Below are 70,310 nucleotides of genomic sequence, written 5' to 3' on the forward strand. Positions count from 1 at the left end.
TGATCTCTTGTGTTCTGCTTAGACAGGTTTGAATCCCACCTTTGTCACTAACCAGTCTTTCCTTTGGCAGTGGTGGCCACTGGTTCCTACCTCTTCAGGCCCTCACTCCCCAGCATGTCTTATCATAGAAACATTGTTGTTTGCAGTGTGGTTGTAGCCATGTAGGTCCCAGGACAGTAGAGCCGTGTAGCTGAAAAGCGTCTTTCTCACCAGCAGAGGTTGGTCCAATAGAAGGTTTGACCGCATCCGCCTTGTCTGTCTGATAAAAACCAGACACACCTAACACCCTGGGCCCCCACAGTCCCTGGGTCAGCTGGACTCCAGGCTGACTCACAAAGGTGGGAATTTTACCTGGTGCCTCTCCAGCACTGGCACCTCAGCAGGCAGAGCCCGTCTCTTCCCCACGCTCACTGGGACGTCTGGCCATGGCTGAGCAATGCCAGCGTAACCCCAGTGTTTGCATTTCAGGGCACGGTGATGTCACTAGGGGAGCAAACAGTTAGGGGCTACGTGGGCCTTTGCTTTATGGGCTGAAGACTTCATGGAGCCTGGCAGGGCGCTGTTGGGATGGGCCGAACCCTCCAGCCCTGGGTGCGGCAAGCTCGGGGGATGGGCCGAAGCCGCCTGCAGCGACTTGGGAAACACCTGTTGGGGGAGGGGCCTGGGGAGTCAGCAACGGGACCGTCAAGGGGGGAACGGGCAACTGCCACCTGGGAGAGATGGGGGGGCCAGCTGGCACTCTAGGGGGGATGGGGAGGGCAACTGTCCCATGAGGGGGGATGGGGAGGAGCCCAACTGTCAGTCCATTGCAGGGAGAACCTGGCACTACCTCAGTGTGGGGGCTGGCATGGAGTGAGGGAGAAGGGTTCCTTTGCCCAGTCACGGCAAAGCCCAGCTGTCCTAACTCAGGGGCAGAAAAGGGCCAGACCAAGGCTGGGGAGGGGGAAATCTGAGCTGCCTGCCTCACAGGGGTTGATGTAGGAAGTGGGGCCCTTGGTGTTTCCCAGCCTAGATGCCCATTAGAACTGCTCCTGATGTACGTACAGCAGTGCTGTCAGATGGGCATTTTCTGGCTTTATGCTGCTTAGCAGAAATGTAACATTATTGTGTTTTATCTGAAAGCATCCACTGCCCCAGAGAGAAGAGACACCGTCATACACTACCATCACTCTGCAGCGGGACAGATGTCATTAATGCTCCACTTGCTGAAATGCAGGACTAGTCAGTGCGCAGTCACATCACAGAACATTTCAGGCCATAATCTGAGTCACACTAATTACCCCAGCCCCACTGTGGCACTGTGAGCTGCAGCAGACACCGGGTTATCTGCTCTCATGTCTGGATAGACAGACAAGTGTCACCTGGCCTGTGACAATCCAGTGCCGATCACATTGTTCTGATGGAGCAGGAGAGGCCAGAAGCCAGAGGCCAGAGGAGTGCAGGCTCTTGTGGATCAGTTCCCAAATGTGGAGATCGGCAAGAGACCCGACTCACGCTCACGTTTCCATGCTCCAACCATCTGCACATCCACCCCTAGGCGCTGACTCTGTGGGTGCTCCGGGACTGGAGCAACCAGGGAGAAAAAATAGCGCGTGGTCCCCACCCACAAGCTGCCAACCTCCCCTCTCTGCCCCCTCATTCCCACAGCACCTCTTGTTTGCTGCAATCAACTGTTTCACAGTTGGCCAGAGGCTCCAAGAGGGAGGAGTAGCAGTGGAAAGAGGCAAGGCAGAGGCTGGATTGGGGCATGGGGACAGGGGCTTGGAGGAAGGGGTGGCGCAGGTGCAGGAAGAGGCATGGTGGGGGCATGGGCTTGGGGGAAGAGGTGAAGTGGGGGAGGGGCCTGGGCTGGAGGGGGCTGTCAAGCACCCCTTGGCTATAGGGGAAGTCAGTGCCTATGCATCCACCTCTTAGTTATGCTCTAAAGGGCTGTTAGTAACACAGAAGAGGAATTCCCCTTACACAGAAGGGCTGAGAATGTCAGAGCTGTATCAGGATCCAGACCCACATTTTCCATCAACGTTAGATGCTTTGCAAATCCCAGGTCTGCTGTGTGTTGGTGAGTATTACTAACTGCCACCCCCATCAAAGCTACTGGCTCCTGCCCTGGGGCTGGGGTGTGGCTCTAAATAACACCAGTCGATGTGGGGCACACAGCTTCACAGCACATCTCTGTGACAAATACTTTTCACTTTCCCATTTCACACAATGAGAAGGCCTTTGAATCAGGTACTGTACTTGTTAAACCCCTAGATGAAGCCTGTCTGAGCTTTCACACTGTAAGGAGATAGACCATCTCTCCCTGCCCGGGAAAAATACAGACCCTGCAGTGTTTGCAGCTCACATTTCGGTATCATCCTTAACAACAGAGTGAATTTAGTGCACAGGGAATGGTGGGACTCAGTCAGGAATTGTGCAAACTTCCTCCATGCAATGCTGTGGATTTATCTCAATTCTGAACAGCAAAATCCCAATGCTGGCTCCCCTCATGCACACAGCAATGCCAGTGCCCCTCAGTTCTGACCTGCAGCTAGTAGTGACATTAGGCACCTGCAGGTCGTACATTTGCAGAAAACCCCAAGGGAGCGAGGGGCCCCCTGAAAGCCAGATCTCACCTGCAGGGTGTCAGCTGCTCTGTCTTGCTCAGTACTGCCCAGAGCGCTGAATGGCGTCTTCTGCACAGTGTGACCTCACACACACTGTACATGCCAGGTCACTGGCAGAGGCCCCAGAATAGATCTGTACAGGGGATCCCCATGGGACAAATACCACCACTACCTGAAGCTCCCTGTATCCCAGTCCTGAGCTTCCTCCCCCAGCCCAAGCTCTTCTGGCACCTGTCAGCCCCACCCACAGCTTCCCTGTTATCCATCCCTCAGCTTCTCAGTCTTGTCCTGTTTTCCTCCCTCCTAGCCTTGTCCTTGACTGAATAGAACCTCCAAACCCTACTATGTTCTGTATGGGATCGGTGAGGTTCACTCTGATGGCTCCACCTCTCAGATTGTTCCACTAGAAGCCAGGACAGGACCTTAACCCACATCTCTAGGGGTGGACAGTAAATCCAGGGCCACACAGCCCCACTGATCCTTCACAGCTAACCCTGCCAACCACTGACCCGAGAGATACACACTTTTGCAGATAAGCACCACAAAGGGATTCGACATGGCCCAGAAATAGGAGGTCTGAGGCCAGGCGACAGGCTGTAGCTAGGCAGGTCTCTCTATGTGATACAGGTTCTGGTGTGATGCTCCCTTCCCTCATTCCTTGCAGTGTCATCACTTAGGGTGCTGCCCCAGGGGCAATTTGTAGGCTCTGTGTAGGGGCTGATCAGGGACCTTGTCTGTTGTCCATTAACAACAGTTTTGTCTTACATGTGCTGTCAGTTCTGAGACCCTTGGCTCATTGGGTACATCTATACTGCAGCTGGGAGCGAGTTGCCTAGCAGGGGTAGCCAGAGCCAGACACACACTAGGTCTGCTTGAGCTACTGCACTAACGATAGCAGTGCATCTGGAATTGCAAGGGCAGCGGCTCAGGGTAGCCTCCTGAGTACCCGGGGCTCTGAGTGGATTCATCCTGCATTGGCTAGCACAAGCCGCTGCATGTGCTACCCCCAGCTACCCTGCTACATTTAGCACACTAACCTGAGCATACCTAACACGTTTTCTGCTGCCCAAACAGGGACGCTCACTCCCAGCTGCTGTGTAAATGCACCCAGTTTGGAACAGTCCCACATTGAATAACTTGTGCAGAACCCATGATGGTCTCCTTTTCTCCTCTCCCCAGACTGCCAAGAGCTGTGTGAGAGACTCGGTAAGTTCATCCACCTCCCCTTTGGAGCCTCTGGGCAGAGATCCAAAAACACCGACATCGGAGGACCGGGGTGAGTGAACAATTTGGGCAAAAATCACAGTCACATTAGTTACCCCAGTACCCCGGCACACTGGGCAGACTGACAGATGTTACCTTGCCTGTCAATGGAGTTCCCAGCCCCTCTGTCCTGCATGCTGCTGCTGGTGTCCTTAGAAGTCCCCTCCAGCCCTGTGGGCTCGGGCAGGCCCCATTTCTCCAGCATGAAGGTGATGATGGGTGCAGACACCAAGGTGCAGCATGCGGCCCAGATGGCGAGGGATGTGGCTGCCTCTGTAATGTGGAAAGGTACGCTGTGACAGTCATCTGCAGAGCAGCATGCGGGACTGCAGTGCCAGCATTAGACACAGAGCAGCTGCAGTGAAGAGGGACCTCATGTGAGCTCCCAGAGGCCTAGATCTAAGGTGGGATCATGCTACAGAGGGAAACATTCCGCCGAAGGGAGGCCTAAGTGATTGAGGTTCCTGCCTTTGCCGCAACACAGCCCTGAGGGGTCAGAGGAGCAGGTATCGGTCCAGGTTTACTCAGGCTGCACCAGGACTCTGTGCAAAGGCCTCACAAGAGCCAGCAACAGATGCAGCAGCCCAGACCCAGTTGCCCCTCTCCAATGTGGCTGGCAGTTCACCGTGGGGATGACCCCACCCGGGGCAGAGGGCAGCACGAGGCCTTGGTACCAGTTGTGTGCTCAGGAGAGGGTGGACTTGGGACATAAATGATACCAGGGCCTGTGCTGCCCCTCTGCCCTGGAGGAATCGCACCGGCAGAGCTGGGGGTGACTGTGCTGCAGGCTGAGGAGTTACCTGCCCCAGAGTGAATTCGACCCAGACTTTGTGCCCTGAGGTCAGAGCTGGAGGTACAGAGCCGGGCTATGATAATGAGGGTGTGACAGAGCAATAGCCCATTACCTGTGCGGGGCCGGCTTCTCCCCTCCTACTCTACTGCTCACGCTGCCAGTGGTACAAGAGCAAAGAGAATCGCACCGTGTGGGAGAGACGCCTGTAGCCTCCGCAGGGACGTGCCTCCTAGCGACAGACAGAGCGGTTCTACCAGCCACTGGGTCCAGATCCCCAGTGGGTGTAAATCAGCATCACTCTACTGGAATCACTAAGTCAGATCCCTAGCAGGTGTAAATTGGCATCCCTCCGTTGGGGTCTAGAGGGCTCTGCCAGGTTACACCAGCTGAGGAGCTGGTCCTTGGACTCTCTCTCTTGCTCTGAGTTTCACACTGAGTTTCCCCACTGCAGAGTCAGTGAAGACGTCACTGTCCTTTTAACAAACCAACATGTCATTGATCCCTCGCACCTGGCACTGAGATGGAAGCTCCATGGGGGTGAAAATGCCCCAGGAAGCCCTGAGCCAGAATTTCCCTGCCCCGCAATCAGATGCTCTTGTCTGTGGAGCACCCTTGAGGACCTGAATGTGCGGGAGACCTCTGCTCCCTTCATACAGCCCATGGCTCGCCTGGTGGGCAGAGTGGGTTGTGTGATAGGCTGTGTGCATGGGTGACATTCCCCAGCTGCCCTGTGCCTGGGGCAGCACCAGGCTTCGGCCCTGCTCATGCCCAGTGCTGAGGGTTCAGGGGAGTTAAGTGCTGCCTGGCCCTGGCCCTGGCCCCTCAGCACAGGCCGGGTTTCACTGCAGAGAGCTGGGTCTCACCTGGGGTAAGTGCTATGCAGAGAGGAGAGAGCTGGGGGGACAGAGCAGGGCTTGGATCCCCCGGGGTCTGGCCCAAGAGTGTCTCTGTGAGCTGTGGGTCTGACTCCTGTCCACTGCTGCTCGCCTAGCCTGTGCAATGGGGACAAGGAGAATCTGAGCCTGTCAGTGCCTCCAGGTGACACTGAGTGTGTGAGAAACGCAGCTGCAATGGCTGAGCCCAGCCCCCTACACCAGTCAAATGAGACATGACTGTTCTTCGAATGGAAACCCCCCCAAAGGGGCTTATCTTGGCTCCATCAGACCTGCGAAGTGTCAGGCACATTATGGGTATTTGCAGCCTGTCCCAGTGGCATCATAGTTGTATGTGGGCATGGACTCTCCACACGGCATTCTGAAGCCTGAGAGTGACTCTCAGCTACAAGCTGGGAGACCCTATGATCTAGGCCCAGCTCTTCCACTGAGCGTTAGTACCTTCTCTGTGCTCTTCACAGCCCCAGGTACTAGCAAGAGCTCATGCCCCTAGGGTATAGGTGACACTGTCTTTCACCCCTTGTATGGACAACAGAGGGTTGTGCAAGTTTACTTGAGACTGAGCCCCAGCTGAAGGCACAGTTGGGTCAGAGTGAAAGGTCAGTAGGTGATTGGGAGCCTGGGATGTTGGATGATCCTGAACCTTTTCCCTCCACCCTGGTATCCAGTCCCTGGTGAGAAGGACCCAGCTCCCCCAGGGGGTAATTCACCTTCTGGGCATAAAAGAGACATAATTGGGGTCTGGACCTTGTGTGGGATCTTCTGCAGAGAGGTGAATTCCTCCCACCCCCAAAGGACACCTACCACAGGACTTCCCCCTCCTGCTTAGTCTCTTCCACCCTGTTCTCCACACCCAGCTTCAGCCACTTCTTCCCCGACTGCTCCCGCTCCCTATTCTGGGCTCCTGAGGGGTCTGCTGTCCCTGCTGAGAGGTCCACTGACGGATTGTGACGAACAGAAGGCAGTTGGGAAAGAGCATCCAGAAATGACCTCTAAGCAGGTGGGGAGCTGGAATCAGTGTGGCTAAGCAATGGGGGAATCAGGGCAAAAGGCCAAAGAAACGTGGGACAGAAAGAAAGTCTTGTGAATAGACATTAACATATGTCTGCAAGCAGCTGAGGTCCACAAGGGAAATCTGTCAGGAGTACAAAGCAGAACAGTTTTGGAGATCAACTTTGCAGGGTATAATTGATGTAGAAGTGGATTGTCCTGGGATGGTGGCTGAGCACATTTCATCACTGGAATGGACTCAGCTTTGTAGACCAGCTAGACGGAGATATTTGGAGGAGCTCAGATGCTCCCCCTGTCTCCGCAGGTAACCGAACACCTGCCCTGGGTCCTGGCCAGATCATACCTCTGCCAGGTTAATGTGTTGGTTGCAGTGTTTGAATACTCAGAAACTCGTCTCTTTCATCAACGACTTTGGTCCAATAAAAGATATTGCCTCGCCCTGGTTAATGTTTAACAGGTGCCCTGGTGCTTTCACTTTCCCCTGCTCAGAGTTCACACACAACTCCGGGATCCATTTCCCCCTCTGCCCCAACACGTCAGTTCAGTTCCATGGGCATTTTGTGTGGGGCTGGGACCCCTGGCTCACTGCATGGTATCACCTGGGACATGCTGAATCCTTAAGGTAGGTCCTTCCAGGTTATTACCCCCTTTCCTTCATTCTTAGGGCTGCTCATACTCCTGCCCCAGGGATCATGTCCCCTCTGCCATGGCCTGTTTCCACCTCCCAGCGCTAGACAAACACCGATGGTGGGTGTGAGTCATCGCTCAGACCATTATCCCCTCACTGCTTCGTGTGGTCATCTGGGGTTCCTTGTGGCCTTTCCCTGGAGAGTGTGATGAGGCGCAGGGGTGGTTTGGTGCCTCTTCAAAAGGGCCTGCTCGAAGTAGGGGCTGCCAACCCAGAACTGTGTGTGTGGAGGGGAGGGAGGCGGTCATTTGGCTCAGAGATCTAAATGGAAGGTGCCTCCCTGGTTATTGTTGCTATGTATAGTTCAGTAGCACCTAGAGGCCCCAGCTGAGATTGCTGCCCCCATTGCGCTGAGTGCTGCGCAGATCACAAAATGAGGTCAGATCCCCACTGCCCTGTCTGAGATAAGAGCCCCATTGTGTTGGTTGCTGCACATACAGACTGTGAGAGACCATCCCTGGCCCCAAATTGCTCTCAGTCTGGCAATCATGTGTAGCTGAGTCTAGCTGGGTTCAGACCCTTTCAAGCCTTGTCTCCATGGGACATTACACTTTTAGAATGTGTTAACCCAGCACAGGATGCTGAATGCAGGGGCCTGGTCTGTGCTGGAGGGATGTGTGGTGTTAGATAACGTATTAACTGTCAGACCTAGCAGTTCATCAAGCCATCAGCTCACATTCTGCCAATAATAAGAGCAGGGCCGGCACGTCCATTGAGGCGAACTAGGCAATCGCCTAGGGTGCCAGGATTTTCGGGGGGTGGCATTTTGCTGGGGGTGGGGCCAGAGGCAGCTCCGGTGGACCTGTCACAGTCATGCCTGTGGACGGTCCGCTGGTCCCGCGCGGCTCCGGTGGACCTCCCGCAGGCACGGCTGCGGCAGCTCCACCAGAGCCACGGACCAACGGACCCTCCACAGAAATGGCTGCTGCAGCTCCACCGGAGCTGCGGGAGCGGCGCGCGGGGTGGCGAAATGGCCATGCGCCTAGGGCGCAAAAACCTCTAGCACCTGTCCTGAATAAGAACCTTAAAGAGCCTGTCCCTGTCCCCTTGATCACCTCTGCGCTTTCTCCCACACTGCCGGCCGCCATGCACAAGAACAGCTCCCCATCAGTGTTCACAAAGCCACCACCTTCCCCTTCTCAAAATCCCCCCTCAGAGCTACCTCTGCCATGGGGGCCTATTCAGCACTGCCCTCTGGCACTGGCTAGGCTAGCAGCCAGAGGCAGGGACTCCGCTTCCCTGCTACGCTTCCTCTTCTGTCTCTAGGGTTCAAGGCTGAGGAGCTGGAGGGAATTGGCTGGTACCTCTCTCTCTGTGATTTGTGAGTGGCTCTGGGAGCATTCATGTAACCTAGCTCGGTGTGTGGGGCTCCACATGCTGTTGGGCTGGGTGATAACAACACCTGGTGCACTGTCTATACTGGCACATTACAGTGCTGAAACTTGCAGCACTTGGGGTGTTTTTTCACACCCCTGAGTGAGAAAGTTGCAGCGCTGTAAAGTGCCAGTGTAGACAAGCCCTTAGAGAGGCTCCCCCATAAGTGACAGTATTATGAATATAGGAATTTTGAGCCAGGCCCTGGAAGCAGACATGGAGATCATAGTGTAGCTGTGAACAGCAGTTCACCACTCATGCTCTCTAACTCATTTTATTAAAAGTTTTATCCCTTTCTCATTCACTCACTGAGTTGTTCTGTGAACCCCAAGATCATTCCATGGTGCCAGAAGTGCCGAGTGTTAAGAGAGTCTGCAGCAGACATTTTGAGGTTAACTCCTGTGTTTGAAACTGAAAGCAGAGGAAAAGGGAGCAGGTGGAGCAGCAACCAGAGAACAAACAAGAGCTTTTGTATGTATTTTATGAGCATAGTATAGCTTAGCTAGCTGAAGAAGGGAAGAAAGCCAAATATGGATGGTGTTGCAAGCTCCATCCAGTCTGCGATTGTCAGGCAATGTTGCACAGAACTGGAAAAAGTTCTGACAGCTGTTTGAATTGTATTTAGCAGCTATAGGGACAAAGGAGAAAAAATGATAAAGTGAAATCATTAATGTTTTGGCATGTTTTGGGGGAGGAAGGATTGGATATTTATAATAACTTTAAGTTTGAAGAAGGTGAAACATGAAGCTAAGTATTCTGACAATCTGAGGAACATTGCATGTCAAAAACAAAATAAGACCTTTGAGAAACACAACTTTTTTACATGCATGTAAAAAACTTATGACACCACAGAACATTTGATTAAGAAGACTCAGTTAAACCTGTGACTTTGTTGAGCTGACAGAGTCTCTGGTCAGATATAGAAATAATTTGTGGCATTAAAAACAATATGTTGAGAGAGAGAGAGAGAGAGAGACTGCTCTGTGAAGATTTTGCTTCAGAAAAAGCTCTCCCGATCTGCAAGGCAGCATCAACTATGAAAGCACAAGGCAAAGAGCTGAATTCATCAGAAGGGGTTTCCATGTACTAAAGTACAAAAGAATTTAGCCAGATAAGCTCAAATCAAAAAGTGGAACCACTCGCTATGGAAACTTCTGCTACTGAAGACACAGAATGCAGACATTTATGTGGAAGGTGTGGTTTACAACATGGTCCAAAAAGTGTTTTGACTTGGAAAACTCTGACAAAAATGTGGGAAAATAATCATTTTGAAAAATGCTGCAGATCCCAAATGCAGAAAAGTCAAGTGTCCTCAGTTGAAGACAACCTGGTTGAGGAGTTTTACACAGACATGCTAGGATCAAGCAAACCTGATGAGAGTGATTGGAGACTCCCTCTGAAAGTGAATGAAATAATTATTCCACTCAAACTGGACACAGGAGCTGAGGTTAATGTTCTGTCTGAACAAGATTATGAGACACGGAAAATAAGATTCAAACTGGAACCAACAAAAATAAAAGTAACTGTTTTTTTCTAGAAGAAATATACCAGTGAAGGAGAAGTGCATTGCTAGCACCAACTATAAAAACACCTGTGCAGGCTCCCATTCATTATGGTGCCAAAAGAAGTTACACCAATTTTTGGCCTGCTCACCTGTGACAAACTCAACCTGGTAAAACAGGTATTTTCACTCCAAGACCATACTGAACCTGGCTATGAAGCAATCATTTGGGAATATCATGAACTGTTTCAAGGGTTGGGTTGCTTATAGGGTGAACATACAATCCAGATAAACAAGCAGGTCCCTCCAGTTATCCATTCATATAGAAAGGTGCCATTTGCACTCCATGATAAACTGAAGGCTGAGCGCCATAAGAATGGAAGCAATGCAAGTAACACAAAAAATTGAAGAGCCAGTGGAATTGGTGAGTTCCCTAGTTGTTGTAGAGAAAAATAATGGCCAGTTACGCATATACTTAGATCCAGTGTCCTCAACAAGGCTGTATAAGGAAAACATTTTAAACTGCCAACCCAGGGCTGTCCAGAGGATTCAGGGGGCCTGAGGTCCTCGGCAGTAGGGGGATGCCCCACTTTGGTGGCAATTTGGCAGTGAGGGGTCCTTCCGCTCTGGGACCCACTGCCGAAGTGCCCCGAAGACTCGCGGCAAGGGGCCCCCACCGCCGAATTGTCACCGAAGACCCAGCTCCCGGGGTGGAAGGACCCCCCACCAGGGGTCTTCAGGGCACTTCGGCAGTGGGTCTCGGAGCGGAAGGCCCTCCTGCCACTGAATTGCCACCGAAGACCCAGAGCAGAAGAACCTCCAGGGGCCTGGGCCCCATGAGAGTTTTCCGGGGCCCTCGGAGAGAGTGAAGGACCCCTCTCCAGGGCACCCGAAAAACTCTCATGTGGGCCCCGTGGAGCCTGGGGCAAACTGCCCACTTACCCCTCCCCCAGATGGCCATGTGCCAACCAGAGATTATGACTCAATTTGTGAATGCACAATATTTCAGTATATTGGATGCATCTTCAGGTTTTCGATAGCTAAAAATCTTAGAATCATAGAATACCAGGGTTGGAAAGGACCTCAGGAGGTCATCTAGTCCAACCTCCTGCTCAAAGCAGGACTAATCCCCAACTTTTAAAAAAAATATTGAAGAAACCCCAAAACCGTCACATTTAATTCCCCATTTGGAAGATATAGATTTTTACACTCACCCTTCGGCATAGCTTCAGCACCAGAAGTGTACCACAAAACCATAATATGATCTATGAACACATTAACGGTGTCGACGCCTCAATGGATGACATCACCATCTGGAACCCAACTAAAGAGGAGCATGATTGTAGACTTTGGGAAGACTTGGTTGCCATTAGATCTGCAAATGTGAAGCTAAATAGGGAGAGATGTGTTTTAGGGTTTACAGAACTGACTTTTGGTGGAGATATTATTTTGAAGGAAGGTGTGAAACTTGATGAGAGGAAGGTTTCAGCCATTGAAATGATGCCACATCCCCAGTCAAAGAAAGAGTCTAAGAGTTCCTGGGAAAGGTTAATTATCTTGGAAAATTCATACCAAATCTATCTACAAAAGCAGAGGCTTTGAGGCAACTGCTAGAGAATAAAAGTGAATGGTACTTGAGGAGAGAACAGGAGGAATCATGGGACAGTTGGAAACAACAACTGATACAAGAGTTAGTGTTGAAGTTCTGTGCACCAGGCAGACCTATTAAAATTTCAGCAGGTGTTTCACAGTCTGGATTAGGTGCAATGATTGTACAGAAACATGAGGATTGTTGGCAACTAGTGGGGTACGCATCCCAGTCACTGACTGATGCAGAAACCAGATACGTGCAGATTGAGAAGGCCCTTTTAGGAATATTGTTTGCATGTGAGAGATTCAATCAATATATTTATGGCCAGACAGTAATGTAATGAATGGCTGATGATGCCCTGAATCATGCCCTGGGTTTAATGGTCCCAGCAACTCCTGCCTGAGTCTGCAGAGAGCCAAGGGCCAGAGCTCTGAGAGGAGAACTGCCCCATGCAGCTCAGAGGGAGGTTTATTGCCACCCCACTGCTCTGGAGGCCCTGCCAACCCCACCCACCAGGGACTGTGTGTTTGACAGGGGGGAAGAACTCTGAAATCAGAAATCAGAGAGGAAGATTAAACAACCCGAAAGACTCAGAGACTTGCCAACCTACCTGGAGAAGGGGTAATTGAGGAACATTAGTGGTAAAGACTCACTCCAGAGGGATGTGCTGGCAACCTCTCCTCTCTAGGTAATTGACATATTGGGTTTATGGAAATATACTAGATGGGTGGAGAATTTAAGGTATGTGTCATTAGATAGCTGTTCGGTGTTTATATATGGGTATATAAGAGATAATGTTTTTTTTAGGAGGGAAGATGTAGAGATATGTTTGTGGAAGATTATAATTTAGAGACAGTCCCTCATAAGAGTCAGTATTATAAATATAGGAATTTTGAGCTGTGCCTGGAAGCAGGGTGCACAGTGCACAGCATGTCACTAAAAGCTCCCTAGTTAGGAATAAAACTTTGTTAAAAACTTTCTCATTCACTGGTTTGTTGTTTAATGAACCCCAAGATCATTACAGCAGTGCTTAGTGGGGGGCTGGGTCCTCAGAGTTCTTCCCCCGGATCAAACACACAGTCCCTGGTGGGTGGGGTTGGCAGGGCCTCCAGAGCAGTGGGGTGGCAATAAACCTCCCTCTGAGCTGCATGGGGCAGTTCTCTCAGAGCTCTGGCCCCTGGCTCTCTGCAGACTCAGGCAGGAGTTGCTGGGACCATTAAACCCAGGGCATAATTCTGAGCTTTTCTCCTCACACATGAAACCAGGAAACTTACATTTTCTTTTAAACACAAGACATGAATCTGCTGGGCCCCTCTGATGCCTGGGCCTTAACCATTCCCTCCAACAGTTCATGATGTTCCCAAGTAACTTGGATGGGCTGAGAAGGGAGATGCACACAGAGGAGTTAGATATAAACATAGATTCTCTGACTGGAAGGCTGTAGCGTAACACGGCTTTTATTCTTAGAATCCAGAACGATAACACACAAGGACCCAAATCAGAGAGAGACAAAGCAGAGAGGCCCAGGTCACCCCGTTTTTCTCTAGGCTGCTGTTTACATCTGTCTGCTGCTGGACCTGGATCACACATTTCCCTACCATAGACCCCTGCCTGCCAACAGGACCAGGAAACCTCCCATTTACAGAGATAGTTTACTATTCCAATAGTTTTTCAAAGCTGGTGCTAGCGCACTGGGGGCCCTAAGCAGGAATACTGCCCCCCATACTAAAACAGGCAGGTTCTTATAATAAAAAGCAAATAGGGTGCTCCCTTGAGCTACTTGGGTCCCTAAGCAATTGTTTAGCTACTTGAGTCCCTAGCACTGGCTCTGCAGATTTCAAATGCATGATGGATGGGCTTGGAGGGAGCTGGGAGTGAAACAGAAATAGAGTGACATGTTAAGGGCAGAAGAGCCCATTGCGTCCATCCAGTGTAACCCTGTGTACACAGGCTGATGAATTAGGGGAATAATATCTGAGGCTCTGAGCACAGCTGAGACAGCCCCTGCTGACCTCCACAGTGTATCTTCTTGTAATGTCTGCTGATGTGATGTTCTCCCGTTGATGTCAGGGGAGGGGGACCAGGTATCTGATAGCGCCCCTTGGTGTCTGTCACAGCCACTGGCAGCCCCGTCCCTGTCACTTGGCAGTGTCACTTACAGAGGTTGGTGGCTTCCGGGCAGGCTGATCTATAGAAAGGTGCCCAGGTGTCACCACTGACCCAGGTGTGAGACGAGACTCTCTGGGGCTGGTCCACATAGCATGTGAGTCTGTCACAGCCCCAGCTGCACAGCCTGGTTATTTAGCTCACGCTGTAGAACCCCATGTAGTGAGCTGTGGAGAGCCCCACGTCACGCATTGGCTGTGTTGTCCCAGCTGGAGGTAGGTACAGCCAAGCCCCTTCTGCAGGGGAGATAGTGGTGTGGGTACCACTGGGAGTAGCTCAGAAGTGGTCCTGCTCTGCTGCAGGCTTCTTCTGCACTAGGGAAGTTGTGGAATCTCCATCTCTGGAGATATTTAAGAGTAGGTTAGATAAATGTCTATCAGGGATGGTCTAGACAGTATTTGGTCCTGCCATGAGGGCAGGGGACTGGACTCGATGACCTCTCGAGGTCCCTTCCAGTCCTAGAGTCTATGAGTCTATGCACTGGAATTGAGTGGACACCTATACCAATGGATGGTCAGAGAACTGATCAGGGAAGAAATGGCGGTGGACACACGGCACTGCCAGGGGGTGGAAATTCCTAGTGCCAAGCCTAGCAGGCGGCCGGACAGCATGGGTGGGGTGAAATCCTCTCCTGTCCCTGGGGAGATGCTCTGGCTGGGAACAGAGTAGGTCAGGTCAGATGATGGATGGGGCATGTTCCCTGCACTGCAGTCTGGGAAGGTGTTAACCATTCCTGCTCTCTCCTTACAGGTGCCTGCCTAGGGTGTCCCCATGGCAACGCGGTGGTGGCTCTGTGTGTGCAGCCTGGGGATCCCCCTCCTGGTGCCGTGTTCTCTTTCTGGTAAAAACGTTTGAATCCCAGTTATTTCCCTCCCTCTCCCCCATGTACGCTGCCCCCTGTTAGGCTGGGTTGGGGCATCAGAGTCCCAGTGACTCCTCCCTTGGTTCTTATTTTCCTTGCATTTTGAGCCTTCAATCACATCTGGGTCACATTTTCAAGCTTTTCTCTGCAACCACTAGAGCTAGAAACTGACTTTTGTTTTACATGAAAGCTGAGATTCTCACAGAATCACATGCCTCCAGGAGCTGGGGTTTATGAAACCCACATAGTAGCCCAAGAGCTGGCAACACTTAGGATGAAAACCTCCTTGGTACCTTTCAAAATGTCACCCTTTTCCCTTCCCCTGTAGCCACACAGTGAGTGTCAGGTGATGCAGCTTGGCAGCAATTGCTCTACAATGGACCCATGATGGGACAGATGAGTGTGGAGACCCTTCAGACCAGTCATTCCGAAACTGTGGGGCATGGTCCCCTGGGGGGGTGTGGAGGAACATTCAGGGGGGCAGTGGGGCTCAGGCCGGCCCCATGGGGGATGGGGAGGGAGCGCCACCCAGTCCTGCTCTGCCCACAGAAAACCTCTAACCTCAGCCACAGCTCAACACACCCTCTGCCCCAGCCCCAGCTACAGTTCCACTATGCTCCCTGCTCTGCTCCCAGCCCAGTTCTGATACCAGCTTCAGCTCCACTCCACCTCCAGCCCATCTCCGCCCCCAGCTGCAGCTCTGGGCCCCAGCCCTAAGCCAGCTCCAGGCCCAGCTGCAGCTCCACTCCATCCCCAGCCTGGCTCCACCCCCAGACCAGCTCCACCTCCAGCTGCAGCTCTGGGCCCCAGCCCTAGGCCAGCTCCAGGCCCAGCTGCAGATCCACTTTGTCCCCTGCTCTGGCCCCAACCCAGCTCTGCCATCATTCCTCTCTACCCTCAGGCCAGCTTCACCTCTAGCCACAGCTCCATCCCCACCCCCAGTTCTGCCTCCAGCTGCCCCATCAGCCCAAGCTGAGAAAGTCTTGGCAGTGCAGTAATGGAGGGCAGTGTGAAGAGATTCCATTACTGGTAGGGGCAGCACAACAGGAGAATTTTGGGCACCACTGTTTCAGACACAGCTATTGTGTAGACATCACATAAATCACCTTCAGATGTTTAATTTCCCCCAGACACCAATCTCCAGAAGGGTGACTCCCCATCTAAGCCAGTTTCTGTTTGGGGTATTGAATCCATGGAAGGGATGTGTGATGGTCCAAAGGGTCATCAAAGACCCGATACCCTCAAGCCAGTCAGAAGCCCTCTGAAGTGGCCTCTCAGCAGCCATTGTGGGGCTACGTGGATCTTAAACCGGTCCATCAAAGAAGTTGTTCACACTGGAAAGAGCTTGTAACTAGGTGCCATGGGGCTGTGCAGGGTGCTATGGACTGGCAGGTGGCTTCTAGATGGGGCCATCCCCTACCAATAGAGTGTAGGTAGATTGCAAGACAGGCACCTTTGGAGGAGTTTCCAGGGGATAGTAGGAAAGCATTGGAGGACTAATTTGTGCCAGTTGTGGTCTGGCTGCACTGCCTTGTGTCCACACTGAGAGAAACTCAATTGATCTACACATGGCTCAACCTTGGGAACCTTCTGCTACAAGTTGTGCATGGCTGAGGGAATTCTGTTTAGCTTAGTGACGCCCTCTTCTCTGACTCAGTTTGTGTTTGTATGGCTGGGACCTGGCTCAGTGATGCCCTCTACTTATTCCTCTCACTCACTCTGCTCCTGGGGTTGTCTATTACAGAGAAGTTCTCCCTAGCTGGCTCCCCACGCCCCGTGGTGGAGGTAGTTGGCCGGGATGTGGTGTTACCCTGCCAGCTCTCACCCGCGTCCCGGCTGCCCAGCATGGAAGTGCTGTGGAGGAAAACTGGATCAGGATTTATCCCAGTTCACAAGTACTCGGATGAGGGTTCTCAGGACCTGCCGGGGGAGGGTTACCAGACCCGGACGGAGCTGTTCCTGCAGGAGTTCAGCAGTGGGAACATCTCCTTGAAGCTGAAACGGCTCCAAATGTCAGATGATGGGAAATATCAGTGTCTTGTGATGAACCCAGAATGGACCCAGGAAGCCACCATTGAGCTACGGGTTGCAGGTGAGATGCAGCACTAGAGGATGCTCTGCCTGGGCAGGCAGAGCATCCTGTACCCCTGGGGCACCCCAACACTGAGCCCAACATGGCACCTACGGTCCTGTTCTGCAGGGAGCTGTGTGCAGGACTCAGTAGGGGGCACTTTCTCCTCGCACTCAACACTGACCCCACTGTGGTACCAGCAGGTCAATGCTGCATTAAATGACCTCATTTCAATGAGATGTAAAGCTACAGTCCTCAGCTCTCATGTTCATGGTGGTGCTGTTTGAGGGAGTGGGACCTTTACCCCCATGTTCTGCCCAAATCCCAGCTCAGGTGACAATTATATTCGGTCTCCCTAAAACTCTCCCTGCAGTGTCCAAGGACTGGGATATTGTTTGTTATTTCCTGGAACTGACCCCGCGTTCAGTACTGCACAAGGGCAGTGGAAGGGACGGTCTCTGCCCATTGAGCTCACTAAGTAACGTAGCCCCAGACAATACAGTTCAGAAACATCAATCCCCAGGTGAGGGGTCCTCCTTTGATAATGCAGAATATTGAGGTTGTTTTAAATCATCTCTCATCTTTGGTGGCTCCTCGTCCAAAGGCTCCACGGGAGATGTTTACTTTTAGGGAGAAATTTAAAGGAGGGGAGAGTGGTTGTGTGCAGCATAGGGAGAGAGAAACCTAAGCAGGAGGGGTGGCTTGGCCTAGGGCACCATTAGCAGTGCAGGAGAAGGACACCAGAGGGGACAGTATTAGGAGGGTGGCACAGGAGGAGTCGTAGCAGTGATGTAGGCAGTGTCACCATCCCCTACTTCCTGCTCTGTACTGAAGTGAAGTGATTCTGACAGCTGCTGGGTTCCATCCCAGATGTAGCTGCATTTCAGCAGCTGGTGCAGTGATCTCTGTGTAGCACTTTCACCCTGTACATTCCTCAGTGAGATTTCAGGGCTCAGTGCTCTATGGAAATGCAAGATGGCATTATTTAATTCCTCCAGTCATTAAGATGAGGGGTACCAGGGAGGCTTTGCACATATGGGAATGGAGCTTTCCAGCCACACCACCCTCTACCCAGCAGTAGCTGGGGAATCACATGGTGCTACCAAAGACACAATTTCCTGATACACACACTCCCTGTCTCCCTGCAGCTGTGGCTCCCGTGTTCATTGATGTGCTGGGCCCCCGGGGTCAGGGGATCGGTCTGGCCTGTAGATCCACAGGCTGGTTCCCCAAACCTGAACTCCTGTGGGTTGGAGAGAACTGGCAGAACCTAGCAATGGAGATTGTGACCAACATGGTTCAGGACAGAGAGAACCTGTATGGTGTTGTGAGTCACGTCACTGTCACAAAAGGAGAAAAAAATGGAGACATCAGCTGCATAGTGCGGAATGGCCTGCTGCAGACTGAGCAGAGATCTGCCATTCACCTTTCAGGTGAGTTCCTTCCCAGCCCCCCATGCCGAATGGGTTGTTGTTGTTAGTACTACTCAGTGTTGTGAAGGCTGCTAAGTTGTTATTGCTGCCAATGTTGCTCTTGTTGAAGTTCCACGGATGCTCTTAAGTTGGAGCAGCATGTCAATTGCTCAGACATCAGTGTTATTCATCCAATAGAGCACAGGCTCCGTTCGGTGTTGAAGGTGCTCAGCCAGGTTTATGGTCAACAAAACATGGTACTATTGGCTCATAGGAGCTACAGTTACACTAACATGTGTACTTGTGATGTGGTACCTGCTCAGTCAGTGCACCAGGATGCTGTCCCCGAGACTAGTACAAAGATGCCCCTTCTATGACTTCTCCTACAAACAAGTTACATATTTCACTCCAGATGTGGTTGGTGACCAACCCTTATTCATTATCCTGTCATCCCATCGTTATCCTACAAGGGGTCAGTGTTTTCCTGTACCATATCTAATGAGAGTGTTTACATAGTTACTTGAGAGATCTGTTATATCATTGCACCATCCTCTCCAGTCAGGAATGTGCTTACTTCATGTGCTCTTATTTTCTCAAGGCCCAGTCTACTCTAGGGCTCCAGCAAGGCTTACTGGGGTCACCATGGAAATGTGGGGCCTGAGTCACTTGAGAATTGCACTTAGCTAGAGCCTATTTCTGGTACTGAGAGAGGAAATGTCCTTCTAACCTGATTTGTGGGGCTATTAGTGATGCAGATGTCTGTTATATGGACAAACTGCCTGTCAAGATCTTGACTGAGTCTCATAAAATGAACTCAACATCATTCTTGGAGGAGTTGGCACATTTGGTTGATAAAGGTAACTGTGCTGACATAGATTCAGGGAGTGTCTATACTAGAAAAGCTATAGCAGCAATATGGTAGGCTAAACACTCAATACAGTGGTAAAAGGGGTCCTTCTGTGGCTGTAAAAAATCCACCTCTCTGAGAGGCGGTAGCTTGCTTGACAGAAGAACTCTTCCATCGACCTTCTGTCTACACAGGAGCTTAGTTTGGCTTAAATACATTGCACAGGGAAAGAAATTTTTCACAGCCCTTAACGATGTAATTAACCCATCTAACTTTGTAGTGTAGACCAGGACTCAGACTCTGTAAGAGCATTGTCTTAGTTCTGCATGAAACTCTGATGACAAAAATTAGCACTGTACAAAATCAAGATAGCCCATATTAAATGGATTAAAAAGTGGCTAATTGATAGATCTCAAAGTAAATGTAATGGTGAATCATTCTCCAATGGGGATGTTTCTAGTGAGGTTCCACAGGGATCTTTTCTGGGCCAATGCTATTCAATAGCTATATCAAAGAGTTGGAAGGAAATATAAAATCATTGCTGGTAAAATATGCAGATGACCCCAAAATTGGTGGAGTGGTACATAATGATAGGGACAGCTCAGTACTACAGACTGATGTGGATTGTTTGGAAAGGTGGGTTCACACCAACAACATGGTATCATGGATCCACAGGACCAGTGCAATGGCCTGAGTGAAAATTCCCATTTTGTCAAACAAGTATTTCAACATGGCCAAATACCAGGTCACACATTTATGAACAAATAATACAGGTGACACTTACAGGATAGGAGACTGTATCCTGGAAAGCAGTGACTCTGAAAAGGACTTGAACGTGAGCTCCCAGGTCAATGCTGGAGCTAAGATGGTGAATGCAATCCTTGTATGTATGAATGAGAATAGCTAGCAGGGGAAAGTAGGTGATATTAGCGCTATGCATGGTGTTAGCCAGAGCAGGACTGGATACTGTGTCTAGTTCTGGTGTCCTGTAGCGGGGAAGTCACCCTGCTCTGGCTTGAAAAGAGTTAAAAGCCAGGGTTGGAGCTGAAAGCAGCTGAGGGAGGCTGATTGGGTAGGCAACCATAGATGTGGCCACACTCAATTAGGGTCCAGCTGGCCCTGATAAAAGGGCTGGGTGCTAGGTAGAGGGAGTCTCACTCTACTGGTGGAGTGGGAAGGACCTGGCTGCTGGCTAGAGGAGAGTATCCCAAACAGAGCAGTGCTGGAGAAGGACAGGTGGAACTGGGGAACGCTGGCCAGTGAGTCCCCAGGCTGAGGCCAGGCTAAAAGGGCCTGTGGAGGTACTGAGGCTGCAGTGGTATAGCCAGGCCAGGAAAAGGCACCAGGTCCAACCCCCCTTGCCAATGATGTTCAGACTGCAGTTTGTCCCTGAGGGAAGGGGCTAGATGAAGACTGGCAGTGGGTCACTGAGACAAAGTGAGATTAGGGGATTGCGATTCCCCAGGGAGGGGAGGACCCTGAGTGTGTGGTACTGCCAGGGGCCAGTGCCTTGCAAAGGGGCACTGTGGGCTGTGAGGGACGTGGGACCTAAACTAAAGAGTAATGGAGATAAGGGGAGGCGCAGGCAGCAGCAAGGGAAACACTGGCCAGCAGGAGGCGCTCTGAAGATGGAAGACCAACAATACCAACCAGCAGGAGCGTGCCACGGCAGTGAGTGCACGCCATGCTTCATGCCCACACTTTCTTATAGGAAGCTGACAAATTGTAAATTGCTCAGAAAATAACTACAAGAACAATCAGAAGTCTGGAATCCTGCCTCATAATCAGAATTATAGGAGCTCAAGTTATAGAGCTTATTCAAGCGAAGGTTTAAAGGTGACTTGACCACAGTCTGTAAGTACCTACACAGGGAGGAGATTTCGGACAGTCCATAGATCTGATGGCCGGAAGTTGAAGCTAGACAAATTCAGACTAGAACTAAGGTGCAGATTTCTAACAGTGAGGGGAATTAACCGTTGGCATAAAAGACCTAGAGATGTAATGGATTATCCCTTACTTGGAATCTTTAAACCCAAACCGGGCGTCTCTTTCTATAAGATCAGCTGTGGCTGGACCAGAAGTTCTGGAGTGGATGCCGGGATCACTGCAGGAGGGTGTCTGGCCTGGGATATACAGGAGGTCTGACTAGATGGTCATAATAGCCCCTTCTGGCCTTAACATCTATGAATCCATCAACTCATAACACACTGGGGCCAACTAGGAAAAAAATGTTCTCTGCTGAACTTATCAGGACTGGACTTGGTGACTGAGAACTGGGAGCTGTGTGACAGTGACTATCTGAGCAGCCAGTTGGTGCAGGCAGGGCTGGTCAGGCTGGGCACGGAGCCACTGGCTGTTGGCTTGTAGCAGTGGGAGGGATTTGGTCAGAGCAGAGTCCTAGTTCTTGGAACTGATGCCGCACTGGCCTCTCCAGTTTCAATGGCTCCATATGTGGCTGTGATCTGAGTGTGGAGGGGATGTTTCCTTTATGCCCATGGATTTCTGGTCTCCCTGAGCCAGGACTTAGCTGTCAAACCAAGTGGCAAACCCATTCTCCAGTTTCAGGATGGGACTGTGCTCCTCACACACTGTGCTCTCTGTTTGCCAGGTGACATCTTCCCCCGAGTTTCTCCCTGGCTGGCTGCATTCTGGGTATTGTTCACTCTGGTTTTCATTGCTGCTGGAGCTTGTGCATATTTTGGATACACAGGTAATGGGAATGTGTTATTTGCATATTTAGATCCTGGCCCTAGAGGGCATTGGGCTGGGGCAGGGGAGTATCTTATTGTTCAGATATTGACCTTTGGTTGGTTTTAGGAAATAAACCACACTAAAAAACACACCGAGGTCCCCGGCCCCACCTGTATTGGTGTATTGCTCAGTGTTTCCTCTTCCTTCCCTGTCTCACTGCAATGTCTGATTCTCTGTCTTACAGCGAAGCGAAAGGCTTCTCAGAAGAAACGCTCTAAAGAGGAGGCTCTGTTACTTTTTGGTAGGTCTCCTGCTCTAGCCCTTGGTCTGTCTGAGATGTGTGAGCTCTGTGACTACTTGGTGTTTTCTGTGGCTCAGTGCAATGAAAGGGATGGAACCGGGAGGTTTCTGCCTAGTGCTTGCTCATCCCACCCCCACATTCTCATACACCCTGATGATAACAGGTTGACAAATGTGTATTTTGCTGCAGATACCCAAAGGTCCATGCTTATGAGATTCCCTGCATATGGGTGGGGCAGGGACACAGGCCTGCAGTAACAAATCTGGGTCAGATTATGTCCTACTAACTATGGACAATTGCTCGGTGGTTCTATTCTCCTTAAAGAAAGACACTGCAAGGTCAATGACGCTCTGTGAGATGATTCCATCCCTGTGGCTGTCGAATGCACAGGACACAGGGAGGGTGATTAACTCCTAGCACAAGCTCCCAAGAGCAGTGGGGAATTCTCCATCTTTTGATGGCATCAAATCCAGACTGGGCACCTTTCTGGAAGCTGCTGTAGTTAAACCTACGTAATTGGGCTCAATGAAGGAGGGACTTTGTGAGATTCTCTGGCCTGTGCTCTGCAGATGATTAGAGTAGATGACCTAATGGTCCCTTCTGGCCTGAAACGCTATGAATCTATGACATTCACTCTCTTGTGCTGTGGTAAAAAACACAACAGCCCCTTTTTAAAAAAAGTCCACACGTCTAATTTATTCCACTGTGAACTTTTCTATATTTAATAATGATATTGGTTTGCACTGTGATGGTGCTGAGTAGTGCTGACCCATTCTGCTGGGCAGTGCACAAACACACAGGGAAATATACATGAAAGGTGCAGAGAACATGCCAGCATGGTGACTGGGGTTCTTAGGGCAATCACAGCCTGGAAGAGCCCTGAGGCTCCCCCTCTTTCACCTCCTTTGCCCTCTGCCATGCCCCCTTGTGACCACCATTCCTCCAGTTGGGAAGGGCTGGATGGGACTTCTCCAGCAATCAGTGCTGTTCTGTAACCAGCTACAGGGGTCACTGTGGAGTAACTGACCCCATCCCAATGGTTCTACTAGTCCTGCTGCACCAGCCCCAGGCCTGCGCTACACACAGACCTTTCCCAGTTTAATTCAAGGTGTGTTTTGAAACCTAATTAGTTAAATTGATGCAAGTGTGTGTGTAGACGAGGGCTAAGGAGTGAGAGACTCCCCCAGGTCTCCTGTGTGTTGGTACATATCACTAACCACCAGCCCTGCTCCTGTCAAACCTGCTGGCTCCTGCATTGGGGCTGGGAGTGTGGGTGTGGGATGTCTGTGACTAACCCTAGTCATTAGGGAGTGTACAGCACCACCAGTATATATCTCTGGGTCTAACACTTTTCTCTTCCCCATTTCAGAGAGTGAGAAGAAGACCACGGAAGCAGGTACTTGGCTAAACCCTAGTAAATGTGTGTTTGTGATTTCATACAATAATGAGATAGAAATATCACCACATACATAGATGCTGACTTCCCCTCTAGCCGTGGGGTGCTCAGCCACCCCCCGTCTGCCCTGGACCCCACCTCACTCCACCCCTTCCTCCAAGCCCCTGCCTCTTCCCACCCTTCATCCATCTGCCCCCCGTCCCCATTCCAACTTTTCCGCCATCTCCCTGCCCCCGCTCTGCTCCCACCACACTCCTTCCCACAAGCCCCCACTCTGCCTCTTCCCTGCCTCCTCCCCCTTGTGCACCAAGTCCCCACTCCTCCCACTTCCTCCTGGTGCTTCCTGAATGTCACAAATCAACTGTTTGCAATGCTCTGGAAGTGCTGGGAGGGCAGGGAAGGAGTTGGTAAGCAGGGCCACCAGCAGGTGAGAGGTGCGGTGGGGAGGGATGCAGAAGTGGGAGCTTGGCTGCTGGAGGGTGCTCTGCACCCACTAATTTTACCCTGTGGAGGCCTGGAGCACCCACAGAGTTGATGCCTATGACCACATACAATGTACACACTTCAGTCACCTTCATGATCATCTCCCCCTACCCTGGAAATAAACTAACACTGAAGATTTTGGAGATCACATTCTTAACAACAGAGAGTGAATTTAATGTGTCTGGAATGGTGAGGCTCAGGCTATGTCTACACTACCCAAAGGTTCAGATTACAGCGGCGTGAATAGCAACACACACCAAAGAGCTGCACTGTAACAACCCCATGTGGATGCTCCGGGTGTAAACTAAAAGGTTCCTAGTTCACATTAACAGAGTCATGTTTGAAGAAGACTATGTCAGTGCGAACTAAGTACCATTTAGTGTGCACCACCAGCATCCACATAGAGCTATTACAGCACAGCACTTTGGTGTGTGCTGCAAATTACAGTCACATAGGCCAAACTACGGGACTGTGTAGTTAAGCCCTTAGTGAGGGGCTGGGCAAACTTCCTCCATGAAGGTCTGTGGCTACCTCTCGATTCTGACCTGCAAAATTCCTGCTATCTTGATGCTGGGCTCCCTGCATGCACACAGCTCTGCCAGTGCCTTTCAGTGCCCAGCTGCAGCCTCCTGCTATTCCAGCCCTGAGCTCCGGACTGAACTGCCGGGGTCTCTGAATCCCCACCCACAACTGCTATGCTATCCCAGCGCTGGGTACCTCAGTCCTGTCCTCTGCCCCTTTCCTTGCTAGTCTAGGCCTGGGCTGCGAATAAACAGACTCCAACCCCTACTGTACCCTGTATGAGCTGTGTGAAGTGCACTCTGATGGGCCTCACCACCCACATTATTCTATTAGGAACCAAGACCAGACCTGACTCCACATCTCGAGGCGGACAGTAAATCCAGTGCCACACAGCCCCACAGAGCAGTTCCCCAGCTAAGCTCCTGCCAACCACTAACCTTAGAGTTACAAACTTGTGCAAATCGGCACCACGAAGGGATTGCCCGGCACAGAAATAGGAGGTCTGAGGCCGGGTAACAGGCTGCAGCAGTGGAGGCCTCTCTCTATGTGATACATGTTCTGGTGTGAAACTCCCTCCCCTCATTCCCTGCAGTGACATCACTGGGGGTGCTGCCCCCCCGTGGCAATTTGTGGGCTCTGTTTAGGGGCTGATCTGGGACCTTCTTTGTTGTTCATTATCAACAGTTTTGTATGACGTGTCCTGTCAGTTCTGAGACCCTTGGCTTATTGGGTACGTCTACACTGCAACTAGGAGCGAGATTCCCAGCTTAGGTAGCCAGACACATGCTAACTCTGCTTGAGCTAGTGCGCTAATAATAGCAGTGTGGCTAGGGTAGCAGGGGACTTGGCTCAGGGTAGTCAATTGAGTACATACCCAGGGGGTCTGAGTGGGTTTGCATTTCAGCTGCTACCCCAAGTGGTTGCACATGCTCCTCCTGCCTACCCTGCTGCTTTTAGCACACTGGGTCAAGCAGAGCTAGCACTCGTCTACCTGCCCAGACTGGGAACTCAGTCCCAGCTGCAGTGTAGATGCACCCAAAGACAACCCCCAGTCACTGTTCTTGGAACAACCCTTGCTGAATCCATGATTGTCTCCTTTTCTTCTCTCCCCAGAGTGCCAGGAGCTGCGTGAGACGATTGGTAAGTTCATCCACCTTCTCATTAGAACTCCTCACAGAGGCTCCCAGGCACACATGGTGCTGAGCAGATCCAGAAGTACCAAAAGTACCAACACCACAGAGCAGGGCTGAGCGAACAGTTCGGGCAAAATCAGAGTCACATTAGAGTTACCTCAGTCTCACTGCAGCCCTATGAGCTCTCTGCAGCAGACACAGGGTTACCTGCTCTCATGTCTGGATAGACAGACAAATGTCACCTGGTCTTTGTCAAGCTAATGCCAAGCATGTGTTCTGATACAGTAGGAGGGGCCCAGACACTTTGTATAGATGACTGCAGTAGTGCAGGTTGTTCTAGGCCATTTCTCAGAATGTGGAGATGAGCAAGAGACCAGACTTAGGCTCATGTTTTTATGTTATGTCTTCAAGTCCAGATCCTAGCTCTGAGCTCCAATCTTCTCCAGGTCCGGCTATCCCCTAGTTCAGGGGTTCTCAAACTTCATTGTGCCATGATCTCCTTCTGACAATAAAATTTACACATGACCCTGGGGGGGCAGGGGATGGATTGAAGCCTGAGTCCTCCCAAGCCCCACCACCCTGGCTGGGGAGATCAAAACCAAATCCCAGGCCCCACTGTTCAGGGCAGAGGCGGGAGGTTCAAAGCTGAAGCCCAAGGCAAGGGACCTGTAACCATCAGCCACACCAAGGACTGAAGTTCTTGTGCTTAGGCTTCAGCCCTGGGCAGTGGGGCTCAGGCTTTGGCTTCAACCCCAGCCCCCCAGCAAGTCCAACACCAGCTCTGGTGACTCCATGAAAATAGGGTCACGATCCACTTTGGGATCTTGACCCACAGTTTGAGAACCTCTGCCCTACTTATACCTGGAGTGTGTAGCTTTGGTGCTCCAAAGGGCTGTTAGTAACACAGAACAGGAATTCCCCTTAGACAGAAGGGCTGAGAATGTCAGAGCTGTATCGGGATCCAGACCCACGTCTTCCATCAAGGTTAGATGCTTTGCAAATCCCAGGGCTCCTGGGTGTTGGTGTGAATTATTAACTGCCAGCCCTACTCCTATCAAAGCTGTTGGTTCCTGCACTGGGGCTGGGAGTGTGGCTGTGGGGTATCTGTAACTAATCCCAGTCGTTATGGGTCACATAACATCACACAGCACGTCTCTCTGTCTAACCCTTTTCTCTTCTCCATTTCAGAAGCTTTGAGGAATGTCTTGGAATCAGGTACTTGGATAATCCCTAGTAAATGTGTGTTTGTGCTTTCACACCATGACAAGATAGAAAAAATCACTACCAGTATCATGGGCAGCAGGTATAATAGACCAGGGGAGGCTCTGCACATTGTGCGTTCCTTAGTAATCTCCCTGGACTCGGCTGAGGCTTGCCCGGGGCTCCTCCAGCTGATGGGAGGGGCAGGGGGGCTGGGGGCTCTGGTCACCGGGGGTGTATGGGGGTCTGGGAGCTCCAGCCACCGTGGGGGGGGCACAGGCAGAAGGGGCAGAGCCAGGGGCTAACCTCCTCAAAGAGGGACTCCACCCACTGGCCATGATCTATACACACGATGTATGTACTTCAATCATCTTCATGATCATCTCCCCCGGCCCTGGAAATAAACAAACACTGCAGAGGTTGCAGCTCAAATTTCAGTATTGTCCTTAGCAACAGACAGTGAATTTAGTGCATATGGAATGGTGAGACTTAGCCAGGGTCTGGGCAAACGTCATGCAATTCTATGGATACATTTCAGTTCCGACCTGCAAAATCCCTGCATGCACACAGCTCTGTCAGTTCTCCTCCATCACTACCTGCAGCCTGCTGCTATACAATCTTGGCCCCCCACACCTACAGCTCTGCTGGTGCCCCTCAGTCACACCACCAGCGGTCCCCTGCTATCTCAGCCATGGACTGCCTCCCACATAACTTTGCCGGTGCCCTCAGTCCTGACCTGCAGCTAATGGTGGCATTAGGCACCTGCAAGCTGGACAAGTACAGGGAACCCCAAGGCTGCAATGTGCCCTCTGAAAGCTAGATCTGGCCCTCCAGGCGTCAACTGCTCCGTCTTGCTCAGTGCTGCCCAGGGCTCTGAATGGTGTCCTCCGCACAGCATTGTGAGATGCACACTGAAGAGCCCCACCAACCACATTGTTCCACTAGGAGCCGAGACAGCACCTGACCCCATGTCTCCAGAGATGGACTCTAAATCCAGTGCCTTGCAGCCCCATGGACCCTTCCTCAGCTAAGCTCCTGCTGCCAACCACTGATCCTAGAGTTACACACTTTTGCAAATCTGCACCACAAAGGGATTGTACGACCTAAAAATAGGAGGTGTGAGGCTGGGTGACAGGCTGCAGCAGTGCAGGCCTCTGTCTATGTGATACATGTTCAGGTATGATGCTCCCTCCCCTCATTCCTGGCAGTGCCAGCAGCTTTGGGTGCTGCCCCAGGGAAATTTGTGGGATCTGTTTAGGGGCTAATCTTGGACCTCATCTGTTGTTCATTAACAACAGATTTGTGTGCCATGTCCTGTCAGTTCTGAGACCCTTGGCTCATTGAGTACATCTACGCTGCAGCCAGGGCCAGTCTGAGACCAAATGGTGCCCCAGGGAAGTCCTTTAGTTCAAAAGTTCGCTTTTCTCATCTTTATCCTTGCAAACTGAAGCACAATGTCAGAGAGATCCAAAGACTTGCCAATGGCATTTTCAAGCAATAAAATAGCAAGAGATGTCAGTCTGTCGTTGGCCATTATGAATTGAAGATATGTTTTAATTAGCCTGAGCTTTGAAAAGCTGGGTTCACCACTCGCAGCTGTGACCGGCAGTGTGAGCAGAATCCTCAAAGCTATCCACAAATTAGGAAAAGTGTCCTTCAGCTCTGCATCATAAATGAATTGGAGAGCTTGGAGTGATGAGTGCTTTCCATGTGGCAAAATGTAATGGATATTGTGCAATTCAACATAGAGGTCTTTATCATTGACATCCAAACATTCCCCTTGTGTCAGTGTCCGGTGAAAGTCTGAACAATTGTTCAAGAGTATTTTCCTGTCTGCCAGCAGCTTACTAAGGTCACATACAAAACCTCCCAGGTCTTTTTGTGGTGCTTCATTTGTTTGAATCTTTCTTCAATGAACACTCAAGCAGTGTCAACGAGCGATCAAAAAATCTGCCTCTGGATTTTTTCTTCCAGTCTTTCTATAACCTCATCTCTGCCCTCATAACCACACTGTCTCTTCTTCTGATGAATACGAATTTCCTTGGAGACAATCTCAACTCTCAAATTTTCCACCATTTCTTTGGCAGCAGTGATGGCATCTTCAAATCTGTTGTCTCTCTAGGTCACAATGAAATCAAGGCAGCTTCTCATCAAAATAGTAGTGGTTTTCGGTGTCCATCAACTGAGTTTGTAATGCTTTGCTTGCAATGTTTACTTGGAACAGGATATCGTGTCAAACCACAATTGAGACCAGAAATGTGAAGTCAGTGATATGGTTTGACAGGTTTTGCATCTTGTGTCGAATTCTGACCTCAGTTTTACTCGACTGTGCCAGTTCCATGAGGTGTCATAAATCTCAGTTCCTTGGTACCTCACTGGCCTTATGCTGTCAATGCAGCTCTCCCAGTGAGTGTCACTTATCAGCTTCATGGTCAGATCTGTAACATTGTCCGTGAGGATCTTCCATCTGATATTGGATGTTGAAAAGAGGATTTACATCCTTTGCAGTAGTCGAAAGAGAGAGAGTGAATCTAAAGAAGATGACACTGCATCTTACACAACAAGGTTGAGGAAATAGCACCCAGAAGGCACGAAGACAGCTTTTGGATTTAGCAAGAATCCTTGCCTGGACACAGCTGTTTCTTCCCTTCATGTTTGCACCATTGTTGTAGCCTTGGCTATGGCAGTCCCAAAGCTTTATTTTATTCTCATTCAAAACATTCATGAACAGTTCTGTTAGGCCTTTTCCAGTAGTGTCGTCCACAGACAAACAGTGTTCATTTATTAATATACAGCTATCCTTATTGTCAACAAATCTTACTGTAAATGACATCTTTTCACTGTGAGTAAAGTCGTAAGTGCAGTCTATTATTATAATGTAATACTTTGCATGTTATCAAGCACCTTCCTTGCTATAAGATCAATGAAGTTGTTTTGGATGGTTTTGCTGCAGTAATGATCCATAGCTTCTTTACAAACTACTCGAAATAGTTGCTTACGCACGACATCACTGTATTTCCCAAGGAGCTCTACCAAAGCAATGTCATTTCTGTTAAGTTCAGTTTATTTATTCAGCTTGAGCCTGGACTTGACCTCCATCCATTTGGAGTAGGCTGTAAACTGATCAGGTGACTTTTCATGTTGCTTCAGAACATCAACTACATTATGCCAGTAGTTGTACCCAGAATGTGCAAGCAACAATTTAACATTCTTGTCAAATATTTTGCAACAAAACCAGAACACTTTGTCAGTTGATTTTGAGTAAACTAGCCAACACCGATTCAGTTTCTCACCATTCTCGAGCACTCTTTTGCAGTGTGACTTTGAGATGTGTCACTTTTGCTCATTTACCAGATATGTCATATCCTTGATTTTTTACGGCCCATTCAAATTGTATGATCCATATCGGCAGAGTTTAGGATCGCTGGCCATAAATTAGGATCAGATACATCGATTTGTGGTGTGCAGTTTTTTCTCACTGCTGTTTCTGTCACCATGCCAGGCTGATTCTTCTTCATGTAAGGAGGGTCTGAATGAGCTCTTCCCTGATAGCTAGCTGGGAGAGGGAGAGACTTCAGGAGCAAATTGTATTTACAAGAACACACCTGCTCTGCCTAGATAGCCATCAGATAGAGCTGTGTTACTCAAAGTGATCAATTATGGCTGATGATGGGTTACAAATCACTTTAGTACTGAATGCAGAGGTAGTGAAATGCTGTTACCAATGTTGTTGTCATTATTGTATGAATAAAGGGGAGCAGAACTGTGCTTAACCTGTCCCAAATGAGGGGCTCACCCTCAGCTGAAAGGACCTTGTTAAACCAGGGGGTTCAATGCCAGAGCCCTGTGAAAGTAAGAGGGTGAGAAGAGGTGTTCTAACCAGAAGATGTTGACTCTTCTTATGGGTTTCTAGTCTGGTTTAACCTGTTTCTCCCCACTATTCAAAGAAAGAGTTAAATAGGCTTCATTAGGAGTCTCTTTGTTATTTTAAATATTCAATCAGAGCTGAAATCAGTTGTGATGGTTTCTGCTCTGCTTGCTAAGAGCTAGAAATCACTAAACAACTGACCTGCAGCAGTCACAGCAGAGAGGTGACAGTAGAAGAAGACTGATAGGCAGTCACTGGGATTGGTGAACAGACAGCTGAAAGGGCAGCCAGCCAAAGCAAGTGCTTGGGGAGTGGAGAAAGTAAGGTGCCTTCTTCCGCAGGCAGGAGGTGAACTCACACAAGTGCACCTCTGAACTCTGGGTCCTCACTGACCAAGACAACCACTGAGAGTGGTGTATGGTAAATGAGCAGAGGGGGGCACAGAAGAGAAAGTTTTAGTTGTAGAACTCGAGAACATGAGGCAGAAGGCACTGCCGCACGTACTCTGGGATGGGTGTCCTGCTCACAGTTTTACGGTTATGAATCCTGTTTGTGGAATTTTCCTTAATTAATGTCAAGTGACTTCCCTCCTTTCATTAAAAGTTTATTTTCTAGACTCAAGACTGTTTCAGAGTGGGGAGGTATTGCCTCTCAAAAACACCCACGGTGGTGTGTAATTTTCCCAGGTTACTGGGTGGGGACTCGGCTGGTTCTGTGTTGTATTGTTGAGAAGGAACTCCGAAATACTGAACTTGGCCCTGGTTGCTGCTGGCTGCACCTAGCAGAAGGGTTACATTTATCATTTCTCTCCTTTTCATGTAAATCAGATTTTTCTTTGTCATTACTCTCTGGTGAGCCGCATTCTTCTTTATCATCACTCTCCTTTATGCTGCCAGGAAAACAGGCCAATTCTCCATCACTTTCCTCACATTTCCATTCCTTGTCTTCAGATAAACCTGATAATTCCTTAGAAATACAATTTCTATCATTTACACTTCACACCTCAATTTCTTCTGCAGTGCCTAAAGCCTGGCCTATGTTGTTTTGTTTCAGATATTTTCCAATCAAATTTGTCCCTTGCTGCAAACTAGATTGCAACTGAGATTTTTGCTTCCTATAATAAGCTCCTGAAGGCTTCTTCAGGAGCATCTTTTATTTTCTATGGGGGAAAACAGACAGTATTAGGGAGAGTACAGAAGTCGGAAGTCGATTTTAAGAGACCTTTAAGTTGACAGAATGGGGTTGGTTGTGTGGATGCATCCATTTTAAAATCAACCTAACATGGCTAAATTCGACCTATCCCTGTAGTGTAGACCAGGGCTTAGAAAGTCTTTAAACATTATGTGTTAAGCATGGCAAAAGAAGTAACAGTATTTCTTTTATATTGTTGCGTACATAGGGGTTCAATAGATATCTCTGGTGTCTCCTTAAATATGTCCTTCGTTAGTTAATACTTACACTCTTCAAGACTTAAAACACAAGTACACTTTCACAATTACACAATAAAAAAAGGTTTACAATATCACAACTGGGCTCCCACTTCAGTTTAGTTCATTCTTATATCTCACTGACTGACTGGTGACACCCTCCTTATATGCCTGTGAGGGCATGGCTGATGGCATTCTAGAAGGTTCAAGGAAAATTTAGTTCTCAGAAAGTCTGGAAGGTTCCAGAAGATTCTACAAAGGTCTAGAACATTCTAGTGAGTTAGTGAAAAATGAATCCTCATATGGAATACCTGAAACATGTTACTTCAAATATTCTATATTCCCTTTTGTTGCTAACAACAAAAACAGCATGCTGGACTTGGTGCCCCCCCCCCCCCCCAAATCCCAGCACCTCAGATGATCGCCTGGGTCACTGCCCCCTAAATATGCCCTTAACGCAGCTGGGAGCGACCTTCCCAGCTTGAGTAGCCAGACACACACTAGTTCTGCTTGTGGTAATGCTAACAGTAGCAGTGTGGTTGCGGATAGCAGGTGCAGTGGTTCAGTGTAACCATCCAAGTATATACCCAGAGGATCGGGGCAGATTTGTACTAACCCAAGGCACCACCTGGGCTACCTCCAGCTACCCGCTGCTTTTAGCTCACTGGCTTGAATTGAACTAGCATGTGTTTGCCGGCCCAAACTGGGAAACTCACTCCCAGCTGCAGTGTAGATGTACCCTTTGTTTGGAACAACCCCGCATGACTCTGTTTGGAATGACCCATGCTGAATCTGAGTCACATTAGTCACTCCAGTGCCACGGCAGCACTGTGAGCTCTGCAGCAGACACAGCCCTTGTGCCTGGTTAGACTAGGGTGACCATACGTCCCGTTTTGGCTGCGACAATCCCTTTGTTAAGCCTTGTCCCAGCCAACCCGACTTTTTTGGCAAAATAGGGCATTTGTCCCATTTGCTCTTGAAAACTTGATCAGTTGGGAAGAGCAATGGGACAAATGCCCACTTTTGTCAGAAAAGTGGGCGCGGTGCAGAGGAATGTGTGTAGGGCGAACAGAGATGCCAGCCCTGAGCAGGGGAAGGCTGGGCTGGAGAGGAGAGGAAGGCTTCCAGTGCACAGGGGGCAGGTAAGGTTCCAGTGGACAGCGGCAGCCTCAAGCAGGGGCAGACAGGGTTTGAGCAACCAGTGACAGCCTTGGGGGGGATGGACGGCTCGGGCAAGCAGCTGAAGCCCACCCTGTGGGGAGGGGTCCTTGGGACAGCCTCACACGGTGTACTATTTTCCCTTTGGGAAATATGGTCACTTGAGGTTAGACAGATAGGTGTCACCTTCCCTTTACCATCTAATGCCAATCACATTGTTATGATGTAGCAGGAGGGGGCAGCCGCTTTCTATAGATGACTGCTGAAGTGCAGGATCTTCTGGGCCATTTCCCACAACGTTGCTGACGTTTCCATGCTTTGTTGCCAAGTCGATATCCCAGCTCTAAGCTCAAATCATCTGCATGCTCAGAGCCATAGAGGGCTCCAGACAAGCACCTTCCATCAAAGTGGGATGCTTTGCAAATCCAACCCAGGAATTTTATCCTGTCAGTCTGCCTTTAAAATCCCCAGTCTGCTGGGGGCCACCACAGCCAAACAACAGCTTCTTATAGGCCTGAGTTCTGCTCTGAGTGACACGAGTGTAAATCCAGATTCATTCCAGTGAAGCACACACAGTTATTTTGGATTTACAGCAGCATCACTGACAACAACATTTGCTCCAGTCCCTGATACTAAGATACAATATAAAGACATCCCTGAGAGCCGAGCATTGCAATTACCAGAAATCTCTGGTCCCTGGGGTGAACTGGGACATTTTTCCTTCGGCAGTGAGGGACCTTGAACAATGTATAAAGCGATCACATTGTCACAGAGCAGCACCCAGAATTGAGTCCTCTGCCTAAATGACAGGGAATAACACTGTCTATTTCCATTTCAGACAAAGCGGTCAGAGAACTAGGTAAGAGAATGTGTTATCGTGTCACATTTCACATTGCACGTTTCCTTGATATCTGCCAATGACCCCCCCCAACAATAGCATTTCCCGTGGGAGCGAGTTCCCTGCATTTGCCGTGCCCCGACCATGTTTGTTCCTCTTCCCTTGCAGCTTTCAGGAGGGCTCGGAGCTACATGGGTGAGTAGGGCCGAGCAGATTCTGTGCTGGGGTTAGTAGTATCACCATGATATCGTTGAGCTGTCAGAGTTGTGCAGGGGGCAGGCAGGGCAGGGTGGGCACTGGCTGCAGAGCCATGGGGCTGGATGCCATGTATGGGCCCTGAACACGCTGCTCTGAGCTGTAAGTCTCACCCCCGGGCAGTTCCCTCCTAATCTACCCTTAGTCCTGATCCCCACCTCCCATCTCCATTGGCCTGTCAGTAATGATCTGTCCCGTCAGTGATGATCCCTAACGTTTCAGCTCTCCTTACAGCCCCACTCAGCCCTCCCTCCATAGCCTGCAGAGTCTTCAGCCCCCTGGACACAATCCATGGGCCCCCAGGAGCAATGTTCCCTCTAATGTTTTACATCCATGTGCAGAATCAATTTTGTTATGTGCACCGATATGGAGGTCATGTCTGGAGGAGGTGGGGCCCAGGGGTTTGGAGTGTGGGACGGGGCTCATTGCTGGGGCAGAGGGTTGGGTTGTGGGGGGGGGGAGTGAAGGCTCTGGCTGGGGGTGTAGGCTCTGGGTGGGGCAGGGGATGAGGGGTTTGAGGTGCAGGCTGCCCTGGGGCTGCAGCAGAGAGAGAGGACTCCCCCCAGACCTTTCTCACCACAGCAGCTTCTGGCAGGGAGAGAAGCGCCTCTCCTGAGCCATGGCAGCTCTGGGGTTGAGCTGGGGCTGGGAGAGAGGCACCTCTCCTGGCCTGCGGCAGCACTGGGTCTGGGCTGGGCAAGGAGAGAGGTGCCTTTCCCCACCTGCGCAGCCCTTGATCACCTGTTGCGCAGCCGCACAGCTTAGCAAGAACTTTGCCCAGGAGCCCTAACCCCTCTTAGGGACAGATCCTGTACAAGGGGAAGTGAGAGTATACAGGAAGTCCAATCCCCCACTCCGGCTCTCCCCACCTCACCACCAGCTCAGGGGTCAGGCCCAGTCAGAGACCTGGAACTCCCTGGAACCCAAGGCTGGATCCAGGCTAGCTGTGCCAGTCCCACCAACCCATAGCCTGTCCTTCACTCCAGCTTTGCTGGCTGGAATCTCTCTCCTGTCAGATCATGGGGTCCCCGACTGACCCATGGCTAATGGGGATATTCTGGTTTCTCTCCCCAGTTCCTGTCACCCTGCATCCAGATTGCAAACACCCCGAGCTCACCATCTCTAAGGATGGCCGAGGAATCCAACACGACCCTGCCTCCCTAGGGCCAGCTACCTCTCCTGAGGCCCTGGTTGCTGTGGGGAGGGAGGGGTTTGTGTCTAGGAAGGATCATGATAGGGAGAGAGGAGTTTGCCGGGGGTACTGGGAGGTGGAGGTGGGGAACAGCCTGGACTGGAAGCTGGGAGTGCTGAGTGAGACTGTGAGGGACAGAGTGAGACAGGAGAGGTTGGAGAGACTCCCTGAGGGGGGGTTCTGGGCTCTGGGGAGATCTGAGGGGCTGTATTACCCCAGGGAGGCCAACACTATGATCCAGAACTTGGGTGTGAGGCCGACAGTGATTGGGGTGTATCTGGATCTAGAAAGGGAGAGTCTCTCATTCTATAGTGTCAATTCAATGGCCCTTATCCTGGAGATTCCTGTGGAAGGTTCTGAGAAATTGTTCCCATTCCTCAGCATTGGTCACGCTGCGGGGCAGGACCAGGGGAAACCCCTCAGTATCTGCCCCCTCAGTGACTGGGATTTCCCCCAGAAATTAAGAGTTAGTGGGTCTGTTAGTCAGGGAGATTCCAGAGTCCCTGCACAGACTCCTGCCGTGAATGAGGGAGAAGGGGAAAAAAACAACACAGGACCTGCCGTAGGAAAAACAGCCCCATCGCCTGGACAGCACCCAGCCCCTGGAGACAAGGAAGTGGAAAAAAAACAGGGCAAGGTCATCTGTGAGAGAATATTTCCAAAACCTCCTGTCCATGAAATGGAGGATGGGGGATAAAACAGAGCAGGAGCATCAACCACTGGAAACACCCCCTGGACAAAAGGGGAAAAAGAACAGCCAAAACCCCCACGTCTGAAACCCATCTGCCGAATTCCTCCCATGGGACAAAGGGAATCATGAAAGGAAAACACCAAGAGGAGTCTCTGGAGCTGACTCTTCTCCCAAGCATACCAGGGACAGGATATACGTTGCGTGAATCAGACCCAAATGCTGACACTTGGGAAAGAACCTCGCTCTAATGGGGAAGTGGGGAAATGGTGCCATATCAAACTAAACCCCAAACTCAACCCCAACCCCAAACTCAAAAGAGAAAGAGCAATTCATGATAATGCTTTAAACCAATCCCCTGTTAAATCAGAATGTGCTAATTGGAGCGAACTGCGTTAACAAGACTGATAAATGTAGGAAATTCATTACACATCGGTTGGGGGATGCAGAGGGGAAGAGTCTCGCAGTGGCACTGACTCACTTCCATTGCACACACACACATAGGTGCCAACTTCTCCTGGCATCGGTGGGTGCTCGTGCCCCCTGGGTCCACCCTGACTCCACCCCTGCCTCGCCCCTGCCCCACCCCCCATTTCAACCCTTTCCCCAATGTCCCCACCCGAACTCCACCCCCTCCCTGTCCCTATTGGACTTCTTCCTGCCCTGTCCCCCCATATTCCCCACCTCCTCCCCTGAGTGCCCCACGTTCCCACTCCTCCCATATCCCTCCCACAGCAGGCGATGGGAGGAGAAGTGGGGAAGGTGTGCTCAGGGGAGGAGGCGGAGGTGGAGGTGAGCTGGGGGGGCAGGGAGCTGACTGTGGGTGCAGAGCACCCACACATTTTTCCTCATGGGTGCTCCAGCCCCAGAGCACCCATGGAGTCGGCACCTATGCACACACACACTGCTCCAGCTAGCCTCAGGCAGTGCAAGTGGGTAACAGATTCTGTGTATCAGACTGGATTGTGATAGCCTCACACTGAGCAGTACCCTGAGGGCTGAATGCCTCCCACAGGCCCAGAGCCCTCCCCTGGGCTCTTGCAGGACTGGCTAGTCTTACTGGGAGCAGGGACGATGGATGATGCTGCAGAAGCTTCTCATGGAACAAGGACATGGGGAAGTTAAGACACAGTTGGAAATTGTAGTGGGTGGGGTGGAGTGCAGGAGGGGAACAGGCTGCTAGCTGCAGCATTGCCAAGTCCCTGATAAAGCTCCAGCTCCTGGAGTCCTGGAATTGTGGGAGAATCTCAGCTTTGGTTTAAAATAAATAAAAGTAAGTTTCTTGCCTATGGCTGTGGTGAGAAGCTGTAAAGTGTGACTCCAGTGCCACTGTGCGCCGTGTCTGGCTTTGCTGCTGAGTGTGCTGCATTTAAACCCTATGGCCTGGCTGTCAGTTTACTGCAGGTCATGATGGGACCTAGCAGTTAATGCGGGGGCAGGAAGCCCTGGGCAGTACTGCCCGCAGAAGCTAAATCTACACTAGGTTAAAGATGTGTGTGTGATGAGCTGGCTGGGCCCAGACAGTGCTCTCGCCTTCAGATCCCAGTGGAGACTGGGCTGTCTCGGTGACATAGGCATTTTGCCTCCCTGTAGCTGGTGGAGGTGAACTCCAGGGAGCTGTTACGTGTGAAAACACCTTTCTCCTGGTGCAGGCAGTGCCCAAACCATCCATTTCCACCCCAGCAGCAGCCAGCAATTGGCTTCCCAAAACAGACAGGACACTGGCTGCCGGGGTGGGGACAGAGGGGGGCAGGTGGATATTCGGGGAAGAAAGGACAATCATGGGGTGTTATGAGTTTGGAGCTGCCCTGTAATAATTTTGGAACTTTGTCTGCTCTGTTTGTCTGACTGTTCTGTGGAGGTCGCTGCATGACCATAGGGCATGGCCAGTGAGTGAAGCTTCCCCTGGGGGATGCTAGCTGCCTGTCCTGCCTCTTCTACCCGTGGTACCAGCCACACTCGCCCCTGCTTCACCTCAGGCCCCACTTCTCCCCTGCGAGAACCCGTCCCTGCTCAGCCCTCACTGCATCCCTCCTCCTCCACCCCCTCTCCCCTGCGAGGCTCTCACTGCTCCTGCTCTGCATGTCCCTCCTCTTCTCTACCCCCTTCCCCTGTAACGGCGGAGGTGTGAGGCGGGACACAGCCAGCAGGTCAGACTCAAGAGGTGGAGGAGAAGAGGGCTGCGGTGGGCAGCAGGGGGGATCTCCGGAGGGTTGGAGTGGAGGAGAGGTGGGACTCAGGCAGGTAGTGTTGCTGTATGGAGAAGTGGGGGTGGAGGGGAGGGGAGGAGAGGAGGGATGTGGCAGGTGGATGGGCTAAGTGAGGGAAGGGTGTGGAGGAGAGAAGGGCTACGGTGGGTGGGGGGTTCGAGTGAGGGAAGGGGCGGAGGAGAGGAGGGCTGTGGCGGGTGGAGGGTTCGAGCAAGGGAAGGGAGTGGAGGAGAGGAGGGACATAGCAGGCGAGGGACTGTCTGGAGAAGTGGAGGTGGAGTGGAGGAGAGGAGGGACTCAGCCAGGCAGTGGTGGGCAGTGGGGGCCTCAGGGAAGGGGCACAGCAGGGATGGGAAGAGGCAGAGTGCAGGAGGGACCACCGCGGCCCAGGTGTCCAGCGGTAGGTGGGCAGTGGTTGCACCAGGGAAGGCTTAGCCTCCCATGACCTATTACACCACTGCTCATGCCACAAAGGGTTAATTCAAGTGGGGGATTGGCTGTGCCCCTCCCCCAAACACTGCAAGGGATGAGAGACACTGCAGAGCTATCTGCTATGATGCGCCCTGCTGAACCACTCAGCCATTAACCAGGCTCAGGGACACAGGAGGGAAAAGAGACCTTGGGCTGCAGTGACAGATGCCCCAAAGGATGAGGAGGCAGAGACTGTGGGGACCAGATGGCCTCAGCTCCAGAACTGAGGATCTGGGGTAGGACAGGCTGCCTAGGGATGAGGTAGATGTGCAGGGAGCCCCTTTACTGTGTGAAACCCTGTTCTCTGGCTGTGCCTGGCTCCGGCTGTGGAGCTCAAACAAGACTTTGTGTAAGAAGCTGTTTGGGTCACTGCAGTCATGGCTGTTCAAAGCTCCTGGTGGTAGAACCACATATATTGCATCCAGTCAGACTTGCTGGGACTCAGCATGGCCAGCAAACATGGGGAACTGTAACCCAGGACTTCTCTGAGAGAGGAGAAGGCCTGAAGTGTCACTCAGAGAGGGTACAGAGGAGCAGCCAGTCCCATAAATGTAACACAAGCTTTGTGCAATAGCCTGGTTAGGGCTGCCAGGAAAAGGGGATTTTCCTGGGAGAATTTTCTCAGGAACAATTATCATGTGAGATGTTCCCATTGGACTCTTCATATTACTCCAGGGGGCGGGGGCATACAGACTTTCCCACACTTTGGTTACTGGTTTCTAGCTGTCTCAGGAAGAATCAGTGGCAGCGTTTTGTGTCCCTCTGCCATTCTCACACTCGGGAATTCTCATACAGGATCAATCCCAGCTGCCACTGGCATATCCTAATTTCAGAGAAACCTGATTTTCCGCTGGGACAATTGTCCACCAGGCTCTAATCTCAGCCACTAACTCTGGTATCTGAGCATCTTTCCACAGCTAAAGAGAGAGAATGTCTATGGCCCACTCCCCAACGGCAACCCTGGGGCAGCTGCTCATGCCCCAAGCTGCTGCTTGGCCCAGCCTCCATTTCTGATAAGCTGGGATTGGTTCCCTGCTGCCTCTTTCACTAGACCTGAGCAGGAGCTGAAACAGGGAGAGCAGTTATGGAGAAATGTCCCCAGCTGCTGCCTGTGTGTGGGGAGATGGCAGGACAGGAAATATGCCTCGTCTCCCTGTCCAGTCATACATGCTCTGCTCAGACTAGTCCCAGCCCTGCAGGCATTTCACCAGGCACTGGAGAGAGATCACCCAAGCTGGACTATTCTGTGCTCCCAGGAACAGCAGCCCACATCCCAGTGTCTCCTAGTGCAACCAGAGGGATACAGTGAAACCACTAGGAGTTAGATGTATTTGGCAGGAGGTAGGAGGAGTTGCAGGACCATTTCCACTTTGCCGCCATCTCCCTCCAGCCCCTTCCAGGCTGGATCCACCCTCCAAGGAGGGCTCCTTCCAGGCCCCATCAGCATAGGTGTAGTTTGACTTCTATATTTGTGGAAGCAGCTCCAGCCAGGCCAACAGGGCCACACGTGGGGGCAAATTCCTTACCTGCCCGAGGCTTCCAGGGCTGGGCCTGCCACAGCCAATGTTCCCTCTAATTTTACAATTATAGGTGTGCCCCACCCTCAGTTGTAGCATAGCTGAGAGGCAGAGAGGAGTTTAAAGAACAAATCATGTCAAATCAATCTGATAGCTTTCTTTGATAAGATAACGAGTCTTGTGGATAAAGGAGAAGTGAGGGATGTGGTATACCTAGACTTTAGTAAGGCATTTGATATGGTCTCGCATGATATTCTTATCGATAAACTTGGCAAATACAATTTAGATGGTGCTACTATAAGGTGGGTGCATAACTGGCTGGATAACCGTACTCAGAGAGTAGTTATTAATGGCTCCCAATCCTGCTGGAAAGGTATAACAAGTGGGATTCCACAGGGGTCTGTTTTGGGACCGTCTCTGTTCAATATCTTCATCAACGACTTAGATGTTGGCATAGAAAGTATTGTTATTAAGTTTGCAGATGATACCAAACTGGGAGGGATTGCAACTGCTTTGGAGGACAGGGTCATAATTCAAAATGATCTGGACAAATTGGACAAATGGTCTGAGGTAAACCGGATGAAGTTTAACAAAGACAAATGCAAAGTGCTCCACTTAGAAAGGCAAAATCAGTTTCACACATACAGAATGTGAAGAGACTGTCTAGGAAGGAGTATGGCAGAAAGGGATGTAGGGGTTATAGTGGAGCACAGGCTAAATATGAGTCAACAGTGTGATGCAGTTGCAAAAAAAGCAAACATGATTCTGGGATGTATTAACAGGTGTGTTGTGAGCAAGACACGAGAAGTCATTTTTCTGCTTTACTCTGTGCTGGTTAGGCCTCAACTGAAGTATTGTGTCCAGTTCTGGGCACCACATTTCAAGAAAGATGTGGAGAAATTGGAGAGGGTCCAGAGAAGAGCAACAAGAATGATTAAAGGTCTTGAGAACACGACCTATGAAGGAAGGTTGAAAGAATTGAGTTTGCTTTGTTTGGAAAAGAGAAAACTGAGAGGGGACATGATAGCAGTTTTCAAGTATCTAAAAGGGTGTCGTAAGGAGGAAGGAGAAAACTTGTTCACCTTAGCCTCTAAGGATAGAACAAGAAGCAATGGTTTTAAACTGCAGCAAGGGAGGTTTAGGTTAGACATTAGGAAAAAGTTCCTAACTATCAGGCTGGTTAAACACTGGAATAAATTGCCTATGGAGGTTGTGGAATCTCCATCTCTGAAGATATTTAAGAGTAGGTTAGATAAATGTCTATCAGGGATGATCTAGACCAGAGGTCAGCAACCTATGGCATGCAGCACGCTGGGGCCTGCTGGGACTCCAGTGTGCCATTAAAAATCCCGCCAGTGCGGCAAGCCACAGGGTCCGTGCTCCCGGGCCAGAGCGTCCGGCCAAGTGCAGCAAGCTGCTGGCCCCTCCTCATCTTCCCCCCCTTCCCCTGGAGCCCTGCCGCTGCGCATGCAGCGCTCTGGGGGCTAGGGCTGCGTGCTCCCACGGGGCAGCGTTTGGCTCCGCGGGAAGGGAAAGATGCTCCCCACTCATCTGGAGCCCTGCCGCTGCGTGCACAGCATTCTGAGGGGCGGGGCTGCATGCACGGCGGCAGGGCTTCGGATGAGCGGGGAGCCTCATGGTAGGGGGTCTGGGTCCGGAGGGCGGGGGTTGGATAAAGGGTGGAGGCAGTCAGGGGACAGGGAGCAGGATAGGTTGGATAGGGGGGTGGGATCCCAGGGGGGTGGTTACGGGCGGGGGTCTCTGGAGGGGGCAGTCAGGAAGCAGGGGGGGGGTGTATGGGGCATGGGAGTCCCAGGGTCTGTTAAAGGGTGGGGGGTGGATAGGGGTCAGGGCAGTCAGGGGACAGGGAGCAAGGAGGGTCCTGGGGGGGCGGTTAGGTTGGAGGGGTCTCTGGAGAGGGTGGCTCAGGGGACAAGGAGCTGGGGGGGTTGGATGAGTCGGGAGTTCTGGGAGGGGCTGTTAGGAGGCAGGGATGTGGAGAGGGGTTGGGGTGGGCAGGGAGGATTGTATGGGTCGGGAGTTCTGGGGGTTCTGTCATGGGGCGGGTGTGTGGATAATGGTCAGGGCAATCAGGGGGCAGGTAGGGGGTAGGATCCTAGGGGAGCAGTCTGGGACAAGGAGCAGGGAGGCTTAGATAGGGGATAGGGTCCTGGGGGGTAGTTAGGGGCAGGGGTCCCAGGAGGGGGTAGTCAGGGGACAAGGAGCAGGGGGGTTGGGGTTCTGAGGGGGCAGTCACCCAGCCCTCTGCCCTGAGCCTTGACCCCCCCCACCCCACAGCCCTCTGCTCTGAGCCCTGCACCCCTACACACACCCCAGGCCCCTGTCCTGAGCCCTGTACCTCCCAGCCCTCTGACTCCTTCAGCCCTCCATGACCCAAGCCCTGACTCTGACACCCCCACCCTGAGCACCAAACAGGAGCTCCTGCACCTCCCCTCACATTCCCACCTGCACCCCTCACACCCAATTGGAGCTGCCCTGGTAAATGCCACCACACCCAAACCTCCTGCCCCAACCCTGAGCCCCCTCCCTCATTCTAGCTCCTGGGCAGACCCTTCACCCCCAGCCCTGTGCTCGGTGCACTCCCACCCTCAGCTCAGTGCAAATAGAGGAAGAGAATGGGCCAGAACCAGGGAGAAGGTAGGTACCCACTGTATGTGGGCAGGGCCGGGACCCCAGACCGGCAGCGGGGTGAGCGGGGCCAGCAGCCGGGATCCCGGCTGGCAGGAGCCAGTGGATGGAACCCCTGAGTGGCAGTGAGCTGAGCCACTCAGTCCACTGCTGGTCTGGGGTCCTGGCCTCTGGCCCCAGCACACACCACTGCTGGTCTGGGGTCCTGGCTGCCACCCCGCATACCCCACTGCTGGTCTGGGGTTCTGGCTGCCGCCCCCACACAGCCTGCTGCCAGTCTGGGGATCTGGCTGCCGGACCCTTCCCAGCTGCGGTCCCGGCCTCAGGCCTCGCTCAGCTCACTGCCTGGCTAGGTGAACAGAACCCCAGACCAGCAGTGGGCTGAGTGGGCCGGCAGCGTAAGATCAACATTTTAATTTAATTTGAAATGAAGCTTCTTAAACATTTTGAAAACCTTGTTTATTTTACAATACAACACTAGTTTAGTTATACAATACATAGACTTGTAGAGAGGGATTTAGGAGCACAAAGCACAGTCACAGACTTGTGCTCCTAAATCTTATAGGGGCTTTGGAAATTTTCCCCTTAGAGAAGGCAGAATTATTGTCCCTGTTTCACAGATGGGGAGCTGAGCCCCAGGGCAATGAAATGACATGCTCAAGGATGCTGTAGCACAACTGGGACTTAAACCTCAATCTCCCAGAAGTCCCATCCTAGGGGCTTAACCATGAGCCCATCCTTTCCCCCTAATCATACAGCTTTTCTCGAAGGAGGGACTCTTCTGCTTCTGAAGGATGCTGGAGGAGTTACCTGGGCAAAGACTGTTACTGCAGGAGCCTAGTGTGCAGCACTGACCAATGGTGTCTCCCCAACAACCTGCTCAGAGCTGAGCATTGGTATCTCCCCAGAACCTTCAGCCCCCTACTAACAGCTTGTTTATATAGTTCCTCCACTCCCAGCCCCTTTACCCTCCATGATGCTGATGCTACCCCTGTGAGTCTTCTCCAGCCCTGTGAGATGAGGCAAGCCCCGTCTCTCCAGCATGAAAGTGATGATAGGTGCAGAGAGCAAGAGGAGCAGGACCAGGACACAGCGAGCAGCCCAGATGACGAGAGACATGACTGGCTCTGCAACATGGAAAGAGACGTGGTGATAGCTGTCTGTAAAGCAGCATGTGGGACTGCAATGCCACCACTAGACACAGAACAGCTGTCTTAGCTCCCGGAGTCCTAGCTCTAAGGGGGGATCATGCTGCAGGGGGGCACGTTCCCCCTACAGGAGGCCTAACCGATGGAGGCTGTTGAGAAGGCTTCTCCTTTTGCGCCAACACAGCCGTGAGGGGTTGGAGGAGCAGGGAATGGCCCAGGTTTGCTCAGGCTGCACTGGGACTCTGTGCAAAGGCCTCACAAGAGCCAGCGAAAGATGCAGCAGTCCAGACTCTATTGCCCCTTCCAGTGTGGTTGGCAGTTTACTATGGGGGCACAGGGGCAGCATGAGGCCTTGGCATGAGCTGTGTCCTGAGGAGCAGGTGGAAATGGGATGTAAGCAATGCTGTGGGATGTGCTGCTCCTCTGTTCTGGGGGAATTGCACAGCCAGAGCCCAGTCCATCAGGGGTGACTGCGCTGCAGGCCGAGCAGTTACCTGCCCTGGTATGAGTTTGGCTCAGACTTTATGCCCTGAGGTCAGAGCTAGGGGCACAGAGCTGGGCTGTGATAATCAGAGTGTGACAGAGCAATAGCCCGTTACCTGTACGGGTCGGCTCCTCCCCTCTTCCTCTATTGCTCACGCTGCCTGTAGGACAAGAGCAAAGAGAATCGCACCGTGTGGGAGAGACGCCTGCAGCCTCCGCAGGGACGCGCCTCCCAGGGACAGACAGAGCGGTTCTACCAGCCACTGGGGTCAGATCCCTGGTGGGTGTAAATCAGCTTCACTCTACTGGAGTCACTGGGCCAGATCCCCAGTAAATTGGTGTCTCTTTTTTGGAGTCCATAGGGCTCTGCCAATTTACACCAGCTGAGGAGCCAGTCCCTGGACTCTCTCTCTTGCTCTGAGTTTCACACTGAGTTTCCCCACTGCTGACTCAGTGAGGACGTCACTGTTCATTTAACAAACTATAATTTCATTGATCCCTGAGACCTTTCACTGAGGTTGAAGCTCCGTGGGGGTGAAAATGCCGCAGGAAGCCCTGAGCCAGGATGAGAGTTGCGAGGTGTCCAATTTCTGACCAAAACACCTGGTTGAAAAGGGACACTAGGGGCTCCGATCAGCAGTGCTGATGGAGCTGTTAAAAACCTGGTTGGCAGCACTGGGGGGCAAAGGCAGGCTCCCTGCCTGCCGTGACTCTGGGTAGCTCCCAGAATCAGCAGCATGACCCCTTCAGGCTCCTACACTGGGGCTCCATGCACTGCCCCCACCCCAAGCACCTCCACATAGGAGCCAGAGGGGAGACATGTTGCTGCTTCCAGGAGCTGCCTGAGGTAGGCGCCACGTGGAGCCTGCACCTCCTCCTGCTCTCCATGCCCCTGCCCCAGCCCTGATCCCCCTCCTGCCCCCTGAACCCATTGATCCCATCCCAGAGCACCCTCCTGCACCCCAAACCCCTCATCCACAGCCCCACCCCAGAGCTCCCCACCAGAGCCCTCACCCCCTCCCACACCCCAACCCCCTGAGCCAGCCCAGTGAAAATGAGCAGGTGAGTGAGGGTGGGGAGAGTGAGCAATGGCGGGAGGAGAGGATGAAGTGAGAGGGGGCGGAGCCTCAGAGAAGGGGCGGGGCAGGGTGTGGGGCAAGGGTGTTCTGTTTTGTGCAAGTAGAAAGTTGGCAACCTTACCTAGGATTTCCCTGCCCCTCCAATCAAACATTCTTGTCTGTGGAGCACCCTCAGGGATCTGAATGTGCGGGAGACCCCTGCACCCTGCAGACAGCCTGGGGCTTGCCTGGTGGGCAGAGCGGGTTGTGTGATAGGCTTTGTGCATGGGAAACATTCACAGACGCCCCTGTGCCTGGGGCAGCACCACGCCTAGGCCCTGCTCACACCCAGTGCTGAGGGTTCAGGGGAGTTAAGTGCTGCCTGGCCCTGGGGCTGGCCCCTCTGCGCAGGCCGGGTTTCACTGCAGAGAGCTGGGTCTCCCCCTGGTGTAAGTGCTGCAGGCAGAGGAGTTACCCCAGGGGTGAGTTTGGCCCAAAGTCTCTAAGCAGAGAGGAGAGAGCTGGGGGGACAGAGGCAGGCTCAGATCCCCGGGGTCTGGCCCAAGAGCGTCTCTGTGAGCTGTGGGGTCTGACTCCTCTCCACTGCTGCTCGCCTGGCCTGTGCACTGGGGACAAGGAGAATCTGGGTCTGTCAGGGCCTCCAAGTGACACTCAGTGTGTGAGAAACGCCACTGCAATGGCTGAGCCCAGCCCCCTACACCAGTCAAATGGGATGTGACTGTTCCCCAAATGGAAACCTCCCCAAAGGAGATCAGTGACTGGCTCTGCGATACTTCCCAAATGTTATGCACAATACGGCATTTGGCAGCCATCTCCCCATGTGTAGAAGTTGTGTGTGTGAGCATGGACACCCCACAGGGCATCTTGGAGTCTGTGGATGGCCCCAGACTATGAACCATGAGATCCTGTGCTCTAGGCCTAGATCTTCCAATAAGTGTTATTAACTTCTCTGTGTTCTTCACAGACCCTAGTAAGAGCCAAGAGCTCATGCCCCTAAAGTAAACCCAACCTCATTCAGCTAAATCTTCTGCCCACCACCAGTCATTTAGCTATCTGCCTATGGATTCTCCTTCTTCCAAGGCATTGGATGATTTACTTACTTTGCCGCTCACCTCTCTTACCAGTAATGCTGAGGTGCTGGGCAGGGCTGAGCTTGGATCTGGTCACCTGCTTGTTGCTCTCCTTGATCTCATACCCGCAGGAGTAATTCCCAGAGCTGCCCATGGACACCGCATGGTCATAGCTGTAGGAGACATTCTTCTCCAACCCTGTCTGGGAGAAAACCTCCTCCCCATCCTTACAGAAGATGACGTGGGTGGTTGGGGCCTGCGAGACCACAGAACACTTGAGCTGCACGGAGTCATCCTGTTGAGCAGACGTCTGGCTCAGGTAGAGGGTGGGGGCAGGGAGAGCACCTGGGAAAGGGGAATAGGTCAAGGGGTCAATGGGGCCTTCAGTGGCCCCTGTTTCATGGGGATTCCAGGAAGCAGTTGGCCAAAGGAAGTTGGATGCCATGGAAGCAGTTGCTAAGGGTATGTCTATGCTATAGTTAAAAACCCTCTGCTGGCCTATACCAGCTGAGTTGGGCTTGAAGGGCTCAAGCTCCAGGGCTGTTTACATGTCACAGGCCAGCCGCTGGCATCTAACTGCAGTGTGGACGTACTCTGCCTGCTCAGGAGCTGCGGGGTGTGTGCAGTGTCTCTGGAGCAAGCTCGTATTTCAGCACAGCTGGGTACTGGGGGGATAATGTCAGATCTGAGACTGTCAGCTTTTTGGGGCAGGAACCAGAGCTTCACATAGGGGTGCGCAGCACTTGGCATGATGGAGCCCTGATCCCTGAAAGGGGCATCATGGGGGCATGGTAATAATAGTAATAATAATAGCAGCAGAGAGTCCTTTGGCAACTTATAGACTAACAGAAGTTTTGGAGCATGAGCTTTCGTAGGTGAATACCACGAAATGCATGTCATCCGATGAAGTGGCTATTCACCCATGAAAGCTCATGCTCCAAAACTTCTGTTAGTCTATAAGCTGCAACAGGACTCTTTGGTGAGTTACAGATCCAGATTAACACGGCTACCCCTCTGATACCTGAGTAATAATAAGCTTCTGTAGCTGGAAGCCTTTTCTACTAGTACAAATCCCTCTGGCATGATAGATAGATAGATAGATGAGTGAGTGTGTCTGGAGACAGAAAGACAGATGGACTCACCGGGAGCTGAGCAGATCTCCTGGCTGCTGGGACTCAGCGCTGGGAACAGAAAGGAGATATGTGGTTAGTGCTGGAGGTAAAAACTCTCCCTATTCTAAGGTCTCTCTTCAGGGACAAAAACTGCCTCACTCACACAGACCTTGCTTGAGTTGGCCTGTGCAATGGCAATAAGGAGAATCTGGGACTGTCAGTGCCTCCAGGTGACACTCAGTGTGTGCGATGGCTGAGCCCATGCCCCTACACCAGATAAATGGGACATGACTGTTCCCCGAATGGAAACCTCCCCAAAGGTGTTCCCTGAGTGGCTCAATCAGCCCAGCCAAATGCCATGCATTTCCCACACAAAGTCCTGGAGCCTGTAGGTGGCACTCAGCTACAAGCCAGGACACCCTGTGCTCGAGGTCGAGCTCTTCCACTGAGTGTTAGTAACTCCTCGCACACTTCACAGCCGTTAGCTCATGCTGCTATGGTATAGGTGACAGGTGTCATTCACCCCTTGTATTGATAATGAAGAGTTGCACATGGTCACTTGAGGCTGTGCTGGGAATAGAAGGGAGGGTTTTCACAGAACAAACCCTAGTCAAGTCTACTTCGTCTTGGTACCTGTAAGAGGGAATTTGCCAGATTTATGTGCTTGGTTGTGCTGCCTCTAATACTAACCACAGTCTGCTCCCAGAGCCAGGAAGAGAACCCAAGGGTCCTGGGAACTAACATCACTCTGCTGTCTCACTAACAGTTGTGTGACTCACCAACAACGTGGGTGCTGTGTCTTCAACTAAGGGGTGATGCAAATGGAGGATAACAACTCAATTATTCTGCTCCTCACCCCTATCACTCAGCTATCTATCTGCCTCTGGATTCACTTTGTGCCAGGGCATTGGCTGATTCACTCACTTTGAGCTTCTGCTTGGTGTGGAGCTCGCAGCCCCGCCCCCTGACCACTGGGCTCTGAGTGGGGCGGAGCTCAGGGGCCCCGCCGGAGTTAGGCTGCAGAGCTGTCTGGGGATGCTGCTTGATGTGCTGAGGCTCCAGGAGAGGGCCGGAGATGGGATCCTCAGCCGTTCTCTTTGGGGCCCTTGTGGAGCCCGGGGCCTGGGGCAAATTGCCCCACTTGCCCCCCCCCCCCCGGGCGACCCTGGAGAGTTGTAGCTGTTGCATGACTGTACCAGGAGGCACTATAGACAGCTGCAGTCCACAGGGCCCTGGGATGGAACCTGGAGTAGAGGGTGGGCCCGGGTTCCCCACCAAATCTCCCAGCTCCTGATCAGACACAGGAAGAATTGATCTGGATTGTGGCTTCTACCAGAGAAGAAGGCCTCAGGGCTGTTTTCTGATCCACAGGGTGAATTTGTGAGGCGAGCAAATCTGCCAATAAGCGCAGGACCCACCAAGGTAGAGGAGGAACTTTGTCACAGCAGCAAGGAGAGACCTGGTGGGACAGAGCTGGGCTAGGATCCCAGATGTCTGGCCCAAAAGCCATCTTTGTGAGCTGTGGGGTCTGACTCCTCTCCACTGCTGCTCGCCTGGCCCGTGCACTGGGGACAAGGAGAGTCCGGGTCTGTCAGTGCCTCCAGGTGACACTCAGTGTGTGAGAAACGCCACTGCGATGGCTGAGCCCAGCACCCTACACCAGTCAAATGGGACATGATCATTCCCCGAATGGAAACCTCCCCAAAGGAGATTCCTGAGTGGCTCAATCAGCCCAGCCAAATGCCATGCATTCCCCACACAAAGTCCTGGAGCCTGTAGGTGGCATTCAGCTACAAGCCAGGACACATTGTGCTTGAGGTTGAACTCTTCCACTAAGTGTTGGTAACTCCTCGCACACTTCACAGCTGCTAGCTCATGCTGCTATGGTATAGGTGACAGGTGTCATTCACCCCTTGTATGGTGTGACAGAGCCAGACCAGTGGGGTACAGGAGTCTGGTAGAGGGCAAATATACTGGTCACTGGATGAGTCGTTTTTTGTTCCCTGAGTGACCAGAGCAGGGGCTGCACTAGAGTAATCAGGAACCTGCTAGAACCAATTAAGGCAGACAGACTGATTAGAACACCTGCAGCCAATCAAGGCAGGCTAATCAGGGCACTTCGGTTTAAAAAGGAGCTCACTCCAGTTGGGGTGGGGGTGGGGAGAGGCATTGCATGGCATGGCATGTATGTATGTATGTATGTGAGGAGCTGGGAGTGAGAGGGTGTGCTGCTGGAGGACTAAGGAGTACAAGTGTTATCAGACTCCAGGAGGAAGGCCTTGTGGTGAGGATAAAGAAGGTGTTTGGAGGAGGCCATGGGGAAGTAGCCCAGGGAGTTGTAGCTGTCATGCAACTGTTACAGGAGGTACTATAAACAGCTGCAATCCATAGGGCCCTGGGCTGGAACCCGGAGTAGAGGGTGGGCCCGGGTTCCTGCCAAACCTCCCAACTCCTGATCAGACACAGGAGAAGTTGACCCAAACTGTGAGGAAGATCACTGAGGTGAGCAAAATCTGCCAATAAGCGCAGGACCCACCAAGATAAAAGAGGAACTTTGTCACAACAGATAATGAAGAGTTGCACAAGGTCACTTGAGGCTGTGCTGGGAATAGAAGGGAGGGTTTTCACACAGCAAACCCCAGTCAAGTCTACTTTGTCTTGGTACCTTTAAGAGGGGATGTGCCAAATTTATATCCTTGGTTGTGCTGCCTCTAATACTAACCACAGTTTGCTCCCAGAGCCAGGAAGAGAACTTAGGGGTCCTGGAAACCAACATTCTTCTGCTGTCCCACTAACATTTGTGTGACCCACCAACAACGTGGGTGCTGTGTCTTCAACTAAAGAATAACAACCCAATTATTCTGCTCCTTACCCCTGTCACTCAGTTATCTATCTGCCTCTGGATTCACTTTCTGCCAGGGCACTGGCTGATTCACTCACTTTGCTGTTCACCACTCTTACCGGAAACACTGAGGTGCTTCGCAGGGCTGAGCTGGGATCTGTTCACTTGCTTGTCGCTCTCCTTGATCTCGTACCCGCAGGAGTAATTCCCAGAGCTGCCCATGGACACTGTGTGGTCATAGCTGTAGATGACCTTCTTCTTCAACCCTGCCTGGAAGAAAACTTCCTCCCCGTCCCTACAGTAGACAACACGGGTGGCTGGGGCCTGGGAGACCACAGAGCACTGGAGCAGCACAGAGTCTCCCTGTTGGGCGGACGTCTGGCTCAGATAGAGGATGGGGGCAGGGAAAGCACCTGGGAAGTGGAATGGGTCAAGAGGTCAATGGGGCCTTCCGTGGCCCCTGTTTCATGGGGATCCCAGGAGGCAGTTTGCCAAAGGAAGTAGGATGCTATGGAAGCAGTTGCTAAGGGTATGTCTATGCTGTAGTTAAAAACTCTCTGTGGCTCATGCCAGCTGAGTCAGGCTTGTAGGGCTCAGGCTCCAGGGCTGTTTACACGTCACAGGCCAGCCGCTGGCATCTAACTGCAGTGTGGACATACTCTGCCTGCTCAGGAGCCGCGGGGTGTGTGCAGTGTCTCTGGAGCAAGCTCGTATTTCAGCACAGCTGGGTACTGGGGGGATAATGTCAGATCTGAGACTGTCAGCTCTTCCTGGGCAAGGTCCAGAGCTTCACATAGGGGGGTGCAGTACCTGGCACGATGGGACCCTGATCCCTGAGAGGGGCATCCTGGGGGCATGGTAATAATACTAATAATACTTCTGTAGCTGGAAGCCTTTTCTACTAGTACAAACCTCTCTGGCATGATAGATAGAGGAGTGAGTGTGTCTGAGCACACACAGGCAGACTGACCTGGATCTGAGCAGATCTCCTGGCTTCTGGGACTCAGCGCTGGGAACAGAAAGGAGATGTGTGGTTAGTGCTGGAGATAAAATCTCCCCCTATTCTAAGGTCCCTCTTCATGGACAAAAACTGCCTCACTCACATAGACCTTGCTTGGTCTCCCTCTGGTGTAAGTGCTGCTGGCAGAAGTTACCCCAGAGGCTGGGTTGGACCAAAGTCTCTATGCAGCAAGGGGAGAGATGTGAGAACAGAGCCAGGCTCAGATCCCCAGGGCTCTGGCCCAAGAGTCATCTGAGCTCTGGGATCTGACTCCTCTCCACTGCTGCTCACCTGATCTGTACAATGAGAGTGAGGAAAATCTGGCCCTGTCAGTGCCTCCAGGTGACACTCAGTGTGTGAGAAACACGGCTGCGATGGCTGAGCCCAGCCCCCTACACCAGTCAAATAGGACATGACCGTTCCCTGAATGGAAACCTCCGCAAAGGCGCTCCCTGAGTGGCTCAATCAGCCCAGCCAAATGCCATGCATTTCCCACACAAAGTCCTGGAGCCTGTAGGTGGCACTCAGCTACAAGCCAGGACACCCTGTGCTCGAGGTCGAGCTCTTCCACTGAGTGTTAGTAACTCCTCGCACACTTCACAGCCGTTAGCTCATGCCGCTATGGTATAGGTGACAGGTGTCACTCACCCCTTGTATGGATAATGAAGAGTTGCACATGGTCACCTGAGGCTGTGCTGGGAATAGAAGGGAGGGTTTTCACACAGCAAACCCCAGTCAAGTCTACTTTGCAAATGGAGGATTGTAACAGTAGAATTTTATGACAAAACAACCTAATTCTTCTGATCATTACCACTGTCACTCAGCTATCTATCTGCATCTGAATTGTCTTTCTGCCAGCGTTTGGATGATTTACTCACTTTGCCCTTCACCCCTCTTACCAGTAACACTGAGGTGCTTGGCAGGGCTGAGCTGGGATCTGTTCACTTGCTTGTAGCTCTCCTTGATCTCGTACCCGCAGGAGTAATTCCCAGAGCTGCCCATGGACACTGTGTGGTCATAGCTGTAGGTGACCTTCTTCTTCAACCCTGCCTGGGAGAAAACCTCCTCTCCGTCCTTACAGTAGACGATGCGGGTGGCTGGGGCCTGGGAGACCACAGAGCACTGGAGCTGCACAGAGTCCCCCTGTTGAGCAGACCTCTGGCTCAGGTAGAGGATGGGGGCAAGGACAACACCTGGGAAGGCCAATGGGTCAGAACTGTCAGTGGGGTCATTGGAGATGCCCATTTGGGGGCAGCCCAGGAGCATTTTACTAAAGGAAATCGATTGCCATGGAATCAGCTTGCAACTGCTAAGGATCTGTCTTATCTCTACACTGCAGTTAAAAAGTGGCTGCTGGGCTGTGCCAGCTGACTCGGGCTTCCAGGGCTCGGGCTATATGGCAGTTTACATGTGATAGGCCAGCCACAGGCGTCTAATTGCAGTGTACATTATTTCTGCCTGCACAAGGGCTGCAGGGTATGCACAATGTGTCTGGAACAGGATCTTATTTCAGCACGGCTGGGCATCAGGAGGATAATGTCAGATCCGAGATTGTCAGCTCTTCAGGGGCCACAGTAGTAATAATAATCATCATCTTCTGCAGCTGGTAACCTTTTCTATTAGTACAAACCCCTCTGGAAAAAATAGATAGAAGGGTGACAGACGGACTTACCGGGAGCTGAGCAGATATTCTGACTGCTTGGATTCATTACTGGGAAGAGAAAGGTGCTGCGTGGTTAGTGCTGGAGATAAAATCTCCCCCTTTTCTAAGTCCCACTTAAGGAACAAAAAACTCTCTTTAATAGACTTGGAAAATAAATTCTTGATTCCGGTTTTGCTGAAGAAGCAAACCAGACAGGATGTCACATCAGGGACAGAGCAGATTCCATGCGCACACACACCTTGTCTGAGCTGGGACTTCTTTTCCCTTCACCTCTCTAGAGCAGTGGCTCTCAACCTTTCCAGACTACAGTTGCCCTTTCAGGAGTCTGATTTGTCTTGCATACTCAAGTTTCACCTCACTTAAAAACGATTTGCTTACAAAATCAGACACAAAAATACATAAGTGTCACAGCCACACAATTACTGTAGAGCAAAATAAACAAGTCATTGTCGGTATGAAAGTTTAGTTTGTACTGACTTCATTCATGATTTTTATGTAGTCTATCATAAAACTTGGCAAATATCTAGATTAGTTGATATACCCCCAGAAGACCTTTCTGTGTCCCCACAAGTATGCATACCCTAGCTGAGAACCACTGCTGTGGAGGGCCAGATCCTCAGCTGATGTAAACAGGTATTGAGTCCAATGAAGCTACACTGATTTACACCAGCTGTGGATGTGCCCCAGTTGACTCCAGTGGACCAATACCCATACGCCAGCTGGGGATATTGTCCAGTAACTCTAATTCTCAGTATTTCTACTGGTTACCATGTCTCTCCTACTAAAGATGATTTGCCAACTGTCTGGGCCAGGGGCTGCTCTTGGTTCTGTTTCCCCCCCAACCTGCTACAAATTAGCACAGGATTCCCACATACTCACCAGGAAGCAAAAGGCACAGAGACAGGATCATCGGGGCAGTGGGGGGAACCAAGTGGGATGGAAACAGCCCAGAGATTTTAGCTCCTGAAGGGGGCAATCCACTGTCACTCCTTGCTCTCACCTGCGCCCTGTGCCCTGTCTGATTTCAGCAGAAGGGAAGTTCCAGGTCTCTCTCTCTCTCTCTCTTCCAATCTGCTGCTGTCTGATCCTCAGGGTTGGATGCTCCAGTCAGCCCCCCTTCCTGCTCCTAGGCCTTCTGGGCTTTGTAGGGCTCAGAGAGCAGAAATGCTGCAGCCTGTCTCTGACTTGCTCTGTCCCCTACTCAGGTCTGATATTCATCACCACTCCCTGTTTCCTGCCCCATGCCGCCCCCGTTTCGCTGCTCCAGCCACAGCATCTCTATTTAGGGCTGGAGGATTGAGAACTGGTTTGCGTGTTTGAGTATAAACATATAACTGAAGAAACCCCTCCCATCCCGTCTCACTGCCTGGGGATCGAAACAGCCCCCTGGCTAAAGGCACAGCTGGGCCCGGGTGAAAGGTCACTGTGTGACTGAGGGACCTGAGATGTTGGGTGAGCCTGAACCTTTTGCCTCCACCCTGGTCTCCAGTCCCTGATGAGAAGGACCCAGCTCCCCCAGGAGGTAATTCACCCTCTGGGCTTATGTGGGATATAAATGGGGTCTGGGCCTCATGTAAGACCCTCTGCATGGGGGTGAATTTCCTCCCCCCACAGAGGACACCTACCACCGGACTGCACTGACTTCCCCACGTCCTTAGTTTCCCCCTACCACATCCACCATTCCCAGCTCCAGCCACTTCTGCCCATCCTGCCCTGACTACCTCCGCTCCCATTCTGGGCTCCTGAGGAGTCTGCTGTTCCTGCTGAGAGATGGGCACCAGGGCACTGCCAGATGGGGAAGAACACAAGGCAGTTGGGAAAGAGCATCCAGAAGTGAACTCTGAGCAGCAGGGTAGCTGAAATCACTGTGACTAAGCAATTGGGGAACCAGGGCAAAAGGCCAAAGAAACATGTGGGAAAGAAATAAAAGTCTTGTGAATAGACATTAACACCTTTACAGGAAGCCAAACAGCTGAGAGCCTCAAGGGAAATGTGTCAGGAGTACAAGGCAGAGCCGTTGTGCATAGTATTTTTGCAGAGTGATGCATAAGTGGATTGTGCTGGGATGGAATCAGCTCTGCAGAGCAGCTGGACAGGGGATGTCTGGGTGAGGGTCAGAGGAGCGCATTTTGAGACTCCCTGCTGTAAGCAGTTCCCAGAAGATGACAGAGTGAAAAAGGGTAAATATTTGTTGCAATTTTTTAAAAAAAATAATTGTTTCAAAACCTTTTGTGCAAAATATTTGTTTTGCTAATTTCCCCCCATTTTTTGGGAAAATGGAAAAAAGGGAGGGAGGGGAAATCTGAAATCTCTCAAAAAGTAGGTTTTTAAAAATGAAAGTGTTCATTTTTTTTTTATTTTCCAATTTTGTTTTTAGAAAACTTCAAAAACACTTTTATTTTTTCCTTTGGAAAAATGGAAACTGGAAAAAATGAACATGTTTGACAAAAACTCTCACTTAAAAAAAAAAAGGTCATTTTTAGATCATAACATTCTGGTAGCTCTAGCCCAGAGTGACCCTCGGGGCTGTGGGTCAGGCTGAGCTGCTGGCACCCTGGGATGGCAGCTGGGCCCTGCTTGTAGCTCAGACAATGCTGCCCAGAAAGGGCATGATCCAAAATCCCTTGGTGTCAATGGAAAGACTCCACTGACTCAGGGCCGGCCTTAGGATTTATGGTGCCCTAGGCGAGATTATTAAACTGGTGCCCCTGTGCCTGATCTGCTCTTAGCAACACAAACATAAGCTTACAGTATTGGAAAACTTGCCACATTCACGTTATTAAAACCAGTTTAACTTAATTAAGCACACTGTAATGCTGATGGACTAGCACTAAAGAAGCAGCACTGTAGAAAAAATTCTGATGACAGAATGATGCAAATTTTTTTTTAATTTATCAAAATTTTATTGGAAATTTATATGAAGAGGTATTGAAACAAAGATTTGTTTTTAATTAAAAGCAATCTTTCTGGCTTTTTTGGCTGCAAAATCAGTAATAATGTCATCGTATGACAAAGACAAAGTCGTGTCTTGTTCGATTGCAAGAATAGCAAGACCAGTTAAGCATTCCTGACTCATTGTAGAGCGGAGATAGTTTTTAATGAGCTTTAGTTTTGAGAAACTCCGTTCTCCTGACGCTACTGTTAAAGGAATTGTCAGTAGAATACGAGTGGCAATGTACACATTAGGATATATGTTAACAAGTTTGCGGGTATGAATAAACTGTACAATGTCCATCACCGATTTTGCATGTGGCAACATTGATGACAGTGTACTCAATTCTTCGTACAGTTCAAGTCCATTTAAATCAAAACTATCACCGTGCTTCAGGAGGCTCTCTAAGTTCTTGCACTTTGTCATTAGTTGCTCTTGTTTTCCTATTTCGTTGAATTTAGTTATGTCATACAAAAATCCAAACTGTTCATGGTGTACTTGCAAGGTATTAAACCTTTCATCAACAGCAGATTCTGCTTTATCCATCACAACATTAAAAAATTCAACCTCAAATTTCTTTTCTGGATCGTCTGTGGGCATGATCTGCTGTACAGATTCTTCACAAAGAAGTGTCCCTGGCCTTTTTAACTCATATTAACTATGTATTTACTTTATGAAAGTTGGAGAAAACATTGTGAAAACGTAAAACATTGGCTGCCCAACTTCTGGGCTGGGAAAAGTTATACTGACTCACAGGGGAAAAAAAAAGCAGGAGAATCTTAGTACAACATATGGTCACTCTATACCAGGGGTCGGTTCGGCAACCTTTCAGAAGTGGTGTGCCAAGTTCACTGTAATTTAAGGTTTCTCGTGCCAGTAATACATTTTAATGTTTGTAGAAGGTTTCTCTCTATGTCTATATTATATAAATAAACTATTGTTATTATCTGAGGTCTTGGCCACCGGTCCTGCTCAGGCCACTGCCAGCTGAGTAAATGAAACCCCAAACCGGCAGCGGGCTGGTGGCTGGAACCCTAGACAAGGATCCCAGGCCCTGCTCAGCCCGCTGCTGGTCTGGGTTCTGACCACCAACTCCTGCGAGCCAGGATCCCGGCCGCCAATCCCCTCTCAGCCCGCTACGAGCCTGGGATTCTGCTCACCCAGGCTGGCAGGAGGCAGAGTGGGGCTGGCGGCTGAGCTCCTGACTGGCAAGGGGCCAGCAGCCGGAACCCTGGAGTAGCAGTAGGCTGAGTGCTGCTGGCACCCCAGACTGGCAGCAGACTGAGCCACTCAACCCCCCACCGGCCCTGCTCAGCCCGCCACCAGCCCGCTCAGCCCGCTGCCGGCTGAGTGAATGGAACCCCAGGCTGACAGCAGGTTGAGTGGTTCAGCTGGCCTGCTCAGCCCACTGCCAGCCTGGGGTTCCTTGGGGGTCCCCAGGCCAGCAGCAGGTGCTGAGTGGGGCCGATGGCTGGTATCCCAGCTGGCAATAGGGCAGCAGCCGGAACCCCAGAGCAGTGATGGGCTGAGCCACTCAGCCTGCTGCTCCATACCATCAAAAATCAGCTCACCTGCCTCCTTTGACACATGTGCCATAGGTTGCCGACCCCTGCTTTATACACTAGTAAGGAGATGAGCATATTACAGTTGTTGGAGGGCTCTTATCAGGAGTAACAGGCTATAGGAAAGTCAGTCAACATTTTTTGTTTCTCTGATGAAAACTGGCCCACTCCCTGCCTCAAACCAAACCTGTCACTAATAATTGTCAACAACTTAATTTTCTGTTTTTGGCTAAGATATTGATTTTTTTTAAAAATAATATTGAAATTGGATTCAGGATTGTTAGCAAGAATTTTTGGCAAACAAAGTTGTTAAATGACAATCTAAATGGCAACGCAGTACTGCTTTCATGCTTGGCTCACCCCCCAGCCCGCTGGTCCAACAGCTGCAGTAGAGGAGGAGATAGGTGGAAAACTGCAGGACCCCAAAATCCACCTCTTGGGGTGCAGAGTGGCAACAGCAGCAGCAAACCCTCAGGTCCAATCACACGCCAATGGGCACCACCACCAGCCTTATGGACCATGGTGAAGTTAGCACAGCATCTGATCTCAGGGACAGGGCACCCATGGAGCCACAGCAGCTCATCCTGCCCTATGCAGCTCCCCCCGGATGAGATGGATAGCTGGCAGCTGCCAGCCCGGGAGAGAGGCGCTCCCCAGCTAGGGTGGCCAGATCCAGATGTCCTGATTTTATAGGGCCAGTCCTGATATTTGGGGCTTTGTCTTATATAGGCACCAATTACCCCCACCTAGAGTGACCAGACAGAAAGTGTGTAAAATCAGGACAGGGATGGGTGGGGGTAGAGGTTGGGGGTAAAAGGAGCCTATATAAGAAAAAGACCCCAAAATTGGGACTGTCCCTATAAAATAGGGATATCTGCTCACCCTACCCCAATCCCGATTTGTCACACATCTAGCTAACCCCTGCCAAGCCCAGTGTGACATTCCAATTCTGGCTGCCTGCCCAGGAAGTGAGTTACTTTCACTTTCATTCCTCAGCAGGCAGCCAGCCTCCCCTCCCCTCCCCTCCCTCCCAGCACCTCACCCAACCCAGCCCTGACGGAGGGGAGGGAGGAGAGAGAGAGGGGTGCTCCTGGGGAGGAGGGAGAAAGGAGGGGGTGCTCCGTGGGGCAGGGGGGAGAAGAATGGATGTCATGGGAGACAACAAAGGATACTGGTTCCAGAGCCACAGCCTCACCTGACCTCAGCCGAGGGGGGAAAGAGTCACACTCACAGGTGAGCTCCTTTCCCAACCCCCACCCCCTCCCCTTCCCAGAGACCCCAGCAGCCAATCCCGTCCCTCAGACTGTGCTGCATTCGGCTCTCTCTAGGACCTAGCAGCCCTGCTTCTCCACTGTCTGGGCTGCCTGGAGAGTGGTGCTCCCAGGCAGTGTGAGGCCCTACGCTGTTGCCTATTCTGCCTATGCCTAAGGACGGCCCTGCACTGACTTCCCTGGCCTTGGGATCAGGCCACCGTGTAAGAGAGTCAGTTCTCTTGTGACAGAGAAATTGCTCTGGAACTTTCACTTGAATGACCCCAACCCGGACTCACCACAGGAACAGGGAACCTCTTCACTATGGGAGAGTGAAGGGGAGGCTGATGATGGGATCATGAACAGTGCATAGCGGGATGTGAAGGAGAACTCACCACATCCCCCAGCCAGAGCTGCAAACACAGATACGTGAAGCAAGAGCAGCTGCAGAGTGAGTTCCTCCTTCCTCACAGATCCTGCAGCTGCCTCACTCACACAGACCCTGAAAGAAGCAGAGAAACTGCTCCACACCTCAAAGAAATGTCTCTGTGCTAGTGCTTTAACAGAGACTTGAAGGAGTCGAGTGCCCGGAGCCTGCACTAAAGAGAGAGATTGTTAGATAGATCAGTGGATAGAGAGATGGCTATGCATGGGCATAGAGAGATAGACAGAGGATGTATATAGGGATAGATAGATACAATATTATTTTTAAATACTGGGCTTGGTTTGTCACATGTTAAGCACAGATACCAAACTTTCTGGTTTATCTTACCTTGTTTTGGAAGCAATATACACTATACAGGGCACTTTTTTTTTTAACGGTGAGGATAATTAACCATGGGAAAAACTTATCAAGGGCTGTGATGGATTCTCCATTATTGGCAATTTTTAAACCAAACATGGATTTTTTTTTTTCTCAAAGACGTGCTGTAGTTCAAATAGGAATTATTTGGGGGCAGTTCTCTGGCCTGTGTTATACAGGAGATCAGACTATGTGATCACAGTGGTACCTTCTGGCCTTAGAATCTTGGAATAAACCCAGCAAAGTCTCTGATTCCACAACAAGAGTGTCCCCATGGGACTTATACCAGCAAAGCAAGAGCAGCATAATTTTACTGGTAAATTTCCCTGTGTATAGAGAGATCCTGAGATAAATAGTTCTTCTCATCAATGCTCTCCCTCTACATCCCCTGTCATTGGAGTATCTGAGCCGCTCACAATCATTAATTGGTTTTACCTTACACACACCTGAGTAGTAGGGAAGTAGTTCATCCTCATTTCACACGTGGGGAAACTGAGGCACAGCAAAATCATAATTGCTCCCCACCGTCCCCAGCCCTCCCAAAAGCCTGGGTGACAATGACCAGTGTTGTACAAATGGTATTTCAGCCAAAGAGGGGAAAAGCCTGGATAAGGCAGGATTGGGATATAGGGAAAGTGTCAGAGACAGAAGCTGGAAAATCTCTCATATAGGATTTAATTGATCCCACAAAGCGGCCTACTCCCTCTTGCCTCTGGGCTAGATCCTGCCTCATTTCCCTCCATCCCAAACTCCAGGCAGCCAAGGCAGAATTAGACTCGTCTCCCCCACTCTGCAGGGGATATTGATGGAGCCAGACACTGCGGGACTAAAGAGTGACCAGCTGCTGCTCAGAAAAGGGAAGGGAGAGGAGAATTGATGCCATGAGCAGTCCAGCTGCTCTGTGCAGCCATGTGGGGAGGGAACCGCAAGACAAACGGATAGTACCCTGAGCATCTGCAGAATCTCCTGTGCAGACACCTCGTCCCTCGCTCGGCAGTGAGCTCTACTCAGCCAGACCTCAAGCTAGCAGCCAAGCACGGCGGGGGTGTATCACAGGCTGTGATGTAGAATTGAATAGCACGCTCATACAATGTTATTTTTGTCCTCACATGTTAACCTACCTCATTCTCTCTCTCTCTCCATTTAGTCTGTTCTCTGAGGTTTCCAGGGCAGTTTATTTCCATAGTTGTGCATTTAAAGGCCAGAAGGGACCAATGGGACCATCTAGTCAGAGTGTCTGCACAGTCCAGGCCAGAGAGCCTCCCCCAGGGATCCCTGCATTGAGCTGCTAACTTCTGGCTGAGCTAGAGCATGTCTGGTAGAAAGAGACGTCCCCTCTCTGTTTAAAGACTCCAAGCCTGTTCCCATTTCCAAACACTAAGATGGTTGTGGCTGATCAGTGAAAAAGGAGACTAGGGGGAAGAGAGAGGCTGGACTGAGACAGAGCAACTGGACATGGGCTGCGTGTGAACTGCTCTTTCAAGCATCCGACAAAGTGGGTATTCACCCACGAAAGCTCATGCTCCAATATGTCTCTTAGTGTATAAGGTGCCACAGGACTCTTTGCTCCTTTCAGGGAGGTTAGCCCCCAGCCTTGCCCCTTCCATCCCCCCTCCCACTGGACTCCTGACCCCACATCACAACCACGCCAGGCCCCCCAGCCCACCAGAGGGGCAGGCAGGCAGGCAATGCCTCCCAGTATCCCCAGCCCAGAGCTCTGGTCAGTACAAGCACTGAGCCTCAGCCTTTCCGAGTCCCAGGCTGCAGGCCAGCTCACCCTAGCCTCAGCCTGGGCCCAGGGGAGAGTGGGAAGAAGGAGGGGGCCTCGGGGCAGTGGGTGGTCAGGGCAATGCCTTCCCTGGCCTGTGATACTCACTGTCCATGCAACTGGAGATGGGCCACAAGGTTTAGCTCCACTTGAGGGTCCTAATCTGACCTTCCCCAGAGTTTGGGGGTGTGGAGCTGGGGTTCTGGTTTGGGCCTATTATAGAGACAGCCTCAGGCCACACAGTTAGGATGTAAACTACCCCAAGATCTGGGTGTGGGGACTCTTCCTCTGAGACCAAGTATGCAACAGGTACCAGAGATGATGATTCAGAGCCTGACCAAGGAGAGGGAGAAGATGCTCGATTTGGGGTGGCTAGGCCACCTAACAATGAAGGAGCAAGAGGGATGATATGGACGTATTTGTTTGGCAGAGATTTCAGGAAGCTCCGTGGAGCAATCAGATCTGCTGCATACTCAAGACCTGACACTGACAGACTGACTGAGCAGCTAGGCCAGGCCACAGACATACCCAGCATAGACTTTAGCAAAGGATGTTGTGAAGTTTAACACTCTAGTCAAGAGTATAACCCACAGCAGGTTGTCAGGGCAGGGACCCTGCTGGATAATACCTGACTTTACACCATCATGCACACCAGCAGCACTGATGACTGCACCAGGGCCAGCTGGGAATTTTACATGAAGACTTTTTTTGATAAAAAACTAGATTTTTTTAGTATTTTTTTTATTTTATCTAATTGTGGATGTCTCTGCATTCTTTAAACATTTTTGATTTTTCATTGGAAAGCCAACAGCCCCAAATTATTTCAGTTTTTGGAAGCTTTCAGCTGATTTTTTTTCAATTTTCAGGTCTCAAAACCTGATATTCCCCTAACCGCCTATTTTCATGATTTCAGTTTGTTGATGAAAAATTTAAATTTTATTGTTGAAAATTTCAATAGAAATTATTCGACATTTTCCACAGAGAAAAAAAATCCATTTTCTATGCTGCCCCAGAATGTGCCATGTTTAAGCCCTCACTGGTTACAGGTGGAATCTGCCAATGCTCTGTTCTGCCCCATGACTCCCCTATGATCTTCTAGAGGTTAATGCATGTTAGCTTGAAGGACTATGTGAGAAATGTGGGAATGCTGATAATCATATCCCATCAAATCCAGCCCCCTGTACTGAGGCAGGACCAAGTAAACCTAGACCATCCCTGGTGGGGGTATGTCCAGCCTCTTCTTAACAACCTCCAAGGATTTGGATTCCAGAACCTCCCTTGGGAGCCTATTCCAGCGCTTACCTACCCTTATCATTAGAAAGTTTTTCCTACTATCGAACCTAAACCTTCCTTGTTGCAGATTAAGCCCCTTACTTCTTGGCCTACCTTCAGAGGGCATTGAGAACAATTGATCCCCGTCCTCTCTATAACAGTCCTTAACAGGTTTGAAGATGGCTATCAGGTTCCCCCGCAGTCTTCTTTTCTCAAAATTAAACATGCCCATTTTTTTTTAACCTTTCCTCAAAGGTCAGATTTTCTAATAGTAACCCTTCTGCCAAGTGGAGTCAGCAGCAACAAGGGCTTGGTTCGATACCTAGAATATTCCCTTTTAACAGAACAACAGAGAACTGGCTTGAGCTCCCACCCAGTAACCTGGGACAATTAAACATCATGCCTGAGTGCCTCTAAGAGGCAATGCTTCCCCACTCATAAGCACTGAGTCTGTGTATAGCAGAGAAAAACTTTTAATAAAAACGGGAACGATACCCAGCATTAACTTGGGAAAACACCACAAGCATGATTCAGAAACATATGACCATGACCAAAACACCCACCTCAGAGTACATTGGGCACTTTGCCTCAGGTTCTCATAAAAGTCCTGTAGTAACTGAGAGCCTGGAGCACTGGCCCTGGTACAAGATCTGAGGTCTGAACCAGAGGCAGTGAACCAAAGTCAGACCATGGATCAGAGCAGATGCTTACAAGTTCACTGTCCAGTACATTAACTTGGCAAAGTTGTTGCTAGTCTACTAGGCACTAGATACTTAGGTAAATATATTCCACCTGCTACAGATACATCCCAATCTAGTAAAGATAAGATGGTTTTACATAATAATGAATAGAGATGTTTTGTACAAGATATCAGGAGCAAGGGGAGGTAACAAACAGATGTCATGAAATACATAAGGTGGGGTGCAAGTTGTGTATTTCAGTTGTTTGTCTCAACTTACAGATGTCAGGGAACTTCACTGTAATCCTTTGTATGGCCTACAGGACAGAAGAGAGTCCCACTGCTGACTGAACTGCTCCTTGTCACTCAGCACTCATTTGTTACTATACCTACACCATGGACCCAGGGCACTGGGACTGTGCCTCGAGGGCAATAATCCTGTCTGAGTGCTTTTGTCACTGAACCACGCCTGTGGTCTTTCTTTATGAGTAACACCAAGGTCTGCTGAATTAGCAGGCTGCCGTATCTGCTGCTAATAATAACAACATTGGAGGTCTAAGCACAGATGAGCAGGGCAGCCGGAACAACATTACTGAGACAACCACAGTCCAGTCTTCAGCACTTAACACTGGATAGTACTATCTAGTTCTGCTGAACGAGTTATCTGTTCAGAGCTGGACAGCACACAGAAAGAACACAGACACAAGGCAATCGACAGCAAGTCCAACAAATAAAATTTCCTTCAACATGCTACTCCCCTCTCCCCCACACCCACTCCATTCACAGTTGTTGTCCTTGGTCAGCAAAGACCCAGAGTTCAGAGATGCATTTTCGTGTGTTCACCTCACAGTTGGGGGGTGGGGGAGAAAGGCATCTCAGCACACTCCACTGTCGATCACTCTGCTGCCACTCACTCGCCCACGCTGCCTCCACCAGTTGGTCACTCACTTTCTCTGTCGGCGGCCTGCTCCATCAGTTGATAGCTTGCTTGCTCTACCACCACTGCCACCTCTACTGCTGGGATGTCTTGAAATACCACCCTTTAACACAGCTCCCAGTGATTCAGCTGTTACATTGATAGGGCAGGCTGGGCAGTGTCTTTCACTAGAGACACAGTCCCATAGCACGTCTAATACTTAGACCTGGATGATCAGTGATTCCAGTTCTTGTGATCCTTAACAAAAGTCTCTCAATTGAGCTGTCATTACACAGTGGAGAAGGGAGGATCAAATTGTGTCCAGGACTCTTAGACAAGGCCCATATCACCCAAAAGAAAAACCTATTTCCCTCCTCCCCCACCCAACTCCACTCCACTGGTAGTTGGCACCCATACCCCTTGCTTAGCATGCGCAGTTAAATTGAGGGTGAACCTCTCAATCAGGGCATGCCCAGCAGAGTTCTGCACCCCTTGAGTCACACAACAATAACAATTTATTACCTCTGCACTCAATAACAAAGTGAATTGCAATCCAAGACCAGCCAAAAGTGATAAATTTGTCAAAGCATCTCCATCATGTTGCACACTTAAAACAAGTTGGTGTGGTTATGCAAACAAGGTCGGGTTCTGATATCTTCTCCTCCAGCTCATCACTAGATGTCAAAGGAGATCTCATTCAGACGCTGCTTACCTCAGCCTTTGATCATTTCTATTGCTGTCCTCTATGATCTCTCCAACTTGTCCACATCTTTCCTAAAGTGTGATACTCAAAATTGGACACAGTACACCAGCTCAGACTACACCACTTACCATCTGTGTCTTACATATGACACTACTGTTAATACGTCATAGAGGGTCATTACCCCTTTCCACAACTGTTTCTCTTGGTACTATTTGACCCCAGGCACACAGAGCACGATGCATTAGCAATACTGCACCTTAACCACTCAGTAAGTGTGTCAGCCAAAAAGGCCCTTTTGCCACCAGCTGTCATTTGGTCAGGCAAGGCCGGGCACTCAGCTCAGGGTAGAAAAGACATAGCAGGGGAGGCCTGCAATCAGACCAGTGGTATAGAGGCTTCATGCATCAGTCACATTCTTGTAAGATGTGTTTGAGTTCTAGCTGGTGTAGGAAGCGCTGTGGCACTCAGTTTATGGAGAGCTTTTCTTCTTTTGGCATCTGGGAAGAAGAGACATGGAAGAACTAGCCAGTGGGCACCTCCATGAAAAAAGGGAAGATGGCCAACAACCAAAGGAAGATTCAGCACACAATGAATTAGTAGTTCTTAACCAGTCAGACATCTTGCATGATATAGCTTTGGATTTGGCATCCTGAAGACCGGATCTGTGTTTTCCTCTGTAAATTTGCTTGGGTGCCTGGAATCATCTGACTAAATGACAGCTCATGAGAAAGCTGTCCTATTGCCAAAGAGATAGCCAAAGAGTTAAGGCTGATCCCTTGTATTCTGCTTGGATAGGTTTGAATCCCACCTTTCTTGCTAGCCAGTCTTTCCTTTGGCAGGATGGCCACTGACTCTTTCCTCTTCAGGTCCTCACTACTCCAGCATGCCTTACCATAAAACTGTTATTTGCAGTATGGTTGTAGCCATGTAGGTCCAAGGACAGCAGAGCCATGTAGCTGGAAAGCATCTCTCTCACCAGCAGAAGTTGGTGCAATAGAAGGTTTGACCTCACCCACCTTGTCTGGCTAATAAAAACCAGACACACCCAACAAACCAGGGGCCCCACAGTCCCTGGGCCAGCTGGACTCCAAGCCGGCTCACAAAGGTGGGAATTTTGCCTGATGCCTCTCCAGAGCTGGCACCTCAACAGGCAGAGCCAGTCTCTTCCCCATGCTCGCTCGGGCGTCTGGCCGTGGCTGAGCAATGCCAGCGTAAACCCCGTGATTGCATTTCACGGTGCAATGATGTCACTAGTACAGCAAACAGTCAGGGGCTCCGTGGCCCTTTGCTCTGTGACCTGGAGACTTGCTGGAGCCTGGCGGAGCCCTGCTGAGATGGGCCGAACCCTCCAGCCCTGGGTGTGGCAAGTGCAGGGGATGGGCCGGAGCTGCCTGCAGCGACTTGGAAAACTCCTGTGGGGGGACGGGCCTGGTGAGCAGAGTCAGTGATGGGACCGTCAAGGGTGGGGAATGGCCAACTGTCACCTGGAGGGGATGGGGAGAACGGCCAACTGTCACCTGGAGGGAGCAAGATGGGGGGAGCCTAACTGTTACCTAAGAGAGGATGGGGGAAGTACAACTGTCAAGCTGAGAGGAGTGAGTTGTGTGGAGGATCTCCTGCGGGGGGAAGGGGTCAGGAAAAGCCTTCAGATAAAAAGGAGCCCATGGGATGGAGGGTGGGGCTGGGGGCTGGGTAGGGGGAAGGGAAGGTAGAAATGGGGAGGTGACAGAGAAGGGAAGGGGGTGGAGATGGGGGGAGGAGAAAGGATAGAAATAGGGTGTGGAGAGGGGAGAGGAGCAGAATAGAAACAGAACAGTGGGGGTGAGGGGGAGATGAGAGCCCAGACAGGGCCTAGCGGAGGTGGGAGTCCAGATTCTAGGGGAGCCACCCTTTTAGTCTCTGGGTGCCAGGGAGTCTCTCCCACCTGCACATAACCGTGCTCCTTAGAGGTTAACAAAAGCCCCCATCCAGGAGCGGTGCCAGGGTTTTTGGCATCCTAGGCGGGGGTCCTTCCGCACTCCCGGTAGTTGGCGGCAATTCTGCGGCGGGGGGGTCCTTCTGCGCTCCCGGTCTTCAGGACACTTTGGCGACGGGTCCCGAAGCAAGTGAAGGACCCGCCGCAGAATTGCCACTGAAGACTTGGAGCGTGGAAGGACCCCCCACCTCTGAATTGCCACCGAGGGTGGCAAAATGCTGCCCCCCCAAATCCTAGTGCCCCAGGCGACTGCCTAGGTCACCTAAATGGAAGCACCGGCCCTGCCCCCATCTTTCCAAGCTCCCTATTTTGTGGGGCAGGGATCTTCTGAGGGGAAGAGGTGGCCCTGTCAAGAGATCCCTCATGTCACATCAGATATGCTGAGACCCCCCAAAGTAACATGGGCCAGGGGAAGCTGCTCGAGCCATACAAAAGAAACCACCCCAACTCTATGCAGCCTTCAGATGTGGTGATCCCAATCCCGAGGTGGGTCCCAGAGACGAGCTGCCACTCCAGGTTCAGTGTCTGGGGGTTTCAACCATTTTTGATGTATGTGTTTTGCAGACATTGGTGCTGAGTTTACATGATTCTGTGATGTTGTTTTATCTCTGTGTTATTGCAGAATCACTTGTGGGTGGAGCTGGGTGACTAACTGATGTTTCCGTCCGGCAGCAAACTGAAAAATCAGAGCAAGTGTTCGAGTCGATTCCAAATGTGTTTGGATTTTCTCAGCCAAATGGGAAAGTCTCTTTTAGGTAACAGAACACATTTCATTCTGGTCACCTTTCTAAAAGTGCCTGTCCAACCTTTGCCCAGGGGTTCAGACTCTTGCCTGAGATGTGAGAGACTCACATTTGCAACCCCACTTTGGAGCAGGGTCTTGATCTCAGCATGAGCATCCAAACCCCCTGGGCACAGGCCATCCTGGGATGGACTGCTCTCCCATGGAGGCTGTTCCACTTTTCATAACTACTAAAATATTAATTGGAACATACAGGAGTAAGTGCGATTGACTCTACAAGCTGGGGATCGAAGGGCTCACCTGGGTAGAAGGAGCTAAGGATTCCAATCTCCCCTCTGAAAGAGGGAGACAGAAGATTTAACTCAGCGTCTCTTAGCTCCTGTGTGCGTTAATCACCAGGCTGGAGAGTTGTTCTCGTGCTCTTTGGCCCAAGGAATAGCAAATTGTTAGCTGCTATTTATGAGTCCACACACACTTCTGAAGCTGACCTGAACAATGTATTAAACATTTTTGCCCAGCTAAAACATATCAGGTCAAATTTGTGAATAGTTTTGTATTGGCTAAAACTGTTTTTCTGTGTGTAAACTGTTTGTCATTAAATTTTCACCCAGCTCCACTTAAGAGAAAACTGTCAGTTTTTGTAAGGTCATTGCTGAGTGCCAGGACAGCACCCAAAGCAGTTTGTTTGAAAGCTTGTGACAGCTGGAATTACATTGTGATTTATTTTTGTAGGTGCATCCATGAGCACTGGGACACTTTCCATGTGGAATTGTTATTGTAGGGTTGTCGATATGTACTGAGGCTATGCATATGTTGGGGCTGCACTCATACGTCTTTGTTATCATTCAGTCTTTTTATGAGCTGTGGGGACCGCTTCTGCTGGCTTGTTATTGTAGTGTTACTTGTGAGTGCTGGGGCTGAGATCACACTGGTTTCTTATTTTAGGGTTGCTCATGAATGCTGGGTTTCTGATTAAAAACAACAATGCAGTGGAATGAGAATCTCCAGTTGTTTCCATCTGTGTTATGCCACCCTGATCAGACAGAAACCCCCATGTGTGGTGAGGCAATTCTGTGGGGCAGGAGAGATGACTTCACTGTTGGGGGGAGACCTCCTTGTATTTCTCTGCTTTGTTTCCCCAACTCTGTCCCAGAGCAGAAACTCCTTCTCTCCCGCAAATTCATCCCTCAGAGGGTTGGTTTATTTTATAAGCCAGTATGGGCAGAGATACAAAACCATGCTCCGAAGTGTCCCTAGACTCTATTTGCCAGAAGCTGGGAATGGGTTACAGGGATGGATTACTTGGTGATTACCTGTTCTGTTCATTCCCTCTGGGGCATCTGACAATGGCTACTGTTGGAAGACAGGATACTGGATTAGATGGACCATTGCTGTGATCCACTATGGCCATTCTTATGTTCTTATGTACCCCACTGTTGGGATAAGGGCAGGTCTGGGGGTTTGGGCCCTGCTCCCCTTAAGGTCCCTCTGTTTCCCCAGACAAGCATGAGTGAGCATCTGAAGCCACCCATAGCAAGAGGAACAATCCCAGTTGGTGCCCCCTCACATTAGGATTTCCACATGTTGTGACATGGGATTGCGATGAGTGGAGGCAGTCACAGTGATGGACAAATGCATGCTACTGGAGGAGAGGAGACCTCATCCCATCCCTGTGTCTGTGCTCTCGAGCAGAAGCAGAGGACCTTGAACCTGAGATGTCAGGGAATATCAGGGCAAAGAGGCTCAAACCCCCAAGGATGCAGTGAGCAAGAGCAGAGATAGCTAGATGAGCACACTGGATTTAAAAAAAATATTTGTCAGTTGTTTTTTACCCCAAGAGTGTTTGGCAATGTCACTGCTCTTTTTAAAAGTTTGTTTGCAGTAATGTACACTCGCTTGTTTAGTTTGTGGCTGCCATTTGGGTCCTGGGGCTGAACACGTTGCTTTGTTATTATAGGGTCATGCACTGGGTCTGTGCACATATTGGTTTGTTGTCATTTCCATGTCTGCTTTCAGATTTGCGTTGGTTGCTAACACCCATATGAAACACACAAATGTTATTTGCCCTGGCTTTAGAAGAGGCAAACTGAGGCACCCAGACACGAGGGGATTTTCCAAAGCTCACTCAGTGAGTCAATGACACAGCTGGGAATAGAAGCCAGGAATCCACCAAGCCCTGGGTGTTAGCCCAAAAAGCCTTCTTCTCATCCTCTGCAATAGAAAGTCTAATGTGAT

At 50.9% G+C, this 70,310-nt stretch overlaps 2 protein-coding genes across 2 annotated transcripts; one reads left to right on the forward strand and one right to left on the reverse strand.

The window, feature by feature from the left end:
• Positions 1-7,067: 7,067 nt before the first annotated feature.
• LOC115641758 (butyrophilin subfamily 3 member A1-like) lies at positions 7,068-36,324 on the forward strand. Its single transcript, XM_030545124.1, has 12 exons — positions 7,068-7,188; positions 14,637-14,727; positions 16,493-16,840; positions 17,968-18,252; positions 21,687-21,788; positions 22,014-22,070; positions 23,440-23,466; positions 25,585-25,611; positions 26,793-26,819; positions 34,096-34,116; positions 34,264-34,290; positions 35,425-36,324. The coding sequence occupies exons 2-12, from the start codon at positions 14,658-14,660 to the stop codon at positions 36,237-36,239; spliced, it is 1,806 nt and encodes a 601-aa protein (XP_030400984.1). The 5' UTR covers positions 7,068-7,188; positions 14,637-14,657; the 3' UTR covers positions 36,240-36,324.
• Positions 36,325-42,483: 6,159 nt separating this feature from the next.
• On the reverse strand, positions 42,484-54,627 carry LOC115641514. Its single transcript, XM_030544718.1, has 10 exons — positions 54,354-54,627; positions 53,484-53,522; positions 52,711-53,004; positions 51,782-51,820; positions 50,931-51,224; positions 48,000-48,038; positions 46,909-47,202; positions 44,825-44,869; positions 44,046-44,204; positions 42,484-42,557 (listed from the first exon to the last, which is right to left on the reverse strand). Exons 1-10 carry the CDS (start codon positions 54,382-54,384, stop codon positions 42,484-42,486), a joined length of 1,308 nt encoding a protein of 435 aa, XP_030400578.1. The 5' UTR covers positions 54,385-54,627.
• Positions 54,628-70,310: the final 15,683 nt, after the last annotated feature.

This window comes from Gopherus evgoodei, unplaced genomic scaffold, assembly GCF_007399415.2.
Source record: "Gopherus evgoodei ecotype Sinaloan lineage unplaced genomic scaffold, rGopEvg1_v1.p scaffold_35_arrow_ctg1, whole genome shotgun sequence".
In the NCBI taxonomy this organism is placed as follows: domain Eukaryota; kingdom Metazoa; phylum Chordata; order Testudines; family Testudinidae; genus Gopherus; species Gopherus evgoodei.

What these genes read in the sequence shown, in the direction of transcription:
- LOC115641758 (XM_030545124.1), top strand. Translation starts at nt 14,658, where the DNA reads ATGGCAACGCGGTGGTGGCTCTGTGTGTGCAGCCTGGGGATCCCCCTC. An exon ending in GGAGGCTCTGTTACTTTTTG is followed by an intron (nt 22,071 to 23,439) that starts GTAGGTCTCCTG and finishes TCCCCATTTCAG; the next exon opens with AGAGTGAGAAGAAGACCACG. An exon ending in GAGGAATGTCTTGGAATCAG is followed by an intron (nt 26,820 to 34,095) that starts GTACTTGGATAA and finishes TTTCCATTTCAG; the next exon opens with ACAAAGCGGTCAGAGAACTA.
- LOC115641514 (XM_030544718.1), bottom strand. Translation starts at nt 54,384, where the DNA reads ATGATCCTGTCTCTGTGCCTTTTGCTTCCTG. An exon ending in TCTGTGCCTTTTGCTTCCTG is followed by an intron (nt 53,523 to 54,353) that starts GTGAGTATGTGG and finishes TTCTCTTCCCAG; the next exon opens with TAATGAATCCAAGCAGTCAG. An exon ending in GGAGATCTGCTCAGCTCCCG is followed by an intron (nt 47,203 to 47,999) that starts GTGAGTCCATCT and finishes CCCCTTTCCCAG; the next exon opens with GTGCTCTCCCTGCCCCCACC.